The sequence below is a fragment of the Musca autumnalis genome, unplaced genomic scaffold (genome assembly GCF_047663935.1).
Source record: "Musca autumnalis isolate F117 unplaced genomic scaffold, ASM4766393v1 scaffold_1, whole genome shotgun sequence".
NCBI classification, from domain to species: Eukaryota; Metazoa; Arthropoda; class Insecta; order Diptera; family Muscidae; genus Musca; species Musca autumnalis.
In genome coordinates, this window is record NW_027411644.1 from 13,516,695 (window position 1) to 13,588,783 (window position 72,089).

The window sequence follows — 72,089 nt, forward strand, 5'->3', positions numbered from 1 at the left end:
TTTCCATAATCTACAGAGGGACCGTGTATGTCCTTTCGATACAAAATACTCTGACACAGAATATCAGATTCGTGTGTTAATTTTTGGTACATCTTCTCGATGTCACCGTTATATACGCACATGTAAATGTACTGTTTAAAATTTTCTGAAATCAGTTCGTTGCTTATAATTACTTTAGCATTGAGTGAGTAAGAACGTTTTGATTGGTATAAGTCATTAATAAACATACATATTTTACTGGTACTTTCCGGGCGAAAGACCGCGTAATGTAAGAAGTAGTACAGATATCTCTTTGAATCAATATGCTTTATATTTGATCTACTTTGTTGGATATTTTTTATGACTATGTTCTTTTCTGACAATTCATTGCCAGTACTAGCAAGGGATTCGTATTTTTTTATTTGTTTTGCCCTTTCCACGTTCGTACTGTGGAGTCTTGTTCTGAATCGGGACGATTCTAAAAACGAAAATTTTACATCAGGCTTTTCTTCCGGTCGACGGATCGTGTTTTCATCGTAAAATTTTTCCACACATTCTTCAATATCATTAGGTAACATTCCGAATCGAGGCGATTCTGAAAACGATAATGGCATTTTAGCATCTGATTTTCCGTCCTGTCGACGGTTGTTTGTTTCATCGTAAAGTTGTTTACGGGATTTTGTTAGAATAGGAGCCCGTTTGACTTCCTCTTTTTCAAAGAATTTGATTGATTTTACATTTGTATTGTCTTCTTCTATCTTTGAATATCCCACGTTTGGGGCCGACACGATACTGTCGTATGTTATTGGTCCGAAAATAAACCAACCGTAAACTGAATTTTGTGCTATCATTTTTCCGAGCACATTCTTTCTTATACCATTTAGCATTAAGGATGGGAGTATGTCACTTCCAATTAACATATCCACCGGTTAGTTTCTATTTTCAAGCGCTCTGTTAATTCATTCGTCAAATAAGATCGTTTAGAAGCTGAATCAAAAATAGCTCTTATAGTAGAAATTTTACCACGATGTTTAATTTGTACCAACGCAGTTGGCAACATAACATCATCGTTACTCAAAGTCATGTACGTTTGAGTATTGGTTTCGGATACCGAACTAGAGGAGCAAGGCAATTCATTCTGCTGTTCACCAGTCGTGAAGTGTGTTTCAGTTTGTCGACTCATTCGTGGTTGAGGAAAACTGTTTATTTCACGCGCTACGGCATTAGCAGTCGATTGTTCTTGTGATGCTTTTGTCAAATGAAGCTTCGTATGATGTTTCTTGCTGCAATGCATACATCTATGCATGCTGATACATTCTGGAGTAATATGTCCACTTGTTAGACAATTACTACATAGTCGGTTTTCTCTTGCCACTTCAATCCTTTGGAGTGTGGCCATGCTATTGAACTTTAAACAATTTTTCAACAAATGATTTTTTCCACATAGAACACATCTATTTGAATTTTGGTATATGGAAGTTTGTTGAGTTCCGTAATCAAATCGAGAAGGTTGAGGAACTGTCTGACTTTTGAGGCGATCAATTCTTTCCAACACCTGATGCCTCTTAATAAGAAACTCTTCCATTTGAGACCACTTTGGTAACTCGGAATGAGATTCAAGAGATTGTTCCCACAATGTCAATGTCTCTATAGGAAGCTTCGTAGAACATAAATAAATTAATATCGGATCCCACTGACTCACACTGATTTCGTGAGCCTGAAGAATTGCGAGACAATCGCTAATAGTTAATTGGATCCGTTTTATATCTTCACTGTTCTCAGATTTTGCAGGTGGAACTTCAAACAAAAGTCTGAGTTGATTGTCTACTAACACACGTTTATTTTCGTAACGTTTCTTTAATGCATCCCATGCTAGGGTAAAATTTAAATCTGTCAAAGGAAATCGATCAACGATTCTCCCAGCTTCACCTTTTGTTTTACTTTTTAGATAATATAATTTTTGCGCTGATGTCAATCTGGCATGAGTACCATATATGGCCGTAAACATATCCCTAAAAGTTGGCCATTCTTCGTAACTTCCGTAGAAGTCTTTCGTATCACAAGGTGGCACTTTAATGCACACCTCCGACAAATCAAAAGTTGTGGTTGGGGGAAACATGCTTGAACTATGAAACATTGAGGGATTTGTAGTGTCTTCCCCCACTACATTATTGGAAAGATTTCTTCTCTTTTTTAAAATTTCCATTAAATTGGCTTTGGTTGTTTGATATTGGTCCCGAGCGGACGCAAAATCTTCCTTTGCTTTCTTTTTATATTCACAGTTTACTGCCATGTCATCGGCAAGATAAACGCTCTCGAAAGCGCTACGGACGTTATGCCAATCCTCATCGATTGACTCTAACTTAGTTTCTATCAACGATTCAGATAGATCTTTTTCCGGGGTATTTAATATCTTGGCACATGATCCCACCAAATTATCCCGTTCGTATTCGAAACGTGTGCAAATTGTTGATCCCATTTCAATATTTGTTTATTATTATGTTATTATACAATTATTTTTTTATTTTATTATTTGTTATTTTATATGTAATTTATATTAATTTTTATATATTTTATATTATTATTATTATCACTATTTGCCTTCTTTAACTATCAAGTTTCTTTCAAGATAAAGAGACTGAAGTTATTTAATTTATTTTATTTTGGCTTTAATAGCTTTTTATAAATATACTCCTCGAAAGTTTATTTTTTAAACTTTGGGAGTAAAATCCACTATTTATTTATATTTATTATTAATTATTAATATTTTTATTTTATTGATATATTTTAATTTATTTTTTACCTTTTAATTTTATTTGTGATATTATTTAATAATGAAATGGAATAAAATGAAATGCAATCACCGTATCGAATTACGTTATGTTACGTGTGTTTTGTTACGTTAGGTTACGTTTTCACTAACTGACCTCTTATTTTAATATGATCACTGATATTCAGTAATCGTTACTTATAATGTGAATAACACTATGTAAACAAACTGACCGTCTGTCCGTGTTATTTATTCACAAAATAAAATAGAAAAATACGAAATTTAATGTGAAGTGGTGATTTTGTTATTAATAGGAAAATTTTATTTTTATTTGTAAATTATAAACGAGCAATAAATGTTGCAAAACCAAATGTATGTTTTTTGTTCTTCTTCTTGACTCAATGATAGTGTTGAGATTTGCCGTACTTTTTGCATAAATTAGAAGCAACTGGCGAAATGTTTCAACACTGATGGCAAACAAAATGATTTTTATTTTTTGGAAATTTTTTAATTTAAGTGTTTATAATTAATGGCAAGTCTAGGCCGCTAATTTGTTTAAAAGGCTCGAAGGACCATGTACAGATTTCCCCTAAAAGGACTAGGAATCTGCAATTTTGACTTAAATTACGGGCGTAAATTAAGGTCAAGTAAATCGTTGTTGGCGGGAAATGCAACAACTAAACAAAACAGCAAATACACAGAAAGGACACCACAAGTATTTCAAATATACTTACGTGGTGTAATTCAAATGCAATTTAAAATTGCCACACAAGAATAAAAACAAACGTTTTAAAATATGGACGCAAGCGGTCACTAATTAAAACTTTTATTTTTTGGTTTTGTGTTGACGATCAAGACGATCTTGCTTATCCCCAATTAGGTTGACAAGTAGTGATGGTAAATTATCGATAAGGCAGCCATGTAATAGTCGAGTTTGATAACATTCAATATCGATATACTAGTTTGGTATCGGGGTGGCTCAAACCTCGACAACTTTTCATTTCAAATTTTCATAGAACAAGGATTTAGCCCCAGTCCTTAAAAGTTGTAAACTGCTCCTATACGAATTGTATAGTGTCTGAAGTAAAGGAACGCTTATGCTTGAATTACATTTACGAAATCCACTCGATTTCAACTGTCAAATCCATAGGTTAAACGTCAAATGAAATCCAGATGAGATTTCATTTGACGTTTAAGCTATGGAATTAATATTGTGCAGGTTCTGAGCACAACTTTTATCTATCAAAATTTATTTTTATGATGTCTCAACGATAAAATCATTTTTTTGTTTTTTTTCATTTGTTAGTACTATACACAATTACTACGATATATAGATAATTTTCCAAATAAAGTTTTAAAGTTCTATATTGTCGTATATTTTTGATGATTAATTAAATTTCCAACAACTTGTTTTGAAAATTCATGTTCGATCAGCTGCGCATATGCATCTACCTTGATTATTGTGATATGTTTGAAATCAACAAAAAATAAATGTAAACACCGGGGTGTATTTCATGATTTCGTGAAACTTGACACAAGAGATGACATCAGCTGGGCATAGAGGGTCACCTTGTTATTGCAAGGGGGAACGCTTTTCCCTTAAATTATAAACGATTTCGATTAAACTTGTTAACCCTATTACACACACATACCCAACAAATTTAATAACAAGTTGACATCGAAAACGTTTTTCTCCGGGAAATTATTTTGGTAAATAAATATCTGCACTTAATTTGCTGCTTAAGAAGGCTATTGAATCCATTCGAGGACATCATGGAAACTTTGCTGGAACAGCAAAGACGTTACCATGAAGAGCGCGAACGCTTGGTAAAACTCATGGTCGATGAGTATGCCAACAAGAAAGCCAATGAAAAAGACCGCATATATTCTGAACATCGGTTAAAATATTTACTGGACATGCATTATAACTCCACATCGAAGTTAAGGGAACTGTATGAAGATAAGGATAATGAACGAAAAGCTGAAATCCAAGCCCTGTCAGGACCTAATGAGTTCAATGAATTCTACAATCGTCTCAAGCAAATCAAAGAGTTTTACAAGAAACATCCGAGTGAAGTCAGCATCCCATTGTCGGTGGAATTCGAAGAAATGGTAAAAGCTTATAACAACCCTGACGAAATGTCTGCATTGGTGGAATTCACTGATGAAGAGGGAGGTGGTCGTTATCTGGATTTGAATGAATGCTATGAGATGTATATCAATTTAAGAGGTGTGGAGAAGGTAGACTATATTACCTATTTGATGACATTTGATCATGTCTTTGACGTTGCCAAGGAGAGGAAAAACAAAGAATATAAGAAATATCTGGAGGCTCTAAACGAGTATTTACACAATTTCATAATGAGGGTACAACCACTGCATGATATCGAAGAAGAGTTGGTTAAAGTTGAATTAGAATTCCAGAAACAATGGCTACAGGGCACGTTCCCCGGTTGGGCGAGTAAAGAAACGGAATCAGCATTAGCAAATACTGGTGCCCACTTGGATCTTTCTGCCTTTTCTAGTTGGGAGGAATTGGCCTCACTTGGTTTGGATCGTTTGAAGTCTGCACTAATGGCGTTGGGTCTTAAATGTGGTGGTACACTGGAGGAACGGGCGCAACGTTTATTCTCCACTAAAGGCAAGAAAACACTGGATCCATCTCTTATGGCCAAGAAACCTTCCAAAAATACCAGCGTACAATCCCGAGAAAATGAACGTCATAAAGAAATTGCTCAACTGGAAGCATATTTGTATAAATATGCTGAATTGGTGTCTGAACAACGGAGCGCCACCAAAGAAAATGTTCAGCGCAAACAGGCACGTACGGGAGGTGAAAGAAACGATAGTGATGTTGAGGCCAGTGACTCGGATTTGGATGATGATCCAGATGCCGATGATATTCCATATAATCCCAAAAATCTGCCGCTGGGTTGGGATGGTAAACCTATTCCATATTGGTTGTACAAACTGCATGGTTTGAATATAAGTTATAATTGCGAAATTTGTGGCAATTACACATACAAAGGACCCAAGGCGTTTCAACGGCATTTCGCAGAGTGGCGACATGCTCATGGCATGCGATGTTTAGGTATTCCCAATACGGCACATTTTGCAAATGTGACACAAATTGAGGATGCTATTACATTGTGGGAAAAGCTTAAGTCTCAAAAGACGGCAGAACGTTGGATAGCCGATCAGGAAGAAGAATTTGAAGATTCACAGGGCAACGTTGTAAATCGTAAAACTTATGAAGATTTGAAACGACAAGGATTGCTTTAAGTTGATAGAAATATATGGTGGGACAAAAAAGAAAACTTAAATATATAACAAAAAACCATATTGTAAATTTATTTCATGATATTTCTGCTGTTAACAAAAGTCCTACCGACTTTACTGTGGTAAGTGGTAACAATGAAATCTCCTGTTTGGGCTTGGAGCATTTCAAATCACTGCGTAACCATGGAAAATCCTAAAAAGGGAGAAGAGTTGGTTGTTCAATGTCATGTCGATGTAAAACATATGATGTAAAGGAGGCAAATTATAATCAATGCAATCATTTTTTTTTTAATTTTTATGTATAGTTTGTAAGAACAATAATGTTTAATATTTTATTTATAGAGTAGCTATGAAGTAAGGTGGAATCTTTGTAATTATATCTGAATTGGCCATTGAATTATCCATATGGCTTCGATTGCAAAGTAATGAAAAAAAAAAAAAAATAAATAAATAAAAAGGTACCTGATAATGAGGATTATGTGATAGACGAACAAAACCAACTTGATTGGTATAGATCAGCACTTTGAATTTACAATCAGATGGTAGCTTCTCTAGGGTTTTCACTCTTTCTGCCAAACTGTACAATGATGATCTGAGTTGTTCTTCAAAGTCCATTAGAAACTCATCCTCAACAGATATACGCCCGCTGGATTGAGGATTTATTTGGAATGTATATTTTTCATATATTTCCGTATCATCTTTATAGAGTAAGACTTCAACACCCTCAAGTTCTCCAGTTTTAAGGAGTTCTCTTACTGTCCTTAATACTTTGTATAGATATGTGTTTAATGGGGGATAAATTGATACAAACACCGGTGTATTATATATTCTTCGTTTCTTGAAGATTTGAGCTGGGTAAACATCTCTTGTATATAGGATGTGATTGACGAAAACTTCAATGGCTTCAATAATTATGTCGTTTATATCTGAAATTAGATTATTATATTTTTGAGGATATTATTGTAGAAGTTTGCAGAAGATGTACTCACCATTATCCATTTCGTATTTTTGAATTTAATATTGAGAGAAGGATAAAATTCATCCGGTTTTAATCTATACTCATAATAAATCTCTAGCCCTTTTGTAATTTCTTTGTCATTTGGTTTATACCGTTTTTTATTGCAGAACAATATTTTGAATTTCCTTTGTAAACATTTGGAAAAAATAATTTAAATCAACTCCATGAACTTATTTGTCCAATGAAATATTCCCGAATATCCTAAATCCTAAAATAGATTCATTCACAATAACCTCATTAAGGCACCAAGTCACACTTCGAATTGAGGTTATACATTTTTGGTCTGTTCCAGAACTGCAAGAATCTACTAATTTTTACTATTTTTCCGATAACATAAAGGAAAAAATGTTATCGTAGTAAAAAATAGTAGCTTCTTGCAGGTTCTGGAACAGAGCATTTATTATCGATGATATTTAAATGAGTGACTTGCTGTGTAATCAGATACATATGCACTTGGCCTGTTCCAGCACTGCAAGAATCTACTAATTTTTACTATTTTTTTTTTCGATAAAATAAAGGAAAAAATGTTATCGTAGTAAAAAATAGTAGCTTCTTGCAGGTTCTGGAACAGAGCAACTGTTCCTTTCCTTTATGTTATCCAAAAAATAGTAATAATTAGTAGTTTCTTGAAGTACTGGAACAGACCAACAGTGTTTAGGCGGTATTCATGGCTAAATATTTGTATTTACATATTTATTTTTTTATAATTATAATCAATTTTAAAGAATAAAATCACATACAAAATGTAAACAAGCAATACACAGTAAAGCATTATTGTGAGCAAATTTGACGTTTCACATGATTTGATGTAAAACCTTATTCCACCATACCGCTGGCCCAAAGCTGGCCACCTTTTTATTTCATCATGCCGGCTACCCGGCTACCGATTAGTCATTTGCAAACTCATTCACAATAACAAACGTCACATTTATGTTTACAAATAGTATTTGTTTCTTCATCGGCTAGCAGCATTCAGCATTCCTCTCGAAACTTTTAATTTGCAATTAAATAGCTCTGTCCACATGCCGTAACAATGAATCTGGAACTACTTGAATCTTTTGGACAAAATTATCCCGAAGAATTTGATGGATCACTGGACTGTATATCACTTGCAGTGACGTGTGTATTCAACAAATATGGAACTCTTTTGGCGGTGGGATGTAACGATGGCCGGATTGTTGTTTGGGACTTTCTTACACGCGGCATTGCAAAAATAATATCAGCTCACGTCCATCCTGTTTGCAGTTTAAGTTGGACAAGGAATGGCCACAAATTACTATCCGCCTCTACAGATAACAATGTTTGTATTTGGGATGTTCTGTCTGGAGAATGTGAGCACAAGTACCGGTTTCCTTCGCCCATACTTAAAGTGCAATTTGATCCGCGCAATGATAAACGGTTTCTGGTTTGTCCAATGCGTTATGCAGCTGTTTTGGTGAAAATCGGAGAATCCCACAAATGCCTGCCACTCGACTCGGACGGTGATCTAAATATAGTGGCCTCATTTGATCGACGAGGTAAACACATCTATACAGGGAATGCCAAGGGAAAAATAATGGTGTTGGATGTAGAAACCCTGGAAGTTGTGGCGAGTTTTCGCATTATTGTTGGAACATCTAGCGCAACAGCAGTTAAAAGCATCGAATTTGCCAGACGAGGTGATGGATTCCTCATCAACACATCCGATAGGGTCATACGAGTCTATGATTCCAAGGAAGTCTTGGCTTTGGGTAAAGATGGTGAACCAGAACCTATTCAGAAACTTCAAGACTTGGTAAACAAAACAACCTGGAAGAAGTGTTGCTTTTCAGGAGATGGAGAATACATATGTGCCGGTAGTGCCCGTCAACATGCTCTGTATATCTGGGAAAAGTCTATTGGAAATTTGGTCAAAATCTTGCACGGCACCAAGGGCGAATTGCTGCTGGATGTTGTATGGCATCCGGTGCGTCCCATAATTGCCAGCATTAGTTCGGGCTTGGTTTCCATATGGGCCCAAAATCAAGTGGAAAATTGGTCCGCATTTGCCCCTGACTTTAAGGAACTTGATGAAAATGTCGAATATGAAGAACGTGAATCAGAATTTGACATAACCGATGAAGATAAATCGGTGGATTTAAATGCCGACGCAAAATGTGATGAAGAAATCGAAGTGGATGTAACCAAGACTGAGCCAGTGGCTGCTTTTTGTTCTTCGGATGAGGAGGGTGAGGATGAGAATGCCTTGCAATTTTTACCAATGGCTCCCGAAGTTGAAGATCCCGAAGATGGATGGGCTGTACAAGATGGCCTGGAGGGTGGAGGAAGTAACTCAAAAGACACAGAATCTTCCACCTTACATGACTATGGCGATGTAGTGGCTTCCAAAAAACGCAAAATGAATAACTATGACATTTCATTGCCTGATGCTCCCGTTGAAGAAGTACATCCATTGGTATCGAGTAAGACAAATAAGGACAAGCAGGTTGGCGGCAAAAAGGCAGCTGGAAGACCTAAGAAATAGTTGTAAGTTTAAAAATGTATAAAAATTAGTTTTAACAAAATATAAAATTTAATTGGTAGCCACCAGAATAATCGCCTATTCATTACATAATCCTCGAAGGTTCAATGTTTATAAGTGTAATAATTATATTTTGCGGATACTTTATAATTGTATAAATAACTTAAAAATACTGTTTTTGAAAAGTATAGAAAATATACAACAAAGAGGGAGGAATTTACATTCAATTTCCAAAAAGATTCGACGCCATAATACGTTTATCGTGACAAGATAAATGTACAATTTCTCCATTTGGATATCGCACGAATGCACTTTGATTAGCAAAACGTTTTTTACATTCGGGACATGTGGTGAACTCATTGATTTCAAAACTTATGTTTTGTTGTTCTCGTACCAGCTCGGTACAACGTCGAATTTCGGCCTGTAACAGAGCCTTCTTCATTTCCATATGATGTTCATGGGCTGTTTTAGTGCGTATAACAGTGTCCAAGTAATTTAGCATTCTGTGAACTGGCATTTCATCGGGTAAGAACTGAAAGAAGATTATATTTATTTATTTATTTAGAATTATACTTATAGTTAATATAAGGATAATTACAAAAGGAGTACAAGAGCATTAGCTACAAAGGCCATCAGCTCATGTTTGTTTAAAATTAATTTTTTACATTGTTTTTTTTTTTTTTTGAAATTTAGATAATAATATTGTTTCGTTTTATGTACATAAATATTGAATTTATATTTTGAATGTTGGTAGTTTTGATTAAATCAAATCCTCTGCTTTGCAGAAGAGTGCGTTGTTGTTGAGATAGGATGCTGCAAGATTGAAGTATATGTTTGACGTCTACAACAGCTCCACATTTGGGAGAAGATTATATTTTTATATGTCTCTAATAGAATTGTAAATCTAAAACTTACCGGCCATATTTTGCTTGGATCAATTTTGGTAGCATATTTATTTAACAATTTCACTGCAACATCTTCATTGGGCTTCTTAAACTCTTCATGTAGTTCTACACCTTCATATGGAGGTAGTTTCATTGGACTTAGAATTGTCTTCAGTAAGATAAAGAATATGTCAGGTTCATCCTCGTAATTCCTTTCACAATACTTGGCGGCTTTGTCAACATCTCCCAAGATTTGAATATAAATTGCCAATACTTTTTCATGTTTCTTTAGACGTTCCAAGATTAATGCTCTTTCTTCCAACAATATATTGGTTGGGAAATCTTTCAATATCACATCGGGTGAATAGTTTGTAGAATTCTCCAAGATATTGTATAGTTTCGAGCGACATTCTTTTAATTGGACCTTTAGCGTTTCCGTTTCCAATTCTTGTTTCTCCATATCTTTCATAATATTTTGAATTTGCTCGCGATATTGTTTAATAAGGACATTGTGTATCAATGTATTGTGATCGTTCCATACATTGATGACATGTTCCAAATAAGGAATAACCAGCTTTTTGTGATGACTTAACAAAAAATCCAACACTGTTGCCCTAGGAAGATTTTCCACTTCAATAAAATCATCGGTAAATATTCTTAAACCTTTTTCCGGATCGGCTTTTAGTACCCAGTCAGAAAATTCCAATATCAACGACATATGCGACGAACCTAATTGCTGTAGATAGCGTATAGTTCTCTCATATCCATATAAATTTGAACCCTCTTTTGTGGCCTGTGATTTTAGTAATTCCAATGCTTTTTTATGCTGTCCATTGGTCTGGTAAAGTATAATAAGTTCGGATATTTTGTCATGTTTCAGTAATGTTTTTTCCGATTCCTCCAAATGACATTGGTTCAGACGCAGCAAAGGAGCTATCAAGGAATCATTGGTTTGTAAATAGCATTTCAAAAGAGTAGTATCGATAATTGAAAGCAACGACTTGGAGGCATTTTTGGTATCACGTAGTTTAACAACCTCTTTTTGCCGAGCCAAGGCCAAAAACTCTATTAAAGCCAGTAATGCATTTTCCAGATCTTTATCTTCCAACTGAGGCATATTGCTTACTTGTGGAACAGTGGCATCAAAACTATCAGCGGACGCCTTGTCTTGTAAAAGATTTGGAAAGAGGCGTATAACGTCGTATGGATTTGCTTGGGCTTTTTCGAATTCATTCATGGCTGCTGAAAACTGTTTTAAGGCAAACAACTCCTTAGCATAGCGCATGTGGATTTGTCGTATGGTTTCAGCTTTGGCCAGTTCTGGTTCATCGGATATATTCTAAAAAATGCAACACGCATACTTATAAAAGGTTTTTGCTAAAGATTACTTTTTAATACTTACAGTTAATTCAATAGCCAGTTGGAATTTCTTCTGCTGCAATAATTGTTGCCTTTGCACCGATATATCAACCATACGTATGCACCACAATTCCGAAATTGCTGCAGCAAATATTGTGCCTCGTCCAGATCGTACCAAATGCTTTGTTTTGCTCAATTCGGGTATGGATTGTACAAGAGTGTCCTTGTTAATTCCATTTGCTTCCAAGCAACGTATTTCAATTCCATTGGAGACGCGTCCCACGACAAATGGTTCATCCCATACAAGAGCCAATAAAGAACCTGACCACATTATGGGTTTTAAAGGATTTTTTCCTTTGCTGGTTGTTGTCGTATCAATTGCTCCCTGGGCTTTGGCTTTATCGTCTTTACGAGCTAAGTATACACTTGGATCTATGGTGACAAGATATTCATCTTTTGAAATTCCAATTATATCTTTCAACAGGCAAATGCAAGGATCCATATTATGGGAAGATGATGTTACAATTAGATCATGTTTTTCGGTCTTGTTGTATTTGATCTGAAATTCAAAAATTATAAAATATTAACAGCTTCTTGACATTTTGTTTTACATATTTCAGCTCACATTAAATATGACATATTCATCCTTGTAACCAACACATATCAAATCATCCACCCAACACAAAGCTTTTGGGACATCCTTTAATTCAATGCTAAAATCGGGTGATTCCAATAAGTATGGCTTCCAATAGAAAAATTGTAATCGTCTTTTTATGGCACAGCAAATCCTAAGGACATTGACAGTTTTACCCGTTGTAGATTTGGTTGTCTGGAGAAATGATAAAGTTCAATTTGCCATGGATTTATATGTGATGACTCATCATACCTTAACATCCATTGTAAAAAGGCTACATCCTTTGGTAAGTTCTGAACTGTGAATAAAACTAAAATTTTTCTCCATATGACTGATATCACAGACATGTATCATGGCATCCGTAAGGACAAATAGCAAATTCTCAGCCTCAATTACCTCCATTTGAACAATGGGTTTTTTGCTGAAGTTCTTATTGAACATTAACATATCCACGGCTCCATTTGCATCAACTGAATACATAATCAATTGGCCACTGCGAGTTCCCAAGATTACATAGTTGTCTGGAATAAATAAATAATAGAACATATGATAAAGTTTAGAAAAAAAAACGATGAACTTGCCATAGGCAGCAATGGACTCTATGTGAACTCCTTGTTTTAGTATGGAATGTATTTGGTATGATTGATGCATTTTTAAGCTGGAATCCGTAGATTTTTCACTTTTTGCTTAGGAGGCGGGTGGGGTGTTGTGTTTTCCCCAATTTTTACTTTGAAGTGAAGAAAGAAACAAACAAAATTTGCTGTTCGTTTTTTTCTTGTAATTTGCATACGAAAATAGTTCAATTGAAAATTCACTAAAAGGAACTTACTGAATCACTCAAGTCTATTTATTTGTTTAATCACAAGCTAGAGTTGCCCACTTTTATAATCCATTGCGTCTTACATGACAGGACAGTTGAGTAAATGTATTGATTGTTCAAAACCCAAAACTTGCCTGTGTGACGTAGGCGTCCAGACAACTGCAAAAACAGTGGTAAAATTTTTAATGAAAATCATCGATTTCTTTTTGTTTCCCGTTTGTTTTTGTTCATGTTCTTTTGTTTTCAAAACATTTAAATTATTACACACATATTTACCAAAAATGTCAAAAATTTGTTAACCCGACTGTCTGTGAAAAAATGATGGACAGCTGGGAGATAGCCGACAAATCGTCGGTGTCATGCTTAAGTGTCCATACGCAATTTTTGACATTTTGAGATAAAGGTAATTTACTAGATTTTAAACCTTGCTCTTTTAAATTTTTTAATCGGTATTCTTCTATCTCTTATAGTTTTTGAGATATTCAGATGCCAATATGCTCCATATCCACTTTGTGACGCAAAAAATCCTATCCTTTTGTTCCATATCGATAAAGCCTGGCGTATGGAACAAAACAACTTTGAACTTTTTTGTTCCATATCCATGCCGTGTGGCGTATGGGACAAAAATAGACAAAAACGAATTGTTCCGCGCCAAAAATCATGGCATTTGGAACAAAAAATTGCCTTGTTTTGTTAAGTTAGGCCGCCATCAGACCATGTGCTTTTTCACATGTATGTTGTCACTTTGGGTATACTAATATACAGAACAGCTGATTCATACATGTGAAAAAGCAGATGGTCTGATGGCGACCTTACGAATAATGTGGCGTATGGAACACATTATTTTAAAGGATTGGGCTTAAAAACTGAAGAATAACAGTTTTTAAATCTAAATATTTTTGAATAATGTAATTTTATATGAAAACCACAATTACTTTTCGCTTAAGGTAACGCATCCTATAAAAAATTCCCTCGTTTTAAGACAAATGATTTAAGCCCACAAAAATTTACCCAGATACGTTCATTCGTCTTGATGTTAGCGTAGACACCGACTAAAAAAATGGTATTTTGAAAAAACGCGTTTAAAGTTTTTATGTTACATTAGAAATGTAAAAATCAGTTCCGATCGAAATTTTTACCACATATTCTACGCTACTTCTATATATTTCAAATAAATACGTGTTAAGGAGACCTATAATAATAGTTTTTAATGTATTTATTTGCTCATATAAATGTGTCATTTGAACCCGTGAATTTTCAATCTCACAGTAGCACTTCACATAAGGGAGGTGGAACACATTTGATAAAAAGTGGTTTTGTTGAAATGTGACAAAATGTGTTCCATGTGACACAGACAGCCAAAAACACGAAAAAAAGAATTCCGAAACCTTTTGCAAGTTTAAAAATCGGCCATAAATTCTAGGCTATCAGAGATATCTGACTAAAATAACCTACTGATATTTTCTTTGAGTTTAGTTAAGTAGAACTGAGCTCTTAAAGTATTGGATTTGTTTACCACTTTTAATCCGTATTGGCTCAAACATTTGAGTTGACTTGAGTTTTTTTTACCGACGAAATGTATGTGTGTGTTAGTTAATCAGAGTTGTATTTGAAGACAAACTGTCTCGTATAAATGCCTAGTTAGGTCAGCTTTGGGCCAGCTGGTTGGTTTCAATCTGTCAAAATGTTTGTTGTTGTGAATAAATTGTATTAAAATGTAAATAGTGTTGATAGCTTGAATAATTTTCGGTTAAAATAGATGTGAATAAAATCTCATAGCCCCGCTCAACGCTAGAGTGATTTCTTTGAAAGAATTTCATGAAATTTGGCGTTCTTAGATCGAGTTCTCCACTACAGTAAATTTCATGACTCCATTTTTTCAATGAAATCACTCTAGTGTGGACCGAGACATCGAAAAGGTAAAAAAGCAATTCACAGTAAGGCTGATGAGCCATGCGGGAGAGGGGCCCAATGGACAAAATTTAAACTTTCGCAAGTAAAATTTATAAAACATGTCTAAAAATGACAATTATGCCATAATGAACAGGTCCCCCAGCAAAAACCTCAGATCATGGTACAAACAATAATGGGACCTTTACACGATATGTTATTTACAGCTCATATGTAAAAAATATATCATGTAAAGTACCCATAAGCAAACGGGCACAAAAATATTGGCATGTCATGGTGGAATAAGAAGGTGTTACATCAAATCATACCAAACGTCAAATTTGATCACAATAATGCTGTGCTGTGAATTGCTTCTTTGCATTTTGTATGAGATTTTATTCACAATAATGCATTTTGACAACTAGTCTAAAAATCAGCTGTTTTTGGCGCTGCACCTTCTTGTTGTGCCATGTTAAGCATAAATGTCATTTGCTGGAGTCTCTTGTTGCATTATACCAAAAATCATTTATATATTTGGCTATTGGCAACTCTAAACAAAGAAATCAGCTGTTGTTGGCTGCAATTCCTTTCTGTTTATTTTTGTTTTAATTTTTCATTTCTGGTTGCAGTGCTCAGTTCAGTTTTACTTGGGAAACTTGTGGATCTTTCGATTAATCTAATTAAATTATTTATAAAAAACAAACAAATGGCTTTCTCATAATAAGTGAGATACAAAATACGATGGCATTGAATTATGCCTTTTAATATTGTCATTGTTGTTAAGTAATTTCATGTAAAGCGTTTTTGTTGTGACTGATAATTCCAAAGGGTGGAAAGAACTCCCACTTATCAGCACAGTTTTAATACTCTGCAATTCGAATGAGCATGATTTGATTCTAAATCATCACATTAGCAGAAGAAGAACAAAGAAAATTAGCTCAAAATGGTGGAAAATTTGGAGAAACATTTTATGATACTGTTGAGCCCAGAGGAACGCCAGTTTCTGAAGGTTTGTGTATTTAGAAGTAATAATGTTGTTATTCCATTTGATATTTAAGCAAATATTTACCAGTTTAAATGTATTCATGTAAAAAATGCCTTAACTTGCCGATAAATACAATGACCTGAAAATGCATTTAATCTGTGGTTTTTGTTGCTTTTAGTATTGATAAATATGTAGTATGTATTTGACCGCTATTATCTTTTAAGGAATTTATATATGTATGTACATACGTCACATAGGCTTATATTTTCTTTACGACCGGCCGCAGAAATCTATGAACATTTTAAAACCTTTTAGATGTAAATGTGGCTTAGACTACAAACAGCATGTATAGTAGAGCTTACTCATAACATCTGACAAATAATCCCATGGTAACCCAGCAAAATGTTCGATGCCAAAGATGCTATTCAAGAATGGGTGCAAGTGAAATGGAATGTCATTTTTTCAGCATCTTCACTCATTCTTTTTACAAGAGCGTGACCCCCAAAAGATGCAATTCATTTTCAGATCCTAAGCATGTCATCTTTACTATCTCGATGGAATGGCATCTTCAACAATTCTTTGGCATGGCATCTATACCAATTCTTTGGCATGTCAGCTTAATTAATTCCCTAGAATATCATTTTCGCTAATCACGTCTTGTCCGGAAAATGCTTTATTGAAATATGATTTTCATATCTTTTTTATTTATTCAAAGCTATTTATGAAATAGCTGGCCCTATGCTCCTTATAGGAGTTTAAAGGAATAAATATATATATATATATATATATATATATATATATATATATATATATATATATATATATGAGGAAAAGTCAAAATTTTTTAGTTTCCATGAAGCCAAGGTTTGCACTATTATAATACGCGAACTATTGTAGTTTGCCAGTAACTATGACTATTGCTGGATTTAGATGTTTTTGTACAAAGCTCAAAAATTTAGCAAAAAAAATTAATTTACGTGGTAGTTACGACCGCGTAAAGGAAAAACCATAGGTAAAAACACGTTGAATCTAAACAGGTTTTTTAGATTGCTATTCGATTTCTAATTAAACCATTCAAATGACGGACATCTGTCCAAAGTAAAAGTTGGAGAACACAAAATGAAGATTACACTTCTAATGTATCACTTTCCAAAATTTCCACTGCATCTACCTTTTATGGATGCTGACATTTTGAAGCCGGATTTCAGGTATTTGTTGTATTTTTTATGTAACTGGGACGCGCATTCGGATATTTCGAAAAACCAATTATAGGACTAAAGAACTCGCGATTTTGCATAATCTGATATGTATATTAAGTATGTAGCCCACACAGCAGCAGAGTAATCTACTGCCAAAGGCCAAAATTTAGTGCGATATTTTTTCTAAAAAACCTATTTTTTGGGTACAGTATTTACAATATCCTTTTGAGTGTGCTGGTACCCCGCGATATTTTAGTTTTTCGGCGGTCCGGATCATATAAATCATAGATCGTGAAAATCCATCCCCTAGAACGGCGAAAACAGCAACTGCAAAAACCGAAAAATATGCGAAAAATGTTTTTGAAATTATCGCGTATTTAGTCGCATTTTCTGTGGATCTTTTTCTTGTCAATGAAAAAACTGACACATCATTCGCGGTTTTGGGAAAACAGCGGTTTAAAAAATTTAGTGGCATGTGAGCTGTATCCAATTTATTCCAAAAATAGTGTGTGATGCTACATCCACGGTTCTTGATGGATTTGATCGAAATAGGATTCGATCGATGTATTTTTTCACGGTTGATAGTGAAATCGGATGCGCATAAAAAGTGTATGCACTTTGTGCAAAATATAAGCGTAATACAGTTTGTTGCACACTAAACTGCAGACGATGCTACATCTTAGCGGCCAAAGTAAATCCTGGCAAATGTGTACAAATTAAAAGAGAAGAATTCGCTGTATTGGTAAACCGCATGCGCATCAAGTGATTTTGAGGATTTCGCGATTTACACGCATTTCAAAATGAACATTACCCGATACAATTTTATTTCAAGATTATACCCCATTTAAAGGAACCCAACATTTATTTGAAAGATATCCATATCTTCTGCTAGATGTTAGCGTGTTTTCGAGAAGTGATTAGAATAAAAAATGTGATTTATTGCGTGAAATTTAATTAAAATAGAAGAAAAACTCCGACCTATTTTTCTTACATTTTGTTCAACTAACTCACAATATTTTCTCTTACAAAAATTTTATAAATTTCCTCAATATATTTTTTGTTTTTTTGCTATAATATGCAAACCGCTAAACGGACTTGTATAGTTTTGGTTTCATTTGAATCTTCGCGATGCTTAGATTACGTACATATTTTTTATATATTTTTCAGATGCATAAACAGCTTGAATTTTATTAGAACAAGTTGTAAACTACCAATTGTTTTGAATGCCTTCCTAATTTCCGCGAAAATTTACAACTTTTTCACTAAAGTTATGGGACCTCAGTAAACATATAGTATGTAGGGAGCCCCTAATTAAGAGAGTTTCTCAATATAATGATTAGAGTCTTTTAAAGATTTTTTTCTTTTTATCAGAATTGAACCCGCCATAACATTTGCGCGCAACAACCAAAATTAGGATCTCGAACAGATTTATGAATGGGATTTTTTTCCCAATTTATGTACCAAAAATCATTCATGTAGCTTAAAAAAAATTTTTTAATTTTTTTTTTATGGAAAACTAAAAAATTTTGTCTTTTCTTCATATATATATATATATTTATGAAATAACTATAACTTAATTATAATTGCAGTTTGTTGTTGTAACAGTAGTTTATATGTTCATTTATCTGCTTAATGAATGTGGCTACATATTGAAGCTTGTTAGTAGATTTGATGCTGAGCAGATCTTTTGTGTCATTAAACCTTGCTCTATAGAAATTTAAACGGCAGTACCATCCCGAGCGTATTGAGCCAAAAATACTCTGCTTTGTCCTGACAGCTGATGCTCCTCAGCTGAGATAAATGGTCGACATTCTCCGAGGACCGCATGCAGACGATAGATAGTTGTTTATTGAATCTGCGACTGCGTTCATGTGAATACTTCTTAAACCTGCTTGATAGGCTTGTTGATCCTGGTTCTGCTCCCAGCGACCATGACATTCAACTCTATTGTTATCAACTCTGCCGCCCAGGTGGTGAACAAAGTGGCCGTAGATTTATTGGCTGATATTTGTATATTCCTCGCGTGGAAAAGGTTGGTAAGATCAGACAAAAATGAGTTCAGCCATTCACAAATTTCATCAGGGAAGGCACGTGACACCAATATCGTACAATAATCCGCATACGTTATAGGTTAGACAGTTCCTGCAATATCACCTCGGACAACTCCAAGTTTCACTCTACGGGTCTCGGACATCTTGATCCAAAATTCTACGCACTACAGGCGTCCAAACATATAATTTATTATCCAACGTTTCAAACATGGCCGGAGGGTTACTATCACTACTATCACTGTTCTATCGCTCGGCTTACTTTGATTGAGTAATCGACTAAAATGAGTAGAGATGGCGTGTAGCGCAGTTGTTGTGCTGCTTGCGGATCTCATGTTATTTATCGACAACTAGACAGTTATTTCTGATGCTAGGGTCTTTGTTACAGGCGACTAAAGCGAAATTGGTCTGCACGATTTACCTTTGCTGGCATACTTGCTAGCCTTCAGTAGCTGGTATATTTTCCAGACTTCGGGAACGATGTGTGTGGCTAGCGACAGGTTGAGAACTTTATTGAGATACTTGACATTCGGCCGTCCAGCTGTTGCAGTTTAAGCATCGACGCTACTCGCAACATAGTTTAATTCCTCCGCAACTGATTGATTGATTGATTCATCTTACAGTGCAGATTTCGACATGGACTCTAACTGCAAATTAATATTTCGTGAATTTTATTTTACGAACATTTTGGAAATGTGGGGATCTACAAATCGACTTGTTGATCAGGGCTCTCTAGAGCAGACAAGGAAAATTGTATAATACCAAAGATTGCAGTCCGACTCTATTTTTTTCTCAATGATTGGGACTTCCTAGCGTAATAAATCTTACATAGCTTTAATAAATCTTAGATAAGTAAAAGAAAAAATATATACATGTGTATAAATAAAAACACAAAATTCATCTCTACTGAATCGATGGAATGGGTTCAAATGCTGATGAAAAGATCGGATCTATCACGACTTCCTTTGAATAGGTTCAAATGCTGATGAAAAGATCGGATCTTTAACGACTTCATTTGAAACAATGCAAAAGATCCAGTGAAATCATGGCATGTTAGGAACCACTTCCTTAAAATTTTGCTGGGAATGAACGCGCCTATATACTCCCAATCTCGATTGTCAATTAAAAATAGAGTCATAATCACGGTAATCAGCGGTAGTATATTTATATTTATTTATTTATAATTTATTTGCTATTGTAATTCCATATATGAGTTTCAAACTTCCTGCCAGTAGGTTTCTACCGATGTAATAAGTTTAATATATGAATGTATTTTCGCCACATACCTATATTAACAACTTTAATTTCTATTATGTTTTCTATTTACAGCAATATCTACAAAATCCACAGTTGAATAACAAAACATTGCTGCGCCACAAACCATTTCGTCTATTGCAAGAAAAACCCTATCCGGTGCTAAACATTTTACTTCTACAGCCACCACATGTTTTGGTACACATTAAATGGGCCATTATTAGGTCATTTGAAGAAATGCTTAGGATCACATCCAAATCTGGTTTTACATCGAATTTCATACAATTTCTTATACGAATACCCGACGATATACTCAACGAGGCATTACAAGGTGAATTAAGAGACAAATTCAAACAATGTCTTGGGGATATTGGCAACATAAATGATGAACTGTATTTAGCTTTGCTATGTCGCAAAGATCAACACTTGATGTCTGATATCATGGAATATTTAAAAGAAACACATTGGCAGTATTTTCAAAAACCTTTGGGAACCAAGGAATTTATACTCTATCATGCACTAAAACACAAATTGCATTTTATTTATCCCATGATAAAGGAGCTGAACGATTTTAATGAAATATCAGATGCCATATTAAGAAATAATTTAATTATTTTGAAATTGGTACATGAATTTTCTTCGAATGTTTCACGTAATATAATGGAATTACCTTATTTGGACGCCATATTAGAGTCAATGGATATGGAAAATGTCAACGATGAATTATTACCTGTTTATACACTATTCTACAAAGATTTTAAACGTTTGTCCATATTATTGCATTATGTGGGTAAATTTCCCGAGGAAACTAGGAGCAAAATAACCGTTGAAGAGATTTTAGATTCCACCAATATTTTGGCCATTATCAATAAACATAAATTATTAAATTCCTACGAGGAAGCCAAGGAATTTTTGGAATCGTATTACACATGGCAACAAAATTTGGCAATGTTATCATTAAAAGAAACCGAAACGGAGACATTATGTTGCTTTTACATTTTATCCACAGTCTGTGATATCATTACAACAACCACATTGGAAAAGGAAGAATTTTATTCTGGTAAACTTCGTATCCTCAACTCCCTATTGAGGCAAATTAAAAATGTCGAAATGCTTTGTCAGATAATGGAGGATATATTAAAGTTCATGTACCTTAGATGGGAACATTTTCGCAAAGACCAAGATAAGCCAAGTAAATATCATCAGAAATCCTCCGGTTCTTCATATACAGATGATGATATTATACAAGATTCATCGACGAAATCTTCCAATGTCGCCAGGGGAAATGATGTTAAATCCCATGTGAAAAACATGAAAACGGGGTTTATATGTCGAACAAAGTCATTTGCCAGTCTTTGTAATTTCTTGAAAGTATATATTACCAAAAAAAGACACTCGGCCGAATACAAACACTCTACAATGGACCTAAAATGCCGCTTTTCAAATATTCTAGATACCATTACGGATTTATTGTGGAAATATGAATTTTTCGAAAAAATGGAGCGTTCACAAGATCAAAGCTTGGCCAATGACACTTATATACAATTCGAAGGTGATAGTTTAATACAATTAGTGCATTTCCATGTGGATAATGCGAATCGACTATCGAGTGATGATGAAGATATTAATGTGATAACGGAATATTCATTATCCCGCCGAAAATCTACAAAAAAGCGGCGTCGAGCTACATTTAGTGGTAATGCCAGCACAGTGGCATCTACTAAGGAATCATTGGTGGTGGATAAGACTTTACAGCAATATCGTTTACGTGCTAGTGTTTTATCCAATGCTGTAAAACTGCTACCAACAGCGGAGACGTCGACGGCGGTGGCTGAGGAAAAAAGTGTTGTCCCCAAATTGTTAAGTTCACCAGAACGTCTGGCGATTTTGGCTTTATCGTTTCGCCAATTCAATGATGCCAAACAAATTATTGAGGTATGTATTTTTACAAAATTTATTTTAAATAAAAAACAACCAATTTTTTTCCCACTAATATATTAACTATGGGATTTAGCCTGACTATTTTGAAAAACAAAAAACAACAACAACTTAACTATTATATTGGAATTATTCTTTAAGCATCATTATGTTGTAAAATTTCCCAAAAGCGGAAAGTTTTCGTGATAATAGTAATGCACAATTTGAGGTTCCTCCCATATTATATCTGCAATAGCAAATTGTATCCAAGTCACATATGAGATTATCATCTGAAATTGAAGGTTATGAAAGGAAATGGTACTTTTGAAAACCAATTTTAAACTCCAATAAATCAATCAATCAAATTGTAATCAAGATAGCGAGGCAAAAGTATTAATTTCTACTTTACTATACAATTCCTACAAAACTTTGAATTCTCTTGTATAAGCCTACCCTATGTTCCATGTTTTTGGTAGCTTTTAATTTTGGATATCATGGTCCCAAGGTCTATACCAGCCCTGGGATTTTTATTTGAAGAAAATGTGAAATGAACAAGTAAAAAAGTATCAGTCGGCTTTGCCGACAGAGATATACCCTCAGCCTGTACAAATTGAAACACTTTTTTCACAAAAAACTTATGTATTTAGGGGGTTTCAAAGTTTTGGTCGTATGAACCGACAAAAATGTTGATTAGGATTAAAGTTCAAAAATGTTGCGGAAAAGGTACTTAAAGGAATGCACCGACATAGACCATGGGTGTGCCATAGGGGGTTTTTACACCCTTCGAGCTGTTTTCTCAAGAAGTATGGACTTGCCCCTGAAACAAATTTTACCATCGTAATTGAGGCAGCAAATGTAAGTTGCTTCAACAAAAATCAAAGTGATTCAATAGCAGGTCTTAAAGTGAACTTATCCAAAATTTTGTGTGGGATGTACGGGATGGAGTGGACAAATATAGTCCATATTCGAACCTGATCTATATCTGGTAGATATTATGAGCATGTGTAAAGTATGGACCAAATCGGTCACTCCATCAAGAGTTATCGTGCGCACAATTTTTCATAATATTTTTGAACTTTTGTGGGGTAGGTACCTGAAGGAGTGGACCGATATGGCTTATCTACGAACTTAAACTAAGTTTGGAAACAATATTACGAAGGCCAAATTTTGGCCGCAATCGGCATTTCCGTTCGAGAATTATCTTGCGCTTCCACCCATATACATGGTGTCATAGGGTTTGTTTTTCAACTTTCAGGCTATTTTTTCAGGTAGTATGGACTTGCCCCCGAGGAAACTTGTACCTTCGTATAGGGGACAGTGAATACAAGATGTTACAACAAAAACCAAGGCGATTCGAAAGCAGGTCCTAAACTGAACTTTTCCGAAATTTTGTGTAGGAGGTACTCGAAGGAGTGGACCGATTGAGTCCATATTGGAACCTCATCTAAGTTTGGTAGAAATTACACGATGTGCAAAGTATGGACCAAATCGGTTGCTTCCTTCAAGAGTTATCGTACGCACAAATTTTCCGAACATTTTCGAATATTTGTGGGGGAGGTACCGGAAGGAGTGGACCGATATAATCCATCTTTGAACTTGAACTAAGTTTGGACAAAATATTACGAAAGCCAAATTTTGGACCGAATCGGCAGATCCGTTCGAGAGTTATATTGCGCTCCAACCATTACACACGGTGTCAGAGGGTTTTTTGTAACTTTCAGGCTATTTTCTCAGGAAGTATGGACTTGGCCCTAATGAAACTTACAGCGTCATATAGAGGACAGCGAATACAACTTGCGTAAACAAAAATCAAAGCGATTCGAGACCAGGTCCTAAACTGAACTTTTCCGAAATTTTGTGTGGGAGGTACCCGAAGGAGTGGACCGATTGAGTCCATATTGGAACCTCATCTAAGTTTGGTAGAAATTACACGATGAGCAAAGTATGGACCTAATCGGTTATTCCCTACAAGAGTTATCGTACGCACAAGTTTTGCGACAATTTTTGAACATTTGTGGGGGAGGTACCTGAAGGAGTGGACCTATATGGCCCATCTTCGAACTTAAATCGAATCTGGACAAAATATTTCGATACCCAAAATTTGAACCGAATCGATTGATCCGTTCGAGAGTTATCGTGCGCCCCAGCCAGACAGACCGACAGACAGACGGACGGACATTGCTAGATCTACTCAAAATTGTCTGAAACGGATATCGTACAAACATACTTGGGGTCTAAAACCATTATTTCTATGAGGCACATTTTTGGTCGTATCAAAGTGTAAATACCCTCTTTAGCCTAAAGGCTGAGGGTATAAAAATAATTTCTTTATAAAATTTTAATTTGTAATTTTTGTCTTCTTTACCGATCTTGATTACACCATAATAAAAGAATCACTTTTTAGAGTCTTATTTTTAGTGTTCCTAACCATTCTCATATTGTAGGCGGGGAGAGTCGTATTCCCACCGATCACTATCGAAACATCCTTCAGTACTTTGCTTCGCATGTCAAGTACTTCAAGCAAGAAGTAAAATAGCCAAGACAAACAAGAAGGAACAGATCTGACGTCTTCTTACAATGCCTTGTGTTCACAAACGCAGCATATGTGAGGCAACGCCGCTTTTTTTATCCTCAGCCTTTAGGCTAATAATACGATGAAAATGTGCTCATCGAAATATTGGTTTTAGACCCCAAGTTTGGACGATATCCGTTTCAGAAAATTTTTAATCGGCCGGCTATCTGTCTGCCCCACGATAACTCTCTAAATTGTTTGCAGAATGTTGTTTCCGAGGCCCCCTTACCGACGTACAATTCAAGGAATTGTGGACTTGCCCCCGAAAGTTCTAATAAATGCTGTCGGCAGCAACTTCAATGACAGATGAGCATTATAACATATGAATTTTGTATCGGATTTGGTCAAAATTCTGCACAGCAAATTTCTTCCAAACGTACATTAAGTTGCAAAAATGTCTTTATCGGACAACACCTTCAGGTACCCTCAAATTTTCGCTAAAGTCCTGTTTACAGCGCCATAATGTTTTTCGTATGTGAGTCCAAGCTTCCTGGTCCAAATCTCTGAAAATCCCACTGTGACCAATTAAAGTGTCTGAAGCGCACGATAACTATTAAAAGGAGTGATTGAAATTGATCCAACTTTTGCACATCGTTATATTTATCTGATACTTAAATCAAGTTCGAAAATGGCAAATATGGGTAAAATCGTTCCGGTACCTACCACACAAAATTTCAAAAGTTTTCGGAAATGTGTTTTGAAAATTTTACAGCAGCTCATATATATATATATATATAATTTTTAGTGCGGTAAGTCCATACTTCCTGAGTTAATTACCCTAAATCTGTAAAAACATACGACCATCAACTAAAATTGCCCTTAAAATTTTATTCGGAAAGTTATCGCATTACAACAGTAATGTAAATCCATTGGGTTTGCTTCTTTTTATGTCGCAGACTGAGGGTATAGATCTGTCGGCAAAATCGACTAATACTTGCTCTTTAAACAAATTAACCCACAAAATACACCTTTTTTAATGAACAACTTCAAACATCTCTCATTCACAGAATTTCAACCTGCATGACTCCCAATTGAATGCAGAATTACAACACATGGAACAACAACTGCAAGTTAAACAAAAACTCTCGGTAATTTATAACAACTATCAACAACAAGAGAAACAATCGCGCAATTCCAATGAACCTATGCCAACGGTAGAACTTATACGAAATGTTGCCGCAAAGGGTTTTGAAGTATCCAAAATTTTAAGCATCATAGATAATTTTGCTCAAATGCAACGTATAGTACAAACCGAACAGATTAAAGATTTGATCAAGAAACACAAACAAAATCCACAATATCGTTTCCTCTCACAATTCGAGGAGGCCAATTTGAATGCCGTTATTATTTGTGATTTAATATTGAGTATGCCATTTAATCGTGATATAACTGCAAGTATTTTAATGGTTATCAAACGTCATCAAGCCATACAATCACATTTCAGTGAAACCGAACCGATTGTGGAAAAGTTGCAATTACCCGCCAATATTGGTCCTTTGAATTTTTTGGAAAACATTGCCGATTGTATGCGGATGCAGGGTGAGAAAACCATTAAAGATTTATTATGTGATAACATTTATTCCCTAAGACCACAGAAACTGTCCATTGAAATGGCAAAAGAACAAGTATTTCGCGAGGTTTTCCACAAGAGATCCAAAGATTTAAGCCGCTATGAAGATTTGAAAGAGTTAATACCGCAATTTGCAACATTAAAATCAAAATACAATTATTATCAGCGATTTTGTAATTATGTGCAGCATCTGACAACGCTGGTACATCTACGTGACCCCAATTGTGAGTATCACATAGAGGAGTTGTTGAAAATTGATGTATGTGATGCTATTGGTGAGCTGATATTTATGCGAAATATGACACCTTTAGAAATAGAAGCTAATGTGACGGCATTGAATTTAAATTTGGTACATGTTATTGCATTGAATATATGCCCTGAAATAGTTGGTAAAAGCTCGGTGCAAAAACGTCTTATACCACCACAAAAAGAGTCGACAATACTCAATTACATTGCCAACTGCAATCGTTTATTGGTTTTCATTTTACAAGGTATCATCAGTAATGGAGAAAATTTTGGCCAAGAAGTGTCTACTGCGGGTCAACAAATTAATTCAGGTTACTTAGAAAGACTTTTAGATATGCCTGAAATTTCAAAGCTGTCAACATTGTATAGTGGTAATAAAGTCATTTCGGCCCTAAGAAGTGATCATGTTAGTATAAAACTATTGGATGAACTCAAATCGAAGAGAAAACAGTTGGAGTTATTGCAATTGGAAATGGGCATACAAGGTATGTGTGGTAGACATTTGTAAATTTTACATCTAAAGGTAAGGTCACATTAGGCAAATATTTGCTCCAGCGACCGGCATTGTGCGCTTACTGAGATCAAGTGAGTATTAATAACACATTGAATTTATGCTCACTTGCTCTCAGTAAGCGCTCACTGCCGGTCGCTGGAGCAAATATTTGCCTAATGTAACTCTACCTTAACCCATTTTCACATGTAATTCGAAGAATTTCAGTTATAATTCAAAACATTTCACTTATCATTTGAGAATTCCAATTGAATTTCGAATTATTTCGTTTTAATTTGGATTTTTTCAATAGTAATTTGAAATATTTAATTTGTAATTCTATTAATTTTTTTTTGGAATTTGATTACGTTTAAAAATCGAATTAATCAATTTGTAATTCAAAAAAAAAAAAAAAAAAAAAAACCAAATATAGAACCAATGCAACAAAAAAATTATATTTTATTGTTGCGAATTTTAAATGGAATAATTCAAAATACAAATGTAATAATTAAAATTTCAAATGTAGTAAATCGACTTTCAAATGAAAAAATTCAAATTACAAATGGAGAAATTCGAATCAAAAGTGAACAAATTCGAATTATAAATGAAATAATACTAATTTTAAATGGAAATTTCAAATGAAATTCAATTGTAATTCTCAAATTACAAGTGAAATGTTTCGAATTTGATATAAAATAATCAAATTACAACTGAAATTATTCGAATTACATGTGAAAATGGTGTACAATTAAAAACACTTTATATGTAATTCGAGAATTCCATTTGTAATTCGTGACATTCCATTTGAAATTTGACTTATTATTTAATTTGTAATTCAAATTTGCCAATTTTTAATTCGAACTTTTTATTTGCAATTCGAAACAAATCGTTTTTTTTTTTTAAATTACAAATGGCTTAATTTGAATTACAAATGGAGTAATTTGATTTAAAAATTAATGGCCTGTTTCCCTAAGACGATCCGTATTAAAATTTGTTCGAACTACTTCCAAACTTCAGTTTTTTGAAAAATATTTTATACATTTTTGCTTTCAATGAAACAATATTTTCCTAAAATGAAAGGAGTTTGGTAGTGGTTCGAACGAATTTGAATTCGAATCGTCTTAGCGAAAAAGTGCATAAATAATTCGAATTTCGAATGTAATAGTTCGAATTACAAATAGAAGTCTTGAATTACAAATGAAATGTTAAAAATTACAACTGAAATGATACGAATTACATCTGAAAAAGGGGCAAAAGAGACGAGTGTCCGGTACAAAATTACTTTAAATGTCTGTTCATGTTTTTTTTCTTCTTTTCAGAATCGCGACCCTTAAAAATGAAACGTATGGATTGCCTTATTATAGAACTTATACGCGAAGACCCGAAAAATATTTACTTGGCATCTAAAATCCATGACATTGCCATACGTGCCAAATTGATTTATGACAATTTTACAAAAGTCCCCACAATACGAATGGCCAAAGAATTGATTGAGACAACGCTGCATCATCGTTATGCCGCCAAGAGAATACCTCAAGAACTGAGAGAACAACTCGAAGCCACATTGGCCGATATAACAGTTTATGCTCAAGTCTCCGATGTATTGCTTTTCGAAACTTGGCCTCAAGCTTATGATTTTGGTATGAGAACTCCCACCACAATTTTTGAACGTTTGCTACAACTACGTCTCTACAAACTCTGCTATAAATGGTGTAAGGTGGTAAAATTGGATCAATTTGTACCACAACGAAAACAATTTCTTCAAATTCTTTTGGATGCCCTTATGAATTTGGTAGACGATGATCAAATGGAAAATTTCGATATTATCGATTATGAATACTTACTGCAAATATTGGAGACATTCTTTCCGCCAGATGATTGTAAGAGTTTTCTCAACTTAAATAAGGATAAGTTTCGCTGTATGGTTTTGTTGAAATTCGCAATTGAATATTTGGAACGTTACGCCACACCAGAGGAAAAAAGTTATTTTCAAAATTATAAAATTTCAATAATAATGTTTGAACAATTGCCACCATGCCTACGTAAACTATGTTGGAGTCTACTAAAGTATCCGCTACTGATCATAGAACAGTTGATAATGAATGCCAAATTTGAAATACTAACCAAGGTGTTGAGCGCAGTAAGGCAAGAGCTGTCAAAAAAGGATAATGAATACAAGAAATTGTGTTCATTTTGTTTTGATAAAAATGGCAATGTTTATAATATGCAGGTGAATGCACCCAATACACCGCATAAAGTTCGTTTCCAGTTAGGCTCCCACGAATCAACAAATGTCTCCGCTTTTATTCTATTGAATTTTAATCTCTATCAAAAGGATCATTTCATCACCAATGATTGCATCGATTTACTTTTGAGAGTATATGCCACAAAAGCTTTGGATTATCAAATCTCTGATACCAACTTGTCGGAGCCATGTTCACAAAGTACTTGCGATATGCAACAGTCATTAGATTCTTTGTGTGGGGCCTTTCAGATGCCTCCACAGGCTCCAACGCGTAGTGAGTGGGTGCGTGATGAAGAGGCCACTCATTGCATGTGTTGTCGTCGTTCGGCCTTTTCTATGTTAATAAGACGCCATCACTGTCGTCGTTGTGGTCGTGTTGTGTGTTATTCCTGTTCTGCATATCGTATGCGTATACCCGAACTCTATGAAGATGTTGAGGTGCGTATCTGTAATGATTGCCATCGTCTATGTGAAGATATTAATCAGCGTAAGACAAATCGTGATAGCCAAATAGGAGACAGCTCAAATGTAACAACGGAGCGACGTATTCGGCGCAAGCCTGAGGAACGTTTTAAGTGGAAATTAAGCGGTAACATAACGCATGACAAACTTTTGCGGGAGGAGTTTTGTTATGAACATGCTCCCAGTGTGGCATTGTGCCTATCGATTTTGGAATATCACTTGGATAAGCAAAAATGTGTGGATCTTTTACTGCTCTATTGTCGAAAACTGGAAAAGTTAATGGTACCCAATCCCGAAGTTGATTATGAGTTGGTCGCAAAAATGGTGAATTGTTTGGCTTTGGCAGCGAAGGTAAGACTAACTGTTATATAAACTTCACCGTTGGAAGAAAACGCCTTAGAACGCATTAGTGCAACATGTAGTATGCTGTTGGTTGATTAAATAATTTTTTTTACCAGCTGTGTTATTGATTTAGAATAGGGCTTCCGTGTTCTACATTCTGTAACAAGTCCATAAAGCCGGCCTTTTGTCTTAAATTTTGTGGAGGTATTAACAAAGTTTACTGTAGATGAGATGCAAATGTTATCCCTCTGAAAATTCAATGTAGCCAGAGGCCCATTTTAGTTGGAAGGGATAAAGAATCTATTGTTGTTTTAGCAACGCAAATAAGTTCGTGATGGATGTGGGTGTATACGACATTAGCACGGTGTCTTTGTATTGTCTACGCAACTGCACCAATGTAAATGTTATTCAGTAGTGCGATTCTCTAACACATTTTTTGAATTACCGACAAAAATCGGTAAAATTATGAATGAAAAGATCAGATAAAAGTTGACAACACTCTGGCTATCGGTAGAACTTTACGACTATTTATTCGTCGCTAACTTACCGAAATATGTATATCGTCAATTACCTAAATTATAAGCATTTTAAGTTTACCGATTTTTGTCGATAACTCAAAAAATGTGTTGATCTCTCTAAATCATGAAGATCTCTCCTGACATGTCTGTTCATTAGATTGTGACACCGATGCTCACGGCGACAAGACAACATCTTATTATGCTGATCTTCGCCTCCTCATGAATATGGTTCACTGTTGTTGTAACAGTGTTTTTGTGTTATGTTTGTAAGTACCTTTTCTGCTTAATCTGGTTCTGGGTCTATCTCCAGTTCTAGGAATGTGGCTGCTTCGATGGGATGTAACCACAGATCTACTGGAGTTAGTTGAATAGGTTTGACAGGGCAGTTGGACAGGTGCAGTGTATCGTGCGGTCCTGTGCCACATGGTGGGCAGATGTTTTGCACGGTGTCATCGATTCTTGCCCTATAGGGATTTAGACGGCTGCTTAGTTGTACCAAAACTACTTTGAATCCTCGTGGCAGCTGACGCTCCTCAGTCACTGGTCCACGGGTGACTTGTGGCGGCGCCCGGTAGCAGTCCTCATGTCGGCAGATTTGACTATTCGTAAACTACGTAGCGCTTACATTTGCATACCATACTAGCGCCGCATAGCTTACCACAGATCGGCTCATTGCTTTTTAAGATGTCAATAATGTTTCTTTGTCTGCCTTCTAGCGATTCGATGATCTTTTTCCTAGTTTTGATCTTGTTGTAAGATCAGAAGTTCTCGGCTTGCGTCGACGACTTAAACATGTTTTCAAACGTTCTACCTAACATATTGGACCAACATGTCCAATACAGTCCTCATTTCAGTTGTCCATTTGGTGACCAGTGTGGATGTGGATCTAGCGGCGGATATTTTCATATTACTCAGATGGAAGAACTGTACTAAGTTAGCGATGTAGATAGTTAGCCTATCACATAGGTTAGGTTTGCGGATGTGTAGTCAATATATATTGACTACGCCACTCGGAGACCTTTCGGTCCATTGTGATCATCCATAAATCAGAAAAAAAGAGGTTCAGAATTACCTGAAAAGACAAAAGAAGAGAAAAGAGTTGTTAGAGAAGTTGTTGTAATAAAGAAAGGAGGATGGTTTATTTGGTGATGGTAGAAAACTGTCAGAGAAGTTGTTACGTTTATGGGTCGCGCCGTCCCAGCCAATTCAAATTTTTGATGATGTTGTTTATGATTGTTGGTTCCATGTTTGAATAGAAGGTTAAGCTTGGATGAAAGCGTACTCCTGTTAATCTATATCGCTTTCGAGTTAACATCAGGCAACGACATAAAATATGCTCAATAGTCTCCGTTTCCTCCTCATCTTCACAGATCCTGCAATAGTCCACGCCATCATCCTGCCATTTGCCGATAAAAGTTCGGATGTTGCAATGACCGGTAATGTCTCCCGATAAAACCCTGATTTCTGATTTGCTCAAATTTAAGAGTGAAGTTGTTCTGTTTGTTGATAGAGTCGGCCAAATGGCCCTTGACACGTTGCAACTTGGTTCATTATGCCATAGTTCCTTGGCTCGTTCTTCAAAGAACGTCTCCACTCTCCGAAAAAGGTGACATATGGGTGGTTTGATTGAATCAGTGATTGCTAGACTTGAATGGGATCCATGTCTTGCCAGTTCATCTGCCTTCTCATTTCCCACAATGTCACAGTGTCCCGGTACCCAGCAGAGTCGGACAGCGTTTGTGAGGTTCGCCAAAGCAGTTCTACACTCATGAACGGCCTCAGACTTGATGTTGGAGGATTTGATGGCTTTAAGAGCCGGCTGACTATCAACGAAGATAGTCACCGGTTTAAAGATTTCTGCAGCCAGACTTTTTATCAACTCTGCAGCCATTTTCATTGCGAAGATTTCTGCTTGGAAAACACTACAGTCGCTGTTCAACCTATATGAGTATTCGAGACAAAGCTTTTCACAGTAGACGCCAGCTCCGTTACCTTCTTCCATCTTGGAACCGTCTGAGTAGAAAGCCAGACCGTCCAGAGGACGGTTACTACGGATCCAGTCATCTCTACTAGGGATAACGATTGGTGATAAGTTGTCGCTGAATTTCCCCTGCAGATTTAAGCTAAGGTTTGGTCCTAGCTCCCTAAGAATGCATGCATGTCCATAGGTGCAGTCACGCCAACGATTCAATTCATGTAGCCTTAGGGCACTACGGGCTGCTTGACCTTTGATGCTGAGTCTCATGGGCAAGAAGTTCAACATCGCATTTAGAGCTGCTTGTGGTGTACTTCTAAAAGCTCCAGTTATCAGGATCGAGGCTGCCCTTTGCACCTTGAACCTATCACATAAGTCATCGATGTTAGGACCCGACGCCAAGATCATACAATAATCCGTTACATTACGATTTCTATGCCGTCTGGAGGGTGTGGAATTTCAGAAAAGTAGAAGTTGAACAGTTGCGGAGATATGACCCCGGGGTCTTAGACCTCTTATTTTTAAGTTCCATAAACAACTGACGCCCATACACATAGTTGTTTATCCAACGTTTCAAACACTGTAAAGGGGAGTCTTTTCTATGTACTTGGTATGGTAAACGACATCGAAGGCTTTCGATATGCCAAGAGCCACCATGACTCTTCGGTCGCACGCCCTGTTCTGGTTCAGTCCTCGACTACATATATAAGTGGATATGGCTTGTAATGCTGTTGTGATACTGTGCATTTTCCGAACTCCTTACTGATGTTGGGTAACTGGGAAACTGCTTCTCATCATGGGGAGGAGTAGTACGTTTTGAATCTACGCTACTGGCGACAAATGGGAGATCGTCATGTACGATTCGTCTCAGCTGGCATCCTTTCATGGCTTCAGTAGAGTTACCACTCTGCCAATTTTCCAGGCCTCTGGTACAATATGGGTGGCTGACTGTAGATTGAGGACACTTTGATCTGTGTTCGTACAAATTCGTGGTGGCATGTGAGCAGTGACAAAAATAACTTCTGTTTAGAGTTGCAACACGTTCCCTATAAGAATTTTGCAATATGGAACCAGTTCGGAACTTGGAATAAGCCGCTAACTATTTGAACTTGCGGGAGAATCTTACTTTTTGACTTATTTAGATGTTTGGTCATATATGGTTTTGTAGGAGATCGCCTGACAGACAATGTTCCCTGTAGTTGTTTTGGATTCGCCTAGATGATGTCGCGAAGTTTGGATGATTCGGCCAACTCGAACTGGCTGGATTGAAGACAAGTTTATTGGTGGTCCTGTATATCGCTTTCGATGGTTCCCTCTGTTCTATAAAGTGCCAGCAAATGTTGTTTCTTTATATAAATTTCGGGGTTGTTGAAGATGCTTGGCAAATGACTGCAAATGTCTGATGTATTGTGTTTCGTAACGCCGTAATACTTAAGAAATGCGAAGCTATGCATTTCAAAACGTCACAATTGTTCATTTTTAACGCAGGTAAAAAGCAAGCATGTATCATTTTTAATTCTGATGCATTTAGTTGCATTTTCGAGGACCAATGCATGAGTGTGCAACTGAGAAAATTTGACGAAGTTTAAAAACTTCAAAAAACTACGGAAGTCAGCCAGACTGTCCAAAGAATGTTCAGATTATGAATGATGTTGTCATCGAATGAAATTACAACACAGTTATCTGTGTATGACGAAGAAAAATATCTGCTGGTAGTGATCTTAGAAAGTTCGCAATGTAGAGGTTGTATAAAAGGGAAGAAACTACCAATATGACTTGAGACGCACTTCGAAAAGTAACGAATGCTTGCTTCCACTTATTGTTTACCCAAGATCAACATGGGCAATTCATGGCCCATATACCATATTTCGAGGCCATGTTTGGTTGCTTTTTAGGCGATTTTAAACGAGACCCATTTGTTGTTATTTAAGGTCCGTGGTGCTTCTGCGGAATTTGAAACAATACGTAAAGAGTCGGCAATAATTATATCAGTTGTGCAGAATGGCTGTGAATCACTAATACCGCCCGACCCGCTTAGTCCACTCAATCCACTAAAACCACTTGATCCACTTAATAACGGTTTAAGGAAACTTGCTGACGCCTTGGTACAGGCTGAAAGATGGGATTTAGCTTTGGAGGTGCATTTGAAAATTGGTTTATCTACGGCCGGTGTTATGGCAGCCCATGGCCTGTCGTGTATTAGAGCCGGATGTTTTGATACAGGTACGTTTGGCAATGAAGTTTAGCCTAAAAGACATGGCAATTGATTGACCTCTATCTCTCGTCCATTTAGCTCGTGAAAAATTTTACCACTGTATGCCTAAATTAAGCAATGAAACAGTAAATGCCACCATAACAAAAGTTATTTTCAATACCAACATAAATACAAATAGCGATAGTGTGGAAAGCTTATTGGGACTACCTAAAGATCATGACATTGCTGTTATAAAACGCCCACACAATGGTCCACCTTTGCTGCAGGAAATTGTAAATCTTATTGAATCTCTACCCTTTAATAAACCCCAACCTGAGGCATTGCAAAGAGCCTCCCTTATACGTAGTTCATCGTTTTTGTCACGCAAGAAGGAACCCTATGTTAAGCGCATAAATGAGCCTGCCTTAAATGTGCTCAATACATTGGCTAATCTGAAACGCATCAGTAAAGGACAATATACAACGGCAGCCAATGGTAATTCCACAATTGCTACGTATACCCCTACCACGCTGCGTAAACAATTATTTTGTAAAACTCGTGGTTTCGAAGAATGTATTTATTATCTTTTAACCTATGGATCTCACACCGATGTCGTGCAATTTTTGATGAATCACAACGACTTAGTGGCCACTTTGAAATATTTTCTTCTACAAAAACTGGATGCGGAAATCTTTATTCAACAAATATTTATGCCATTGCTGCGAAAAGGTAAAATTGCCATGCTCATAAAATTGCTAATGGATTTGGATAGTCGTTTGGTAATTTGGCAGCCTATATTACTGCAAACTTGTCGTTATTTGGAAACACAAAATCTTTTGAATTCCTTGTACGAATTACAAATCCTACTCAAGGATCCAATTAGGGCAGCAATGACCTGTGTTAAATTCTACAGTATGGATTGTGAAAATTTCCAACAACAAAATTTCAATGCTCAACATTTACACAATGCCCGTATGCATTTGCAGTCTGAATTGGATAATGCCCAGTGGGAAAAGATTAATTTGTTGACAGGATCGGGGAAATCTACAAAAACTGCTGGTAGTCGTCGATCGAGTGTGTCGAGTACAACTGGTTCAATAGGGGGTGGTGGTGGAAATTTCTTTTTACAAATGGATGCCAAATCATTGAATGCTCATATAAACACCATACAGAATCAATTGGAGGTTGCGAAGTTTTTGGCCAAATGTGAGGCGGAGAATAGTTCAACAGATATGTTGGTAACTGAGAAGTATTTGAAACAGGTCAGTAGTGTTGTGGTGAGTTCTTTTGAATGGTAAATATAATGAAATATTCTCATTTTTCAGTTGCGCATTGAACCCAAAAAATCTTTACCCACCCTATTCGATAGAACTCCAGAAAAAATACAAATTTGTATTTTAATTCTTCTGTGTGGTAAAAACATAGAAGAGGGTTTCGGTTTAGCCTATAGGTAAGGGGTATATCGTCACCATAAATGCCCGAAGACGTAACCGACACGACGTAATCTGATACGTAAAGCTAAAATTCATGCTTTGGCAAAATTTCAATCTTCTACGTTCAAAAACAATGATGCTATCCAAGAAATGGCATTTCGGAAAATGGGATAACATTACAGATTTTGTTGTAATGGAGGTTCTCAAAACTAAGCACTTCAGTGGTTTTGGTTTCACTACTAATTCCTCTTCGTATATGATCGATAATATCCCATATACTCGCCTTCATAAGATTAACATTCCATAAAACAATTTTTAATTGTATAACGTTTTTTGTTTCTCCTGTAAAGTTTTGGTTTTGTGGGTTACGTCTTCGGGTATTTATGGTGACGATATGTTTAATATTTCTAAAAGTGACCATTCATTGGCAAGTTTTCTTTTTTGTAGAATTATTCAACATTATAAATTGCCCGTCCTAAAGGTTTATGCAGCCAGCGCCAAATATTTGGCTCTTAATCAACGTCTTCCGGAAATTGAAAAACTTATTAATTCTATTACCAGTAATAACGGGATCAATACTCAAGATATTGATGAAATTCTTATGATAGCCATCAACTCGTCCGTTAATAATCACGATACCGAAACAAAGACCATCTTGGATAGTTTAACTAAAAAGATGCACAATGTTGAAATGCGTATATCGGCTCACATTTATATTGGCCAATTAAAATCGGCCTATTTGCTGGCCAATAAATATGAACGTATTGGAGATATTCGCAAAATATTGAGACAGGCAGAAGCCACCAACCAAGTGCACATAAAAAAGTTGTGTGAAAAGAAGTTGCAAATGACATTGTCGGGTACAAGTCAAACGAAATAATAAAATATGTGATATATAACAGTTCTTTCTTTTGTTTGTTTATCGTTATATAAGTATGTACACCCAATTATACAATATTCTTATCGTTTTATGATTACTATTTTTTTTTGTAATTTATACATATAATTATATTATCTATTAATAAAATTTTATATAAATAAAAAGTTTTGTTTTGCATTAACTTTTGTTGGAATACAGTTCTTACATACAGGACTAATATACAATCCCACGGCAGCGAGTTCTTTGTACCGGATTGACCCGGGACCACACAACATCAGCGTTCCGGCCAACGGCTGCCACTTCAGTGTACATGTGTTTGTATTTGTTTCGTTTTTCTGTGCTGGGAGCGGCATATCCCGGAATGTCTGCTCCGGATTCTTTTGGTCCGTGCCGGGACGGAGGAAAACCCAGGACCAATATATTTGTGCTCGGTTTGTCACATCCGCATCTTCACCCATATCCAATCTTCGGTGAGATGCAATAGATGTCAGGAGTGGGTGCATTTAAGGGGTTGCTCTGGACTTGCCCACACGAGGGACTATGATAGGGACTATGTTGCTGCATGCTGCGCGAACACAGACCCCAGTGAGTCGTCGTCAGATTACGAAACTCCTTCGTCGTCGGATTACGAAACTCCTCCGCAGTCCCCCCCAACAGCAGCCGCACGCGCAGCATTTAACACCAGCCGCTGTTGTTCCAATCTCAGAAAATGCATCCTTTTTGCAATTTAATTGCAAAGGGCTCCGAGGTAAGATCGATGAAATAGTGAACTTTATGAATCGAAAGAAGATCAAGGTCGCGGCGGTGCAGGAAACCATGCTGGACGAACACAGCTCAGTACGTTGTGATGGTTACAACGTAATAAGAAAGGATCGCACCAGATGTGGAGGTGGGGGATTAGCTTTCCTTTTGCACCAGTCTGTTCAATACAGACCTATCTCGCTTGAGCCTGCCTCTAACGACCCGTACATGGAATGTATGGGGGTAGCAGTCAGGTGTGGAACTGCCGAGATAGAGTTGCTGAACGTATACATCCCGCCGAGAAATAGCTGTATCTCAGATTATAAGCCTGACATTAGCCCGCATTTGGAAGGTCATAATCGCCTGGTCGTGGGGGACTTTAATGCGTATCATGAGATGTGGCATTCGGCCCTCGGAAACGACCAGAGAGGTATAGCGCTGGCTGAGCAGATTGATAGCTCTACGTGTTGCTCGGGCAATGAGGACGCCAGAATTAGAGGAGCGTGTCACAGTTCGCCAGACATAACCATCGTGTCACCCGGTCTTACAAATGACGTCACCTGGCAACCCGTCATTTCCCTTGGATCAGACCATCTCCCCATAATTGTCTCCATCAGCAGACCACCCGATTTCATCACCTCTGAACGCCGCACATTCGTCAATCATGAGAAAGCTGATTGGCCGAGTTTCAGAGAGTTCACCAATCACCGCTTCAGAGAATTACCCAATCCTATTGATGTTCGGGTAGCAGAAAGGACGTTCCGAGACATCATCAATGCTGCAGCCGCTCGCCATATACCTGCTGGTCGAATACCCGAAGTAAGACCAAATTTCCCAGCAGAGGCGACGGGATTAGCAAATGAGCGTGATGAGCTTCGTCGAGCCAACCCCGACGACCCCAGAGTTAGGGAGCTGACACTGGAAGTTAACAGGCTGGTCGGCGAACATAAGCGGAACAAGAGGTTAAATGATCTGAAGAGTTGCAACATTGGAGCCGGTATAAGTAAATTGTGGACAACGGTTAAGTCACTCTCGAACCCCGGAAGGAGGGATGACAGGACCTCGGTCACGTTTGGCGACGTTACGTTGACTGACCCGAAGAGGTGTGCAAGTTACTTCAATCGACTGTTTTTCGAGCACCCCGAGAGTGACAGGTGGAAGAGAAGAGTGTTACGTCGCATTAGATCTCTTCCTGCCGAGGATGAACCACCACAGTTTACAATGGAAGATGTTGCGAATGCCATCAAGAACGCTAAATCATCTAAAGCGTTGGGTCCTGACGGAATTTCCATGGTAATGTTGAAATAGCTGGATAAGCCGGGAGTGGAGTATCTCACTAAAGTTCTCAACCTGTCGCTAGCCACCCTTATTGTTCCCGAAGTCTGGAAAATGGGCAGGGTGGTCCCGCTACTGAAGCCAGGCAAGGATGCCAGCAAAGATGAATCGTACAGGCCGATTTCGCTTTTGTCACCTGTAGCGAAGACCCTTGAGGCCTTAGTCCTCCCCAGCATTGGAAATAGCTATCAGGTTGCCGATCATCAGCATGGATTCCGTAAGCAGCACGACAAACGCGCTGCAAGCCATCTCCACACATATTTGTCGAGGACTCAACAAGGAGCAGCCGTGTGACTTATCAAAAGCCTTTGATACTGTCAAGCACTCCACGCTGTTCGAGGACATCAAGCAGACAACCCTCCGGCCAAGTCTGAAACGTTGGATAATCAACTATATGTGTGGTCGCCAGTCGTATGTGGAATTCAAGAACAAGAAATCCAAGCCCCGTAGAGTGAAACAGGGAGTTCCCCAAGGAGGGGTGATATCTCCGGAACTGTTTACCTTTCCTTTCCTGTATTCCGCCCACTCCAGACGGCATTGAGATCGTAACGTATGCGGATGATTGTACGATCCTGGCATCAGGTACCTACCCTGATAACATCTGTGAGAGACTGATCTCCTATTTAACTGATCTTACCACCTTTTTCCACGCGAGGAATATGCAGATATCCGCCACTAAATCGACGGCCACTATGTTCACCACATGGACGGCGCAGTATAGAAGAGAGTTGAATATCAGGGTCGATGGTAGCAGAATTCCGCCCCAAAATTCTAGGGGTCACATTCGACACCACTTTTACGTCGTCTGCGCATGCCGTAGCTATCTGCGATAAACTGAAATGTAGGAACAAGGTCCTCAAGTCCCTAGCCGGCAGCACTTGGGGTGCAGATAAAGAAACCTTGTTGACCACGTATAAAGCGATAGGTCTGTGGTAAGCTATGCGGCGCCAGTTTGGTCCCCGGGATTATATGCTACAAATTGGAAAAATATTCAAACTTGTCAGAACGCCGACCTGAGAACAGCAACAGGTTGCCTCCTCAAATCTACAGTGGACCATCTACATGAGGAGGCAAAAATTCTTCCAGTACGACAACATAATGAGATGCTATCGTTGCAGTACTTGCTCGGGTGTTACCGTGAGAGCCATCCCAATCACCATCTGCTGGCCACCGATACACCCAGGATATTCATGCTCTAGAGACGACGGTCCAACAATATAGGAGAGAACCTCTAGATCAACAGGCATATCAGGCAGGTTTGAACAGCGTTCACACGGACACAGTTGCTAAGACCATAAGCAGTTATTGTGTGAATGCAGTCATCGGAGCACATCCCCATCTATCGCAGCTGAAGAGCGTCAGCTGCCACGACAAACTAGAGTAGTTTTGGCTCAACTACGCACGGGATATTGCAGTCGCCTAAATTCTTATTGGGCTGAAATCGACCGCGCCGTGCATGACATCTGCCCAGTATGTGGCATGGGCCCGCACGACACAAAACACCTTTTCAACTGCCCAGCCAAGCCTACTCATCTAACTCCAGTGGATCTGTGGTTACATCTCATCGAAGCAGCCACTTTCCTGGTACTGGAGATAGACCCAGAGCCAGATTGAACAGAAGAACGAACATACCCAGCAAACCAAATGTCGGATGTCCGACACATCTGAACAATTTCGGAAGCAACGTCGTTCAGATTTCGTTCCGATTTCTAAACAATTTTTCGGAGCGGAAATGGTTCAGATTTTGTACCGATTTCGTTCCGATTGCGGAACAAATGTCGGAAAGAAATTTTCTTTCCGAATTTCTCAAGTATTTTATTCAGATTTCGTTACGAAATCGGATCGAAATCGATACGATGTCGCTCCGACATTTCGTTCCGAAATTATGTCAACCACTTCATACAACTTTCGTTAAGATATCGTTATGATTTCGGATCAGACATCGGACGTATCGTCCAAATTTTTTTCCGATTTCGTTACGATGTCGGTACGATTGGTTAGCTGGGTACAAACATAATAACAAACACTGTTACAAAAACAACAACCATACAGTTTTTACAATCAAAATAATTGTTTAGCGTAGATGTTTTTGTAGTCATTTGCATTGGTTCAAATGCTAATGAAAAGATCGAATCTTTCACTACTTCGTTTGAACCAATGCAAAAGATGCCATGAAATCACGTCATCGCATGGAACCCCTTCCTTAAAATTTTGCTGGGCATGGAACAAAAAAGCAGCATTTTTGCGTCCAAAGTTGATATTGAACATATTGACATTTCTATATCTCAAAAACTATAAGAGATAGAGGAAAACTGATTAGAAATTCAGAAAGAGCAGGGTTGAAAACTTTCAAAGGTACCTGCCAATCAAAATGTCAAAAATGGCTTATGGAACACTTAAGCATGACACTGACGCTATGTCGAAAGAAAATGATTGCGAACCAAAAACACCTAAACTTTGGTTTTCATGGCAATATTGACTTTGGGTTTGCTTTAAAACAAATACAAAATTTAAAAATCACACACGAGTTTAGTTGTTTTTCTTTCGTTTTCATTTTTGTTCGACATAGTGAAACAGACTGATTTCTGTCAGGCTATAAATATTTTAATTTCAAAAATTTAAGGGTTTCTTTCTTGACTTCTACCTTTTCATTTACAATAGGGCGAAATAGTGAAAGTGAAAAATCTCCCGCAATTGAAATTAAAATTTATGAACTACCCAGCAATATTTATTTGAAGTTGTTCTATGTGAAGTAGTGATTGCATAGCATTTTTGGAAGCAGTCCATGCAGAGTCATGAAAAATGCAATCCGTTATTCACATTTTGACAATGTACGATTGGAATCCATTTCAAAAAAGTTGTTGAATCATGAGTGCAAGTGAGAATATGAAATATGTGAAAGAAGTCATGATTTTTACAAGGGCATTGTGCAGCGAAGATGTAGTCTATTTTGCATCTTAATAACGCCTTTTGCATGACTCTATAGAAGTGAGTTTAAAAGAGTTTTGGTTACTTTTAGTGTATATTTATGACCTGCTTCTCTATGACGATTAGAATTTAAATTTATTCGAATTACTACCAAACTCATGTTATTTTAGAAAATTTTTGTTTGATCAATAACAAAAATGAATTTACAGCCTGTTTCTGTATGTAGAGTTGTGTCGTTCATGAACGAACCGGCTCAAAGGAACGATTCCGCGAAAAGAACGAACGGATCCGTATCCAGCTCATTCATTTATATCGTTCATTTAGATCCCCGATGGACGAGTCATTGCTGCTTACAAAATTAGCAGCATTGGTTTTGCAGTCAAACTCTAAACAAACGCTGCGTTAGCGCAAGCAGCACAAATTTCCACACAAAACAAACAATGATTCAGAGAGCTACTCTCGCTCAGTAACTCACCTCATTCAGTAGCACATCTCGGCCATATCTTTCTTTTGCATCATTCGTTCATCTGGTTCTTTCATATCAAAACCACCACCACTACGTTCAGAAACAAAACCAACCCCATTAGCACACAATTGGTCTGTTCCTTTACTTCTGAAAATGGTAAAACCGGCAAAAGTAGTAAAAGTTGAAAACTGCTCACATATGAATTGTATTGTGTCTGAAGTAAAGGAACGCTTTTCGAGTAAAAAGTTGTAAAACTTGAAGATTCTTGAACGTAAAGGAACAGGGCTAATGTGTTATTCGTGAACGAACATTTTCAAAAGAACGATTCGGTGAAAAGAGCGACGGAGTCATGTGCAGCAGAGAACGAACGACTTCAAAAGAAAATAACACAATCAAATGTATTGTTGAACGAAAAAGAGCCAACGAACGAACTAAACGACCCGGATCTTTTTGGTGAACGGAATGAAAAAGATCGATTCGCTCAATGATCGAGATTGCCCAACACTATCTGTATGTCGAAACGAACATGTGTGCGAATGAAACACACCCAAAGTTTAGCTTTCGAAATATTATTATCTCTGCTTTTGCTTCAAAACGAAAACTAATTTGAAAACACACACACGCGAGTTTGGTAGTGTTTCTTTCGCACACATTTTCGTTTCGACATATAGAAACAAGCTGTTAATTCATATTTGTTATTGATAAAAAAATGAATTTAAATTGTAACCGTCATAGAGAAGCAGGTCGTATATATAACTTAAAAGTTACCACAACTCTTTTAAAAAAATTCCAAATGGCGCTTCTCCGATATCCTCAAAATACATTCTAGGAAACCAATTTTTAAATGAAGTGAAAAATCAATTCAAAAAACATTCAATACATATTTATTCACTACAAAGAACTAATGCAAAAGTTGTAGTTGAGAAGTAAAATAGACTGCATCCTCGCCGCACCATGCCCTTGTAAAAATCATGACTTCTTCACGTTAAAAGATGTAGTTCGAAATCACTTGCACTCATGATACAACTACTTCTTTGCCTACAAACATTTTGCTGGTATGATTGTTTCCTTATGGCTATATCACACCATATGCTTTTTCACATGTATGACATCAGCTGGTCTGTATATTAGTATACCCAAAGTGACAACATACATGTGAAAAAGCATATGGTGTGATATAGCCATTAATACGAAAATATACATAAGTGATCATCAATCATCATCATTTTAACATCATTTTTATTGAATTAATTTAAATCTTTAATTGCTAAAAAATATTTACATTGCATTACATTTTCAAATATAGCTTAAATTCTACAAAACTCATATTTACAAATCACTAAAACAATTCAATTTAAATATGCCGATTACACTGTACCAAATCTTACGTTTCTTCTTCATCATCGAGAATACTTTCAGCATCCATTGAATCATTACACACTGATAATTCTGATTCGGTATCTTGTCTACTATCATCTCTGAGATCTCTAAGCTCTTCGCGTTTAATATTATCACAATCTTCATCATCTGTACCATCAACTTTAACGGTAGTTTGTTCATTGTTGTTGTTGTTATTATTATTCCCGGGCACAATTTGAGTTTGCCGTAAAAGGGCCAAACGTTGTTGTGTCATTTCCAAATGATGTTTACGCCATTTGATACGTCTATTTTGAAACCAAACTTTTACTTGAGCTTCGGTTAATTGTAGGGTATGGGCCAAGTATAAACGTTCTGGTCCCACCATATATTGTTGCCTTTCAAATTCGGCCTCTAATCGTTCCAGCTGTTCAGGGGTAAAGATGGTGCGTACACGTTTATTCTTCAGTGATGATTTTTTGGAACTATTTTCTGAAAGAAAGAGAAGAGTTTATAATTGGGATTGTCAATATTTTTCTCAAAAATGATTTCCTGATGCAAGAATGAATGAATATTTGCCTATTAATGACTAAAATAAAGTGTAATCTATTTGAGTATTAAAAAAATACTTCTATCCAGCCGCGTTTGAAACGTTGAAGAATCAACAAAATGTTTGGGCGCCATTCGTTTGTAGAATACAGAAATAAGAAGTCGAAGACCCGTAGAGTGAAACAGAGAGTTCCCAGAGGTGGGGTGATATCTCCCGAACTGTTTAACCTCTACCTTTCTGAAATTCCACACCCTCCAGACGGAATAGAGATGTTTGTGGATGATTTTAAGATGTTGTCCTTGGGTCCTAACGTCGATGACATATGTGTCATAACTGACATAGTGCAGTTCTTCCATCTGAGGAATATGAAAATATTCGAAATGAAAATAAAGGTGGAAAAAAGCTGCCTTAGTATTTGTAATAAAGCATTGAAAAATAGGGTTACCAGCCAAGTCGGACTATAGGAAAGGTTTGGAATTAAATGACTAACATTAAAAAAAAAAAAAAAAAATAATTCGAATATACAAATTTCGAATGATTTGTGATATAAATGCTAGTCTCCAAGCTTAGCCTTCGTCCACCCACTAAAAAACACCATTCAATATGCCTGATGATCGGTCTAACCACCCGTGAAACGTAGCATAGTGGTTGAATGTGTGGGACTTCGGTGGATTCCTAATTTTTCAATGTACCTATTAGGTCTAAATAGCTCAACTCGAAAGAGAATTAATTCAAATATCACTCTAAAAAAAAAAAAAATGACCTTCGCCTTAATAAGGCAAAACAAAAAAAAAAAAAATGATTTCAGCATGAGCCAGGCTGGGATTCGAACCTGGGACCCCAACAACCAAGTGACACGGTTGCAGGCGTCTTAGCGTTCTAAGCCACCATCAACTTGTCAAAGATTCCGATGACAAATATTGATGATCAAAATCTTCTGATAAGAAGAACAAATAAAAATAAAGGTGGAAAAAAGCTGCCTTAGTATTTGTAATAAAGCATTGAAAAATAGGGTTACCAGCCAAGTCGGACTATAGGAAAGGTTTGGAATTAAATGACTAACATTAAAAAAAAAAAAATAAATAATTCGAATATACAAATTTCGAATGATTTGTGATATAAATGCTAGTCTCCAAGCTTAGCCTTCGTCCACCCACTAAAAAACACCATTCAATATGCCTGATGATCGGTCTAACCACCCGTGAAACGTAGCATAGTGGTTGAATGTGTGGGACTTCGGTGGATTCCTAATTTTTCAATGTACCTATTAGGTCTAAATAGCTCAACTCGAAAGAGAATTAATTCAAATATTCGCCGCTAAATTCACTGCACTGTTCACTACCTAGAGGGCTAAAATGAAGTCGATAGTGTCCTGATCTATCAAACTATTGGGTATAACGTTAAATAGCATGTTTAACTCGCCATGACAATCCACAGTTATTTGCGACAGGAAGTAGAGGTTCCTCATGTCGCTGACAAAGCAATATATCGGTGCAAATATTAGAGCTACGCAGTGGTATTGAGGGGGCCTTCAACAACGTTAGACTCGAATCCATAGCTCTCTCATAAATTTAGGTATCTCCTCCACACTGATCAATTGGATTGACCGCATGCTCAGAATAATCAACTCAAACATTGGTGGGAGTTCCATTCGGAAATACGTCACTAGAGGTACACCTCAAGGTGGTGTCATATCACCACTACTGTGGCTTCTAGTGATAAACGAGATGTTCACGTATGCAGAGGAGTCGGTGTGAACCCGGTATAGTTCCATCCCTGCGTACGGGAACGGTTGGCGGTACCAGCACTGACATCATCTGTGTACTTTCTTTCTCTCTCTCTCTCCAGTATGCATTTTTTTCTTTTTTTTGTTCTCGAATTAAATGGAGAGTTGAAGTAAATCGTTTAGTTTTTTTTAGTTTTGAAGTGGTTTAGTTAGAAGACAGTCAAACAAAAGAAAAAAAAACCCAAAAACCAAACATTGTAAACCATCCAATTAGCAGTGAAGCACAAAAAAAATAAATATATTAGCTTGCGTGGTTACAGCATAGAATTAAATCAAATAATCTTAATCCTTACTTAAACCTAAATAAAAAAAAGGAATGAAATAAAATAAATAAATATCGTACCGAATAAAACGAAAATCACGGTGTTCTTTTTATTGGCAAATAGACGTCAGACACCCCCATTTAGGTTACTGTCCCCGCAAGGCTAGTATTCCGTTCGGTTTCCAAGTGGATTTGTTCTTTAACCTACACTCGGTCCCATTGCTTCAGTCATATGATCGGATTGTGCCTCTGTCTCAAGTGGACTGTCTAGACCCCGCGTCTGTGAATATCATCAGTGGTGTTGTGCGTACAGGTCTCGTGTGGAATCTTGACTCGGTTCGGATATCGGTAGTGCCAGTGAAAGGTGTTGGCAATAGGCCAAAACATATGGTCCTTATCGAACCTCGGAATAACCAAGCGACGTAATAATTTTAACAGGCAGATATCAACCAGTTCAAGGTATGTACGAGGCATGCATATATTTGTGGAATATCTAAAACCCCACTATCCCCCGCATCCAAGATAACCTGCTCCTCTATCCCTCAAAAACTATCCCTTAGTTGCCTAAAGCGACGTTGCCAAATTTCGGAAAGATTCAAATAAGTTCAAATAAAGAAATAATAATAAATAGCTACCGCTACCAACTGATCATTGTTGTTGTTGCGGTAGGTAAGACTTTTACTTACATCAGAAAAAGAAGAGATAACAAAACGAAAAGAAAGAAGTATTGGCGCCAAAAAACACACAAACCAAAAGTGTTGGGTTATCACTTGGTGCAATCTCTTTGAACTAACTGATTCTCTGCCTCTGCCGGTAACTACGGCATACAAACGTACATCGAAGAGTATTTTATTAAATTGTTATGATCTCTTCAAATAACCACACCTCTTCCGTATGGTGATTAATGAAGAGAAAGCAAAAAAAATTAGAAAAGCAACACAGTGGTGTGAATGTAAGTCTTTGGGCAACTGTTTATAATAAATATCAACAGTCTCGAAAATCAAATGCTACAATTAAAATACATACTAACATACGTAAACAGAGTGCTCAATACATTTTACTATTATTCTGTTGATACGAACAGAAAATTTATGTGTTTTCATATGGATGCAAATTGCCGTAAAAGCAAATCAAACTTATTTTCTCCTGGCTTATAAGAAGTGTTGATTGCAAAATTATCAAAATTTTCTCTTATGTATATCGGGCATCCATAATCTGTCTCAAAAACCTTCCCCTATTTTGTGTGTGTTTTGAAAAGAAAATTGTGATACCAATTGCCGTGTTGATAGAAGAGATACACATAGATTGCGACAGCATACAAATTGTACCAAATGAAGAGAACCTTGTAGCAATAACAACAAATGAGTTGTCCCAAGGAGGGAAGTTAAAGACTACACAAATAAAAACAAAGAGCAAAACACTTTCGTCTACCCATGGCATAGGCACAGTGAAATGGTTATCTGTCTTTCTCGACTAGAAAGACAATTTGTTCATTGACGTGTTGTTAATATTCACTTTGGCGAACATTTCATGAAAGTCTTTTGTTGTGCACAGTGGCGAAGAGGGAAATAAATTGAAAAATTTACATACATGTTTAAACATTTTTTATTGAAACAAATAACAACCTTATGGAAAATTTAATCGCTTTCGTCTATAAAAATTGTTGATCTCACCATCATTTGTAATATTTATTGTCTGTCTCGGCTGTGGAGGAAAATTACACTCTTTATGGTTTTAGTGACGTATCGCTGCAATATAACCCAAATCCGTTTGTATCGCGAAACATTGGGACAGGGCTTAAGAGAAGATTTAGTTGGGCAAGCTTCACAGTACATATTCTGTATAAAAATCTGGATTTCTGTCACAAGTTGGGGTACAATTACGTTCTGCTAAGTAAATTTCTGCTCTCTACTATTCGAAGAATTCTTCAAAATCAAAATTAATTAAAGACGAGTTAACAAATTGAAAATTTCTTTTCCTATTTTTTAAACAAAACAAAATTGGAAAAAGTTATCCTTTCAATCAATATTATCAATAAACTACGTCAAAAACGGTCCCTTTCGTCGGCTCGGCGACGCATTATTTATTTTTATTGCGAAAATATAATATTTGTATAACTGACCCGAACGTCATGGGTGCATTAGAAGAGTTTTTGTTTCAGTGCGAAGAGATTATTTCGTACGCGAAACAACTAGAAGAGACAAATTTGATGGAATATAATGTTCTGTCCCTAGAGGCAGAAAAGAACGAAGTCGAAGGTTTGTGGGTAGAGTGGAAATCTGTCTACAAAAAATGTATTTCCGACCCCGACCAACAAAAAAAAGACAAACAGACTATAAAACAAAAAAAAGCTGAGACACATAAGAGTTATATGAAATGTCTCACTCTTATTGGAAATACCAGGGATAGTTTAAAGGCCTCGTCCTCAAAAGTTTCTCAAAAATTTAGCTCATCCATTTCTGTCCCACCATGTGATACAGAGGTATTTCATGGAGACTATTTAAGTTGGCCCAGTTTCAGGGATTTATTTACCGCTATATATGTAAGCAACGACAAGCTCAGCCAAGTTGAAAAACTGTACCACCTGTTCCAAAAGACCAGTGGGGAAGCTAAGCAAATCATTCAACACATACCACTTACTGATGAGGGGTTTGAGATTGCGTGGGAAAACCTCAAAAATCAGTACGAAAACAAACGAATACTCATTAACAATCAGTTGCGTACGATTTTTAACCTGCCCCAATGTTCCCAAGAGTCTGCAAGTGCTCTAAAAAAGTTGCTGAGAGATATAAATAATGCCATATCCATTCTAAAATTATACAAGATAGACATAAGTTCATGGGACCCCATCTTTGTGTTCCAATGCTCTTCAAAATTACCGAAATTAACCTTGTCCCTATGGGAGCAATCGATTGCCAAGAAGACGGAAATGCCTCCTTGGGAAGAGCTGAATACATTTTTGACTGAACGATTTCAAGCTCTAGAGAGCGTTTCGGACATATATGGTCCGCAAAGCTCGAGATCCTCACTGCCCCAACAGCAAATAAAATTCCACAATTTTGACCGTTCAAAGAATTTTAGAGTCCACCACACAAAGGTCAACAGTCAGAAATGCAACCTGTGCAAGGGAAACCACGTGCTCCGCTCTTGCCCAAAATTTTTGAGTATGGACTTCAAAAATAGGTTGTCCATCGTAAAACGCGATAAGCACTGCATCAATTGCTTATCAAAAGGTCACATGGTGGCGAATTGTACAAGCCAGATAACTTGTTTAGAGTGCAATTCAAAGCACCACTCGCTTTTGCATAAAGCAAATATGCCCCAACACGGAGAGAATACGTCAAGGGAACTGAGAAAAGTGTCTCAGTCTTCTCAAACACACAACGTACAGTCCACCAATCTGCCCCCATCTTCCGAGAATATTCGAAATTTCCACACGTCTGTGGCAAACAAGACAATGCTAGCCACTGCTTGGGTGACAATTGTCAGAAATGGTACGGCTCATAAAGTCAGAGCTCTAATAGATCCATGTTCGGATGACTCTTTCGTGTCAGCGCGGGTACAAAAATGGTTGAAGCTGCCAACTATGCCGATTGCGGCAGAAATTAGTGGTCTTGGCGGCGAATGTCTAACAAGATGTTCGAAAATAGCCATTTTTAAGATATCGTCTATAGTAAATCCTAATTTTTCATTGGAAATTGATGCTCTAGTTGTCCCTGATGTCACAGGAAATGTCCCAACTCATTCTTTCAACATGGTAGATAGGAAAGAATTGCCAAATTTGAGATTTGCGGACCCCGATTTTTACAAAAGTGCCCCAATTGATATCCTCATAGGAGGAAACTTATACCCTGTGATTTTACTCGGCGGAGTAGAACATGGCATACTGGGGACATTGGTAGCCCAGGAAACAGTCTTCGGTTGGATTGTGACTGGCCCCACAAACAATACTGTATCAAGACGAACAATCAGAGCATCTCATTGCACACGAGTCTCTATAAACAAACAACTAGCCCGATTCTGGGAGATTGAGGAAATACCAACCAAACCAACTGTCTCTGAGGAGGAGAAGATTTGTGAGGACATATATAAAGCCTCAGTTAAAAGGGATACAGAGGGAAGATACATGGTTGATTTACCGTTTAAATCTGGAACACCAACAAAATCAATTCTCGGTTCCAACAGGTACGTGGCACTTTGCCAGTTTTTAAGAAACGAGCAGACAATGAGTAAGAAGCCAGAACTTAAATCGATGTATGATGACGTCATACAAGAGTATCTGTCCCTGGGACATTTGGAATTAATCGAAACGACGATGTCTTATACTGAACCTTGCTTTTATTTGCCCCATCACGGGGTATACAAACCTGAGAGTGCCACTACAAAACTTCGAGTAGTTTTTAATGGCTCATGCCCTACGGCAACTGGCAAAAGTCTCAACGACTTATTACATGTAGGCCCAGTATTACAGAAAGATATAATATCATTGATTCTGAATTGGCGCATGTACAGATATGTCTTTAATGCTGACATATCGAAAATGTACCGGCAAATTTTAATTAATCCCAATCAATCGAATTTCCAACGAATCGTTTACCGCTCTTCCCCCGATGAAGAAATAAAAGACTATCGATTAAAAACGGTGACATTCGGTCTCAATTGTGCCCCGTATCTAGCACTACGAACATTGTTACAACTGGCCCAAGATGAGGAACATAGGTTCCCCATGGGAGCAAAGATACTTAAAGATAATATGTATGTTGACGATGCCTTAGTGGGCATACATTCCATTCCAGAAGGAATAGCTGCAAAGCATCAACTTATACAGATTCTTAAAACCGCAGGGTTCCAACTACGAAAGTGGACATCCAATAGTAAGGACATAATCGAAGATCTGCCCCGAGACCATCTTCTCAATGGGGAATTCCTTGATTTCGATAGTAAAAGCATGGCGAAAACGTTAGGAATTAGGTGGAATGCGGCCACGGACACATTTTACTTCGTAACGGAAAATATAAGCAACAAAAGTTCGTTTACGAAGAGAGAAGTCCTTTCGGTGATTGCCCGACTTTTTGACCCTTTGGGGTGGCTGGCGCCTGTCGTTATAACAGCAAAAATTTTCATGCAGCAGCTGTGGCTGGATGAAATACAGTGGGATGATGAGTTAAGACCGGTTTCTCTTATGAAATGGAAATTATTTTTGGAAAGTTATGTCCACATTGACAAGATAACTATACCCCGATGGGTGAAATACTCCCCAGACTGCATCATACAGTTGCATGGATTCTGTGATTCTTCAGAATTAGCCTATGCTGCTGTCTTATATGCCAGGGTCAAAATTGGTGACGGTTTTACTTCAAATTTATTGGTTTCGAAAACTAAAGTTGCCCCAATTAAAAAAGTTTCGCTGCCCCGACTAGAGCTCTGCGGAGCGCATCTGCTTTCCGAGTTGGTCGAGGCTATTCTGCCTCAGTTATGCCTCAAAAATTACACGTTGCATCTTTGGTCGGACTCCACAATAGTCCTAGCTTGGCTAAAAAAGCCATCGCACACGTGGACCACATTCGTTGCAAACAGGGTTGCAAAAATTCAAGAGACGGTAGGAGGTGCTTGGAAACACGTTTCAACACATGACAACCCCGCAGATTTAGCAACCCGGGGGGTGACTCCTTTAGAATTAAAAGAGAGAAGTCTGTGGTGGTTCGGACCCGATTGGCTTCTAAAGGAGGAAAAATGCTGGCCCTCTACAATTAGTATCCCGGAGATACGTTTAGAGATGAAGTCTTCATCACAGCACAAGGAACAGGAAACACAGATGGCTCAAGTACACATCGCTAGATCTGCGGAGCCTGAAAATCAGAAGGAAGGCGATAGGGAAGCTGATCCAGAATGTCATCTGGAACACATTCACCGTTTTTCAACCGCTGTCCACGTTTTTGGATACATAGAAAGGTTTATTAAAGCTTGCCATCCTGCCTCAAAACAAACCTATACGTATAGTAGTAAGCAATTGGCTTTCAGTGAGTTATCCGCTGGCCGAAACCATCTCATTATGTTGTCTCAAAAGATATATTTCCCTGCCGAATATAGAGCTCTGTCCCAGGGAAAGCAATTGGACAAAAAAAGCCCTCTTCTCACTCTCACTCCCTACCTCGATAAGGAAGGGATAATTCGTGCCAATGGGCGATTAGGATCCACATCATCTCTGTCCCCAAGTGAAAGACACCCCTTTATTTTGTCTTCTGCAAGCAAATTCGCTAGATTATATGTCTCATTTATACACGACTTGACCTTGCATGGTGGTTCCCAGTTAATGATGGCAACTATTCGGTTAGAGTGTTGGATTGTCAGGGGAAAAAAGTTAGTAAAATCACATATCAACAGTTGTACAAAATGTGTTCTGGCCCGTAAGAAACTTCAAGGACAATTGATGGCGGCTTTACCACCGGAGAGAACAACGCTAAGTAGACCATTTGCAAACACCGGAGTCGACTATGCCGGTCCTTTTGAGCTGAAAACATTCCACGGTCGCGGATGTCGCAGAATGAAAGGCTACATCTGTCTCTTCGTTTGTTTTGCTACTAAAGCAATTCATTTAGAAGCGGTCAGCGACCTCTCTACCCCCGCATTTCTGGCAGCGTTAACACGGTTTGTTGCGCGACGAGGCTGCCCCAACAAAATATTCTCTGACAATGGTCGAAATTTTGTCGGCGCTGCTCGCGAAATCCGGGAAAACTTTCGAAAGGTAATTTCTGAAACGAAACAAGATGCGATATTGCGATTCGGCCATCAGAAACTTGAATGGCATTTCATACCTGCTGCTGCCCCGCATATGGGCGGATTGTGGGAGGCCGGCGTAAAGAGTTGTAAGACGCACCTCAGGAAGATCGCAGGACAGGTTCGTTATACCTTTGAGGAGTTCAGTACCCTGTTAGCGGCGATCGAGGCCTGTCTCAATTCCCGTCCCTTGACTCCGCAATCGGAAGACATAAATGACCTGACGGCCCTTACGCCTGGTCACTTTTTGATTGGTTCATCGCTACTGTCCCCAGCCGAACCTGAAGAAATTCCTTCCCCGACTGCATTACTAAACCGATGGCGAAAGATAAAGGTCATAAATCAAGAATTTTGTCGCCGATGGAAATCGGACTACTTGAAAGAACTCAACAAGAGAAACAAGTGGAAACAAGCGTTCCAAAATCTCGAGCTAAATGATTTGGTTGTTCTGCCCCAAGAAATGGGGAGTCCGACCGTATGGCGCTTAGGACGGGTAACAGAGTTGCATCCTGGCCCAGATGGACATGTGAGAGTTGTCGACCTAAGGACGTCATCGGGCGTTATAAGGCGTCCTGTTCATAAGTTGGTTCTACTACCACGATCGCAATAACCTCATCCCCTTTCCTATCACAATCCTCTCCCACCGTAACACCACCTTTGTCATTGCATTTAAAGTAATTCAATCTTTTATATTCCATAGGAAAATGGCCTACTTGCAGGAATATCGCTGCCCCATTTGTATGACGCGACATTCGCTACGGCTGTGCCGTTGCTTCTTAGCCATGCATCCAACAGTGAGAGCGAGATTTGTACATGAAAAAAAGGTGTGCGAGAACTGCCTCGGACTATCACATACTCTCCAAACCTGTAAGAGCTGCGATGTGTGCCGCATTTGTTGGCGCAGGCACCACACCCTCTTGCATCCATTGGATGAGAAAAAATATGAGTGGCTGCAAATGACGGCTTTGGTATGGGTCCGTGGTCCGGGCATGGGGGAGGAAAAACGTATCATACGCATACTGCTTGACCCGAACAGTCCCGAGAGTTTCATTGCGCCGCCATACTGCCGACTACCCTTTGCTATGGATTACGACGTGCTTCGATATAAAGTCCAACTCACCGACCGGCACAGTGAAGTGAGAACCTTGACGGTGAATTTGCCATTCAAACACAACTACCGTTACCACACACCTGCATCTCATTGTGTCCCGGGAGAAGTGTGGAAAATGTGTGACCGCGAAGATGTAGCGGACACATCGTTCTACCTCCCATGGGGATGTTCCATCGTTTTGGGGAAGGACGTTGCCCAGTCGCTTTATCTGGGACTGCCTGAAGAGAATAAAGGACTGCCGTACAAACAGAACACGGTGTTTGGATTTGCGTTTTTTGGTCCGTTGGCGAAAGACGTGGAAAGCGCTGAATTGGAAGCTGCCTTTTTATCAAAAAATGAGATGAGTGATGCATCGGATCCAAAGGAGGCGTAATTGAAATCCTATTCTAACACATCTAGTATCATTAGATAAGTATAATTTTTATTTTTATCCTGAGGGACGAATGAATTGAAACCTCTTCTATTGCCTTTGTCAAATTTGTATCTTCATGAATAAGTTGAACTACTGTTAATTTACAGAGTATTTAGTTTTATTGAACTATCCGTTCAAGGAGGAGGAGTATGTTCACGTATGCAGAGGAGTCGGTGTGAACCCGGTATAGTTCCATCCCTGCGTACGGGAACGGTTGGCGGTACCAGCACTGACATCATCTGTGTACTTTCTTTCTCTCTCTCTCTCCAGTATGCATTTTTTTCTTTTTTTTGTTCTCGAATTAAATGGAGAGTTGAAGTAAATCGTTTAGTTTTTTTTAGTTTTGAAGTGGTTTAGTTAGAAGACAGTCAAACAAAAGAAAAAAAAACCCAAAAACCAAACATTGTAAACCATCCAATTAGCAGTGAAGCACAAAAAAAATAAATATATTAGCTTGCGTGGTTACAGCATAGAATTAAATCAAATAATCTTAATCCTTACTTAAACCTAAATAAAAAAAAGGAATGAAATAAAATAAATAAATATCGTACCGAATAAAACGAAAATCACGGTGTTCTTTTTATTGGCAAATAGACGTCAGACACCCCCATTTAGGTTACTGTCCCCGCAAGGCTAGTATTCCGTTCGGTTTCCAAGTGGATTTGTTCTTTAACCTACACTCGGTCCCATTGCTTCAGTCATATGATCGGATTGTGCCTCTGTCTCAAGTGGACTGTCTAGACCCCGCGTCTGTGAATATCATCAGTGGTGTTGTGCGTACAGGTCTCGTGTGGAATCTTGACTCGGTTCGGATATCGGTAGTGCCAGTGAAAGGTGTTGGCAATAGGCCAAAACACGAGATACTGATGAAATTTTATCAATTACACATTAAAACGGTAGCATATGCCGACGATGTCGTCATTATGTTTAGCGGAAAGTTCCCACAAACACTATCGGAACTTATGCAAGGAGCTTTAGTCAAATTGTCAAGATGGGCATCCAACAATGGTCTTGGAGTGAACCCGTCAAAGACTGAACTAGTTCTATTTATGAACAAAAGGAAAGTCAGACCATTCACCCTACCAATGCTGGACGGAGTTACTCTTGAACTCTCCTTGGAAGCCAAATACCTCGGGATCATTCTGGACCACCAATTAACGTGGAAAAGTAATGTCGCGGAACGCGCCAAGAGAGTTCTAATAGCTCTATACTCCTGCAAGAATTCCATAGGTTGGGGTCTGAAATCAACGGTCATCCTGTCTGGATCTATACGACCATAGTACGCCCAATTCTTACCTATGGCTCTCTGGCAGGGTGGAATGCTCTGAATAAAACTACATATCTTAGCAAACTGAACAGCACCCAAAGAGCGGCATCACTTTTAATTACTGGTGCCAAGAGGAACACTCCACAAGCGGCTCTAAATGTACTACTTAATCTACATCCGCTGGACATTGTAGTACAGGAACAAGCAGCAAAGAGTGCAAGACGGCTCAATGAGCTAGGTTCATGGCGCAGTTCAGACTATGGTCGAACTTCAATCCTACGTCGATTCGAACTACCAATATCCTCGGGGAACATCAGTGACTATATATCACCACAAATGTGCTTCGAGGAAACGAAGGTGCACATACCCCATAGGGATGAGTGGACATGTAGCAGCCCACCTCTAGACGGTATAGAGATCTATACTGATGGCTCTAAGATGGAAACAGGCACAGGAGCAGGTGTCTATAGCGAATCCCTCGATATACAAATCTCATACAGGCTGAACGAATATTGTACTGTCTTCCAAGCCGACGTTTTTGCAATCAGGAAAGCTGCGGAACTGATTAACAACTTGAAAGAGGACTTATCTGGACCGGTGACTATCTTTGTCGATAGCCAAGCGGCCCTTAAATCACTCAAGTCCCATCATATCAAGTCCGCGGCGGTCCTAGACTGCAAACTCGCTTTGGGGTCACTAAATCAATCGTCACCTTGTGTTGGGTCCCAGGACACTGCAACATCAAAGAGAATGAAGCAGCCGATGAACTTGCATGCCGCGGATGGGAGTTACCAAACATCACAGTTGACAACTCCATCAAGCCACCACTGTGCCACTTCATGGGAATAATAGAACAGGGCTGTCGGGATAAGTTTCGACAACTCTGGCAAAATACGTCAAGCTGCACCACTTAAAGGGCCATCTGGCCAGCACCATCCAAACAGAGAACCGCCTCACTGCTCACGATGAAGAAACCCGACCTGAGACTAGCAGTGGGAATTATTACTGGCCACTGCAGAATAAGAGCAATGACGTGCAAGTTGGAGGAAGGCTAGGCTGAACACTGCAGGCTGTGCGATGATGATGAGGAACTAGAGACCATCGAGCACCTGTTATGCAGTTGTTCTATGTTAATCTCCAGATCTGCGTACCATAGGAGAACATATAATTCAGTCCTTAACAGCAACAGAACCGTCAAACTTGCTCTATCTCGCAAAGGACCTGATATAGCTCCAACAAACAGCATTTAATCAAACACAAACTACAACCACAAACATGCAATAACCCGGAAACTCTACCCACACTCTACCAGCTAACATCATCTACTATCTTCTTTTTTTTTTCTCTTCAGCTATCTACCAGGATGAACACAATGGACCTCAAGGTCTCCGAGTGGAGCAGTTGTCTAGTAAGACAGCTGCGTGTCCTTTAACCTAACCTAACCTACGCAGAGGTAAAATATTTAAACCTGTTAGAATTCCGCTCTGAGAACTGCAACACGCTGCCCCTCATGACACCAGACGACCATATTTATAAGCAGACGAAGATTTTACCGGTGCATCATCCCAATAAGATTTTGTCGATGCACTTCTAATTACTTGGCTTTCATCGCCGTGAGCATTCCTGCCATAATATTGCGGACAGGCTTCCCCCTTCCTAACCTACGCAGTGGTAAAATATTTAAACCTGTTAGAATTCCGCTCTGAGAACTGCAACACGCTGCCCCTCATGACACCAGACGACCACATTTATAAGCAGACGAAGATTTTACCGGTGCATCATCCCAATAAGATTTTGTCGATGCACTTCTAATCCAGGTCAGGCAATGTGCGCTTGCTGAGAGCAAGTGAGCGAAAACTTCAATGTAAAATGCATTGAAATGTATGCTCACTTGCTCTCAGCAAGCGCACATTGCCTGACCTGGCTTCTAATTACTTGGCTTTCACCGCCGTGAGCATTCCTGCCCTCCCAGGCACGTCGGGAGGATTCTTCATGATCTAGAGAGAGAGTGAGAGGTCCAAAGGTACAAGTCAGAACTGATTAGTTGCGCAGGCAGTACAAAGGTACGGTGTGAATGCCGCATTCCGAGACCACCCGCATCCATTGCAGCAGAAGAACGCCAGCTGTCAAGACAAACACGAGCGGTATTCAGTCCAGTTAAGATACGGACGATGCATCTGCCTCAACTGATATGGGACCGAATTGATGCTACGACACCCAATACAAGCCCTGCATGCGGACTGGGATCACACGATACCCCGTATCTGTTTAACTGCCCCGCTAAACCCTGGTCTGATTGCCTATTTTTTATGGAAACAGCCAGACCATTTTGCAGGATTTTTGGATCTGGACAGATAATTGAAGACGATACACGAACGATACAAGTCCTTCTCTTGGTACACTTAATTCTTATACCAAAGTGGATCCTGTAACAATCAGCATTGTCATAAAAAAGTCTAAAATGCCATGGACAGAGGATGATTTGTGACAAGTTTCGTTTTTCTTCTTTCTCCTTTTAAAGACTGTACCTATTTTAAGTAGAGAGTCTTATCCTGTCATTATTCTTTAAAATCTTCTCTCTCTTATTGTGTTTCTCTACTATTCTCTTCCCTTCTTCTACAACCACCTTTGAAGTCCTCACTAAAACCATCAGTTCGAGGCCTTTTATAAATAGAATAAATTCTGCGGCAAGTCGTTTCAGTCCTGCTATAGCAGGAAATCATCTATAGAGAGGTGCCCTTCAAAACGTCTTTGGTTATATAGACGCAAGTCTTTTTAGACAGAAAGGCTTTGATCCATCTTCACTCAAATAATAAGTGAAAGCTCCATGTGAATTGGAACCACTTCCAATCCTTCCAGTCCTTCTCTCCCTTGTAGACTTATTCTCCTATAAATAAAATTACCTATAACGGTCTTGTATAAATATGAAGATCTTCATGGACACTTTCATGTAGAATCAAAAAATATCTGGAGCGAACTACTACCTTTCACCTGTTATATAACAGCCCAGCAAACATATTCATTACAAATCGACATACTAACCCTAGAAATCAGTAGTTATTTTTTGGCCGCTAAAAAGTCGACAAATAAGTAACTATTTAACAACTTATTTGTCGGTTTTTGTAGGCCCAAAATTAACTATTGACTTCTAGTGACATTTCCTTGTTAAAATAATGGGTTAATAGGCCGATTTGTAATGAGTATTTTCCTAGAGGTTGCTCATTTTTTTGTATAAATAAAAATCCATGACACGCATCCATAATCTCTTACCTACCTGATTTCAGTTTCTCTCGTTGAAATGTCAAATTCGACTGATGTGCGGCGGCAGCATGTTGCTGATGTAATTGTTGTAGACTTTGCAAGGCCGATGGAGCACCTGATACATTGGCAGCAGCTGCTGCGGCCGCTGCAGCAGCGGCAACAAAACTGTTGGTACGAGCATGATGTTGCTGGTGGGCGGCAAACGATGTACCTGTCACATTAACCATGGCCGAGGGTAAATAACGATTCATTAGAACATTGGCGGCAGCAGCTGTTGCAACTGGAACACTACTATCGGAACAATTATTACTGACACTTGCTACCGAGGTCATAATATTGTGGCAAATATTTGTGGAGGACGATGATGATGGAATTCCTGTTTTGTGCAGATTTAAGTTTGTTACATCTCTGTGATTGTTGTTGTTATGGTTCAAATGGTGTTGATGATGATGTTGTTGTTGTTGTTGCTGGTGTATTGGTAATTGTGGTTGTGGTTCATTTGTATTTCTGTGTTCGGGGGTGGCTAGATTCTGTTGTTGGTGTTGTTGCTGTCCATTTATGTCCTCATGGCCATTGACTGCTGCATCTTCTTCGTTGTTGTTGTTATTGTTGCTGCCTCTGTTAGAATTTAAGCTACCACCATTTAATGAAAGGTTAATCACATTGTTGGTGTATTCTTTGCACGACGAGCTCTCCATGGCACTCTTTTGTAAACCCAAAATGGCGGCTATTGTAAAGGATTTGCCAGCATCAAGGGTTGTATTTACCGATGCCGCTGCCTCCTCTATTAACTGCTGAGTGTGTCTGTGTGTGGGTGTGTGAAGGGTAGTATGGCGCAGGTTGGGGAGGTTTGTTGTTTGACAGTCAAGTAGTGGCGAATGGCTGGGGGAGTGTAATTGATGTTGGCTTGGCGAATTATGAGAGATCAAATGTTGGGCTGCCGCTGCCGCTGCCAGTTGTAGGTGGTGGGTGGTGTTGTGATGTTGATTCGCTAATAAGGCCGAGGCAGTTTGTTGTGGCTGATTATGGTGGTGCAATTGTTGTTGGTGTTGTTGTTGTTGATGATGATGCTGTTGCTGCTGGTGATGCAGGGAATGTTGCTGTTGTTGGAATTGACTGTGACTATTCGCAATGGTTGTCGCCAATGTGTGGGCATCCACAACATGATTGTGCGTTGCCTGTGAATTGTGCAGAGCCAGAAAATGTGACAAAGGATTTGGATGATATTTCTGTAGCATTCTTATTTTATGGAGATCCTGTTGCTTTTATTTTGGTGCGTGTGTTTGCCAGCTTTGCTCCTATCCTGTTGCAACAGCAGTAATTGTGGTAATGTTGATGAAGTTGTTATCCGTAGCAAATATTCTTCTGGTATTTGGTCTGTTGTTGGCACTTTGGTGTCAGTTTTACATTTGAGCCCAGCAGCAAAATAGCTCCATTAGTTGAGTGACAATCTTTGGTTGATAGTTTTGGCCCACCAGCTTGGCCAACCTTTGTTGCTATTGTTGTTGCAAAGACTTGCCGGTCAATGGTCTATCGGGCTATTGTCCTATGCATGTGTTGCATGTGTGTGAATGTGGATGGCTATGGTGGCTGCAATCTCTCTATTATGTGGAAGTGCAAAAGAAGAAAGAAGGAAAGAAAAAAAGTGTGCAACATTAGTTGGATGGCGTTAAATACTGTTGTAGGCCTTTTGTTCGGTTGGTCTTCGTGGCAAGTGTCATTTGATATTTAATTGTTTTGTGAGACAATTAACCTAAACCAGGCGAAACAAAAAAAATTGCAATTAAACTTTATCCATGTTAGTTAACTAATAATTGTGGAAAAGAAGAAAGTTCAGGAGGGAGAAGGGGGTAATAAGAGATCTTTATTAAATGCAGGAAAATGTATAACTTAGATGTCTATTTAAAATTGTAATAGAAAGGTACGGTAACAGTCGATTAGGGTCATAACAAATTAATACCTTTTGCTTTGATTTCTATTGCGAATTTGATTGGTCAGGGGAAAAACTTTAGCTTTGATTTGGCCTTTGGCCTTATATAATAAATTGGTGAAATTTCCGAATGCTCTGAAGCTAAGAAAATAATTAATGGAATGGATGGGGTTGGTGTCCAAATACGTTCATACTGTACCTTCCCAGCAAACCAATCGTACCGACATCGTAACAAAATCGGAACAAAATTCGGACGATACGTCCGATATCTGATCCGAAATAGTAACGATATCTTAACAAAAGTTGTATGAAGTGGTTGACATAATTTCGGAACGAAATGTCTTAGCAACATCGGATCGATTTCGGTCCGATTTCGTAACGAAATCTGAAGAAAATCCTTGGGAAATTCGGATAGGAAATTTCTTTCCGACATTCGTTCCGAAATCGGAACGAAATCGGTACAAAATCTGAACTATTTCCTATCCGAAAAATCGTTTAGAAATCGGAACGAAATCTGAACGACTTTGCTTCCGAAATTGTTCAGACGTGTCGGACATCAGACATTTGGTTTGCTGGGTTTGTATTGCCTGGGCAAATGCAACAGTGTGAATGGTATTCAAGCCTTTCTGGTAAGCTCGTTGATATAGATGTTCTCGCTTGTATCTAACCTACACTAGATCGTGGCAGGATAAAACCCAATCAGACTCTGCAGCGACAACAGCTTGTTGTGCTCATGTTCGTTTGCCTGCTCATGAAGATGGTCCACTGGTGTGTTATGTAGAGGCACCTTGTTGCAGTCCTCAGGACGGCATTATGGCAGGTTTGAGTATTCTTTCACTGCGTAGCACTAACATTTACATACCACACTAGCGCCGCATATTTTACGACCCACCCACCTATTGCTTTATAAGAGGTCAACAAGGTTTTTTTGTCGGCACCCCAAATACTGATGTTGCTATCAAACCCGATACCTTGAATAATATGTTCAAGGGGAACCTAATTTCAGCCCTCCAAGTGGTTATCAGTGTAGCAGTGGATATTTTCATTACACCCAATACCTTGACTAATATGTTCAGGGGAGCCTCTTCTCAGCCTTCCATGTGGTGACGGGTGTTCTCATATTCATCAGGTGGAAGAACTGCACTAAGCTTTCTATATATAGATATTAACCCGAGTTAAACTAGCTATCGAACATTACACCCCATACCTTGAATAATATGTTCAGGGAGCCTCTTTTCAGCCCTCCAAGTGGTGAACAATGCAGCAGTGGATATTTTCATTACACCCAATACCTTGACTACTATGTTCGGGGGAGCCTCTTTTCATCCGTCTATGTGGTGACGGGTATTCTCATATTCATCAGGTGGAAGAACGGCACTAAGCTTGCTATATATAGATATTAACGCGAGTTAAACTAGCTATAGAACTTTACTTTAAACGTTTAAACTTTGGAGGAGGTTTGTAGCCGCAATAACGACACCATCGTCCAATATATTCAAGATACACTACATACGTCCTCTATGTCGTTTGGAGGATGTGAATTTCTGAATGGTAGAGGTTAAACAGTTCCGGTAATATCACCCCACTACGGACCTTCAACTTCGTAGTTCTGAATTCGACAAACGACCGGCGACCACAAATATAGTTAAATATCCAACATTTCAAACACGGCAGGAGATAAGTTTTCTCTATGCCCTCGAATAGCTTGGCTTGGTTGACGGTATCGAAGGTCTTAGATAGGTCAAGAGCCACCACCATAAGAGTTCCATTGCAGATCCTCGACTGATATGAGTGGATATGGTAATGCTGTTGTGGTACTGTACATTTTCCGGAATCCGTGCTTATGTTGAGCACTGGAAAACTGCTTCTCATCACGAATAGGAGTAGTGCCTCTACAATCTTTGCTACTGACGACAAGAGGGAGATCCGCCTGTACGACTCGCCTTTGCTGACATCCTTGCCTGTTACCTAGCGGTACCACTCTGCCAACTTTCCAATATTCTAGTACAATATGGATGGCTAACGACAAGCTGAGGACACTTGATTAAACATTACCATTGAGATTCCGTAGGGACCCAACGCTTTAAATGATTTCGCGCTTCAGATGACGTCTGCTACATCGCTCATCGTAAATTGTGGTGGTACCTCCTCGGCTGGGAGGGCTCTTATGCCGAGTAACACAGAAATTTAAATTGGTCGCCTTAGGCTTTTGGACAATTATGTCTGGAAGCGTCACCGGACAACGAAAAACATTATATCGCCGTAAACAAGACCGAATGTTCTCCTTATTCGGTAAACATTTCAAAACAATTCTCGATCAGCCCTTAAACTGCATTTAACTGAACATTTTTAACTTTTGTGGGGGAGGTACTCGAAGAAGTTGCCCCATTATATGTTTGAAAAAATTTGAGATTTTGAGATTGCATTTAACCGAACATTTTTAACTTTTGTAAGAGTGGTATCCGAAGATGTTGCCCGATATACGTTTGAAAAAAATTTTGAGATTCGCAAATTTTCGGCTCAAAATTCAATTTGTAAGCTATCGTGCTCATTAGTCATTTAAGTTGGTACCGACAGGCCCATTGTGTCATTGTCTGAGTAAGTAGGGACTTGCAACGAAAAAATGTACCTGTGTAATTGGTTCCACGAGGTTAACCTGCTACAAAAACTTTCAAAACGTTCCTTAAAAACGTTCGTGAAAAAAGTGCAAGTTTTGTGTGGGAGATAACCGAAGGAGTAGACCGATCTATGTATGTCTGGAAGAAATATTACGAGGAATATATTTTGGGAAAATCGGTTGATCCGTTACAGAGTTATCGTGCTCACCATTTTAGCGAAAAATGTTGAACCTTTATGGGGGAGGTATCAGAAGGAAGGAAGGCATGGACCGATATGGTCCATCTTCGAACTTGATCTAGGTTTGGACGAAATATTACTACAACCAAATGTTGTAACAAATCTGTTAATTGGTTCTCGAACCCGAATCGGTTGATTGGTTCTCGTGCGCATCCAACCAGCCAGACAAACGGATGGACGCGGCTAACTCGATTACAAATTGTTTGAAACGGATTTCGTCTAAACATACCATTATTTCGATTAGGCGAATTTTTGATCGTATCAAAGTGTACATACCCTCGTTAGCCTGCAGGCTGGGGATATGCATAATGCAAGAATATAACTTTCTTTGAACTTTATATACATCAGCGATCTTTATAAAATCACTCTAATAGCCCCCAAAACAAACTAAATAGAATGGTTCATTTGTCATACAAACCTCTTCAACCATATTATCTAAACCACAAATAGGATGACGGAAACATTAGACGAACGATTCATTCAACTGTCCTATATCTTGTTTCTATCTGTATTTTTATGTCTGTGTGGGAGATGGGCAAATTACTCCCATACAAATATATAGCATTTCTTTTAGTCTTCACAAAGTGCAAATACCTCTCCAAGTACACTTGAAGATTGTTGCATGTATAGTTCATATATGTATGTGTGTGTAAAGTATATAAATACTATCCCTGCAAGCAAAAACTATCGCGGAAGTGACTTAGGCGTGTCGCCCAGGGCGATGAAAACAGTCGCGGCGATAGTCGCAGAAGTCACCCTGAAGTGACCTCCGTTGTGAAGAAATGAACCACGCCGGGGTGTCGTCTTGGAAGTCACTCCAGCGACACTTCTAGAAGATCATTTCCGCGATAGTTCTACAAATTAAAAAAAATATTTTTTTTCTATTTATTTTTAATTAATTTTTTATTTTTATTTATTTTTTATTTTTAATTATTTTTTTATTTCTCTTCTATTTTTTCTATTTCTTTCTATTAATTTTGTCATTTTAAAAATGTGATGTTTCTTTGCCTGACTTGGGAAGCGAACCCGGACCTTCAGAGTGCAAAGCGAGTGCCCTTACCACTGCACCAACGTCTCATATAATCATTACAAAGAAAATGTTCTATATTTGTTCAAATGTGTTGATTCATTAAATAAATGTAAACAATCGCCTTGGAAGTCACTCAGAAGTCACTCCGAAGTGACGGCATTCGCGATAAAACGTAATCACAAAAAGGCTATAGAAATTGTTTGTGTAATTCACCGACGATCTTCCTTGGGGTGTCTCCGGAGTGACCTCTTAGGCGAGGGAGTGCGAAACTCATGTGGTATCCGATGGAATTGCAATTTTCGAATTTCGAAAAAAGTTGAGTTGTGCTGAATTGTGCTAGGTTTGTGCCCATTTGTGCCGAAAAAATTTTTTCGAAATTCGAAAAAATGGCTGAGATATTCGACAAAACATTTTTTTCGAAAATATGTTGCCAGAATTGCAATTTTCGAATTCGAAAAAATTTAAGTTGTGCTGAATTGTGCTCAGTTTGTGCCCATTTGTGCCGCAAACATTTTTTCGATATCTCGTACCATTTTCGAAAAAACCGATATTTTCGAAAATACGATAGAATTGCAATTTTCGAATTTCGAAAAAACAAAAGTTGTGCTGAATTCTACTCAATTTGTGCCAACTTGTGCCGTTTAAATTTTTTCAATATCTCTAACCGTTTTCAAGATATGGTAATTTCGAAAAACCAGTATTTTGTATGAAAAATCACTGTAATTTCTGCAATAATGCAACCCAGCAAAATGTTCGATGCCAAAGATGACATTCAATCATGGGTGCAAGTGATCTAGCATGTCATCTTTTTAGCATCTTCATCGATGAATTTTATATGAGCGTGGACCCCAAAAGATGACGTTCTTTTCTGGATCCTAAGCATGTCATTTTAACCAATGCGTTGACATGTCATTTCCACCAATGCTTTGGCATGTCATTTCCACCAATGATTTGACATGTCATTTTCACCAATGCTTTGACACGTCATTTTCACCCATGCTTTGACATGTCATTTTAACCAATGCTTTGGCATGTCATTTTCACCAACCCCTTGGCGTGAAATTTTCATGTCTTGTTTGGAAAATGGAAATGCTGTATTGAAATATGGTTTTCATGAAAAACAAAACTCTTTATTAATTCAAACGAATTCATGAAATAGCTACAATTAATTTATCAGTTTAGTTTTTCAAAAGTTTACATCCGAAATTGCAATGTAATCACCACCACTGCAACGCAAAAGATTACTTCCTCCGTTCTCCGCAACTGATATTCTTTCATCTTACAAAAGGTTTTTTCAATTATCTTCCCATCACCAGTTCAGATTTCAACATGGACTCCAAATGCACTCCTTTAAGTATTTTTATTTCGTAAATAACTTTTATTTTATAATTTTGTTATTTTATAACAACATTTTGGTAATTTATACTCTTTTGTTTAGTGATGGAAATATGTAGGGATCTACAACCCGGCTTGCTTTAGGGATCTCTAAGAACAAAATGTAACGAACGGGGAGGAGAGACTTTTTATGGAAAATGCCATTTATGCTTAATTAATTTATTTTAAATTGTTTCTTTCCAAAAGTAGTTTCTTCTTTATTTTCAGATTCTTGTTCCTTTTCGTTTCGGACTTTTTTTCAAATTCCAAGAAGCGAGATTTGATTGATTTTATTCTATGTCAGATTTAGAACAGAAAAGGGAACTTTTAAAATAGCAATGTGTGCAGTCCGATTCTATTTTTAGCTCGATGGTTGGGACTTCATATAATACCAATTGTTTAGAAGTTTTAGTTGTTTGATATGCAGGAAATGTAAGACAACATCATGACGACAGTTCTAACAACTTTGGTCTGTTCCAGAAACTGCAAGAATCTACTTATTTTTACTACGATAACAATTTTTCCTTTATGTTATCGGAAAAAATAGTAAAAATTAGTATATTTTTGCAGTACTTGAACATACCAAAATGAAAATAAACAGGTGTGTAAATAAAAACACAAACATCATCTCTATTGGATCGATGGAATGGTTACAAATGCTGATGAAAAGATCGGATCTTTCACGACTTCCTTTGCATTGGTTCAAATCCTAATGAAAAGATCGGATCTTTCACGACTTCCTTTGAACCAATGCAAAAGATGACATGAAATCACGTCATCGCAAAGAACCCCTTCCGTCAAATTTTGCTGGGAAATATCGAGATGATCTTTTTTGTGATGAGTTCGACTCGCTGAGCACAATTTTTCGTCCATACATTTGAAATTTCCAACTTTACTCGTTACTCTTAATACTTCAAAAAATCGTCAGTTGCACAGTGTAATTCGCAAATTTGTATTTCCACTCGTTACTCGCTAAAATCGCAAATAATGCGTTTCAACGAAAAATCACTGTGATTTCTGTGAATATGCAAATATCGAGATTTTCTTTTTTGTGCTGAATCTTCAGAAAAAAATAAAAACTTGCTCGTTTTAGGAAAAGCCTCATTTGAACGGACGCATATATACAGGTAAAATTAAGGTTCATTAGGACGTAAAATATTAAGGGGAACATTCGACTTTATTCATACCACATTTCCAGGAAAAAATCTACCTGTTTAAAAGTGATAGTTGGGTTTTACACGTTATATACGAGATTTCATTTCATGTCACAAAATTGACCTGTGGTAACACATATCAATGGGAAAACCAGATAATAATTGTATGAAGTGTGAATCCTCTCCGCGAAGAGGTGAATGAGTTGGGTTTTTTAGCGTAAGGTGAATGATGAGTTGGGGTTTTTGCGTAATACTTCATTCCTTTTTTATAAAGAATTTTTTGCCTGTTAATTAAAGGCAGATAGGCGTGTGGGCAGCTTTGAGAATCGACCTTTGAAATTTCAAATGTATGGACGAAAAATTGTGCTCGGTGAATCCAACTGAGCACAAAAAAGATCATCTCGATATTTGCATTTTTGTAAAAATTACAATGATTTTTCGTTGAAAAACATTATTTGCTACTTTAACGAGTAACGAGTAGAGATGGAATTTTGCAATGTAAGGCGAAAATTGTGTGCTGGGCGAGCGCAACTCAGCACAATTTACAGAATTAAAAAATTCCTATTTAAAGGGAAGTGATAAGATTTTTTCAGTTTCAGCGAGTAACGAGTAATATTGGAAATTTCCAATGTATGGACGAAAAATTTTGTTCGGTGTATCCAACGCAGCACAAAAAAGACCATCTCGATATTTGCATTATTACAGAAATTACAGTAATTTTTCGTTGAAACCATTATTTGCTATTTTAACGAGTAACGAGTAGAGATGGAATTTTGCAATGTAAGGCGAAAAATGTGTGCTAGACGAGCACAATTCAGCACAATTTACAGAATTAAAAAAATCCTATTTAAACGGAAGTGATAGGATTTTTTCATTTTGAGCGAGTAACGAGTAAAGTTGGAAATTTCCAATGTATGGACGAAAAATTGTGCTCAGCGAGTCGAACTCATCACAAAAAAGATCATCTCGATATTTGCATTATTGCAATTAAATTACAGTGATTTTTCATACAAAATACTGGTTTTTCGAAATTACCATATCTTGAAAACGGTTAGAGATATTGAAAAAATTTAAACGGCACAAGTTGGCACAAATTGAGTAGAATTCAGCACAACTTTTGTTTTTTCGAAATTCGAAAATTGCAATTCTATCGTATTTTCGAAAATATCGGTTTTTTCGAAAATGGTAGGAGATATCGAAAAAAATTTTGCGGCACAAATGAGCACAAACTGAGCATAATTCAGCACAACTTTTGTTTTTTCGAAATTCGAAAATTGCAATTCTGTGATGTATTCGAAAATATCGGTTTTTTTCGAAAATGGTACGAGATATCGAAAAAATGTTTGCGGCACAAATGGGCACAAACTGAGCACAATTCAGCACAACTTAAAATTTTTTCGAAATTCGAAAATTGCAATTCTGGTAACATTTTTTCGAAAAAAATGTTTTGTCAAATATCTCAGCCATTTTTTCGAATTTCGAAAAAAAATTTTCGGCTCAAATGGGCACAAACCTAGCACAATTCAGCACAACTCATCTTTTTTCGAAATTCGAAAATTGCAATTCCATCGGATACCACATGCGAAACTCACTTCCAATTGCTGGCAGGGATCATATATGACTGTGTATGAAAAGACGTAACCACACTCCTATTGAAATCGGCAAGGTGTTGCATTGTCATCAACATGGTGAAGTGTATATTTAGAAAATATATATTGAATTAACTAAATGAAGATGTGAATGTGACATTTACCATGATTACGATGTGATGTTAAGATATTTAGTTTATGTAACTTAGGATGGAACGACATGTTCATAGCTCATAGAATAGTAGTCAACGTAGTCGTCATATTGGATAACTATAAAGGCCTAGGTACATAAGCTGTTTCGCCTGCTTGTCTTGCTCGCTTCAAAGACATAAAGTAATAAAGACCTGACAAAATGCATGCAACAAAAAAATGTTTACGAAACTATGTATAGAAACATTATAGGTTGCAGTTAATTCAAAATCGCAACCAAGGAAGAACATTTCATGTAATGATATCAGAAACGAAATTTATGAATTCAAGGATCTATTCAAGAATAATTCCATGTCAATTGGATCGGTAAATTCGGTTAAATACGTAAAAATGTATAAAAGACAAAAATGTTATATCACCATATCGTAACATAACATTATGTTAAATTCAAAAGCCATTCACTGAAGAATGATAGCAAAAGAAATGTCTTATCTTGTTGTATTTATGTCTTTGCTCGCTTCTGATAAAAAAAATAAAAATGAAAAGGGCAACCTAGTTCGAAATTTGCTCGGCATTCTTTTATTTTTATTATATCAGAAATGAAGCAGGAAAGCAAGGCAAGCAAGCGAGGCAAATAATGCACCCAGGCCTTGACCTCTCATAATTTATTATGAAGTCAAAAAAGTAAAACTATATGTAAATAAAATAACAATTAAATTTTGTTCTTAATTTTATGATAATATTTTCAGTATTCGGTCGTCTTTAAGGATTTTAGTTATGTATATATAGAATAAGTCTAAAAATATTTTAAGAAATCAATAAAGATATTGAAATTGAATTTTTTCGACAAGTCAGTGTTGGTGGCTACACATGTTAACTTTGTCTTGATACTGCTTTGACATCATATAGACATCTCAATGTTGCATTTATGTTATGTTAGACAAAATCCTTTCAATCTAACAATGAATTATTATATTGGTTGTACTCGGCAGATTCTAATATTGTCACATTAAGTACATATGCATCAAGTTAATCAAAATAAAGATACACTGTCACACTTATGTTGCCTGCTAACTGTTTAGTGAACTCCATGCAACGACAATAACAACATCCACAAAGTGCAACAACTATCACATGACAAGTATACCTCTCTCCCCACTTAAGGTATTAAGGTATGTTGTTGATGGCTTTTCTATGAAGTGCTAATATGCCGAAGATGCAGCCACGAAAAGATAGCACAAATGCAGTGGACATAAATCTACATAACTGGTGAAACATAATTACGGAAGTATTTAAATGTCACTTCTTGCAGAGCGTTTCAAACATGCGGTATTAAGTCTAGACTCATTTAAATTACTTATACATTGTGGGTTTGCTTCTATGTGTACCATACACAAGGAAAGAGATGTGGTTGGCTATATGTCCATATAAAGGTAGACAAACGTAAATACATTTCCGGTCTCTATTTCAAGTTAAAAGAACTTAAAAGCAGATATTAAGTTCATATAATTAATGTGAAAACTTAGGTTATAGTTGTGTTTGGTTACTTCTCTAAGTAAGATTTAAGGTCTGGGTACATAAGCTGCCTGGCCTGCTTGCCTTGGACTATATTGGTATATACATCCCCCACGAAAGTTTAAAATTGGTTACTGAAGCGAATAAGCGATTTGGTCTAATCTTTTCACGCTGTAACTTTTCTTTCAGACATAAATTAGCTTCGAATATGATGTCAAGAACCTCCGACACATACATAATTTCAAAAATAGTCGATTTGGTCAAAACTTTAAACTTTGTAATATTTCTTCTTCTTTCGAATTTTTTTTCGAAAAATGTCTCAGATCGATAATTTTGCCGCAATTTGTCCTTGCGACTCGTATAACGATTGGCAATTCCATACTTCTAAAAAAACCCTGCTGGTACCAACTAAATTGACTGACTAGCACGTTAACTTAAGAAATCGATTTGACCGAAAATTTACTCATCATCGTATAATTTCTTCCAAACGTACTTCAAGTTCAAGAATGTCTATGCGAAGAACAGCTTCGAATGCCTTCCTCACAAATTTCAACATTTTCTTTTAATTGCAGTTTAAGGTTTGTTTGTAGTCCTGCTTACAGCGGTAGACCAAATCATGTTTCTAGACATAATGACCCAAAACCTCTATTTTGGTTATTCATTAGTGAGCACGATGACTATCTGAAGCAGTGACAGACATTGGTTCAAACTTATTTCTCTATAATATTTCTAAAAAGCAAGCTATAAATGTTATACTATGTGCAGTTTATGGGCTT

General features: G+C 37.7%; 6 protein-coding genes across 8 annotated transcripts in view; 3 read left to right on the forward strand and 3 right to left on the reverse strand.

Moving 5' to 3' along the window:
- The first annotated feature begins 4,356 nt into the window (after positions 1-4,356).
- noi (splicing factor 3a subunit 3 noi) lies at positions 4,357-6,102 on the forward strand. Its single transcript, XM_073967410.1, has one exon. The coding sequence runs from the start codon at positions 4,523-4,525 to the stop codon at positions 6,029-6,031; it is 1,509 nt and encodes a 502-aa protein (XP_073823511.1). The 5' UTR covers positions 4,357-4,522; the 3' UTR covers positions 6,032-6,102.
- Positions 6,068-7,305, reverse strand: PolZ2 (DNA polymerase zeta subunit 2). The gene is made up of 3 exons (XM_073967420.1): positions 7,018-7,305; positions 6,491-6,954; positions 6,068-6,221 (listed from the first exon to the last, which is right to left on the reverse strand). Exons 1-3 carry the CDS (start codon positions 7,025-7,027, stop codon positions 6,105-6,107), a joined length of 591 nt encoding a protein of 196 aa, XP_073823521.1. The 5' UTR covers positions 7,028-7,305; the 3' UTR covers positions 6,068-6,104.
- Positions 7,306-7,897: 592 nt separating this feature from the next.
- On the forward strand, positions 7,898-9,620 carry Rbbp5 (retinoblastoma binding protein 5). The gene has a single exon (XM_073967612.1). It carries the CDS (start codon positions 8,080-8,082, stop codon positions 9,547-9,549), a length of 1,470 nt encoding a protein of 489 aa, XP_073823713.1. The 5' UTR covers positions 7,898-8,079; the 3' UTR covers positions 9,550-9,620.
- Positions 9,621-9,649: 29 nt separating this feature from the next.
- Vps39 (vacuolar protein sorting 39) lies at positions 9,650-29,397 on the reverse strand. Of its 2 annotated transcripts, none has more exons than XM_073967598.1 (6): positions 29,259-29,397; positions 12,676-12,944; positions 12,415-12,618; positions 11,833-12,348; positions 10,462-11,769; positions 9,650-10,078 (listed from the first exon to the last, which is right to left on the reverse strand). In XM_073967598.1, the coding sequence occupies exons 2-6, from the start codon at positions 12,901-12,903 to the stop codon at positions 9,770-9,772; spliced, it is 2,565 nt and encodes an 854-aa protein (XP_073823699.1). In that variant the 5' UTR covers positions 12,904-12,944; positions 29,259-29,397; the 3' UTR covers positions 9,650-9,769. The 2 variants fall into 2 exon arrangements, with proteins under 2 accessions (XP_073823699.1, XP_073823691.1); XM_073967590.1 differs by lacking the exon at positions 29,259-29,397 and adding an exon at positions 13,005-13,268.
- Positions 15,687-37,627, forward strand: Sptz (zinc finger FYVE-type containing 26 spastizin). Of its 2 annotated transcripts, XM_073967577.1 has the most exons (9): positions 15,727-16,142; positions 20,695-20,950; positions 21,311-22,554; positions 26,116-27,409; positions 28,734-30,472; positions 34,888-35,179; positions 35,250-36,412; positions 36,476-36,600; positions 37,031-37,627. In XM_073967577.1, exons 1-9 carry the CDS (start codon positions 16,077-16,079, stop codon positions 37,461-37,463), a joined length of 6,612 nt encoding a protein of 2,203 aa, XP_073823678.1. In that variant the 5' UTR covers positions 15,727-16,076; the 3' UTR covers positions 37,464-37,627. The 2 variants fall into 2 exon arrangements, with proteins under 2 accessions (XP_073823672.1, XP_073823678.1); XM_073967571.1 differs by having other exon boundaries at positions 15,687-16,142; positions 20,695-22,554.
- A 6,528-nt stretch (positions 37,628-44,155) lies between these two features.
- Positions 44,156-72,089, reverse strand: part of LOC141393961 (uncharacterized) — a 34,359-nt gene continuing 6,425 nt past the window's right edge. Inside the window, exons 2-3 of the mRNA XM_073967625.1 lie at positions 59,729-61,316; positions 44,156-44,781 (exon numbers count right to left, since the gene is read on the reverse strand). Of these exons, the coding sequence (XP_073823726.1) occupies positions 44,318-44,781; positions 59,729-60,953 (1,689 nt within the window). The 5' untranslated portion in view covers positions 60,954-61,316 and the 3' untranslated portion in view covers positions 44,156-44,317. The remainder of the gene's footprint in view (positions 44,782-59,728; positions 61,317-72,089) is intronic.

What these genes read in the sequence shown, in the direction of transcription:
- noi (XM_073967410.1), top strand. Translation starts at nt 4,523, where the DNA reads ATGGAAACTTTGCTGGAACAGCAAAGACGTTACCATGAAGAGCGCGAA.
- PolZ2 (XM_073967420.1), bottom strand. An exon ending in CACATAATCCTCATTATCAG is followed by an intron (nt 6,222 to 6,490) that starts GTACCTTTTTAT and finishes CTCCCTTTTTAG; the next exon opens with GATTTTCCATGGTTACGCAG.
- Rbbp5 (XM_073967612.1), top strand. Translation starts at nt 8,080, where the DNA reads ATGAATCTGGAACTACTTGAATCTTTTGGACAAAATTATCCCGAAGAA.
- Vps39 (XM_073967590.1), bottom strand. Translation starts at nt 13,074, where the DNA reads ATGCATCAATCATACCAAATACATTCCATACTAAAACAAGGAGTTCAC. An exon ending in AGAGTCCATTGCTGCCTATG is followed by an intron (nt 12,945 to 13,004) that starts GCAAGTTCATCG and finishes TATTTATTCCAG; the next exon opens with ACAACTATGTAATCTTGGGA. An exon ending in ATCCAAGCAAAATATGGCCG is followed by an intron (nt 10,079 to 10,461) that starts GTAAGTTTTAGA and finishes ATCTTCTTTCAG; the next exon opens with TTCTTACCCGATGAAATGCC.
- Sptz (XM_073967571.1), top strand. Translation starts at nt 16,077, where the DNA reads ATGGTGGAAAATTTGGAGAAACATTTTATGATACTGTTGAGCCCAGAG. An exon ending in AGCCGGATGTTTTGATACAG is followed by an intron (nt 35,180 to 35,249) that starts GTACGTTTGGCA and finishes TCGTCCATTTAG; the next exon opens with CTCGTGAAAAATTTTACCAC. An exon ending in CTGAGAAGTATTTGAAACAG is followed by an intron (nt 36,413 to 36,475) that starts GTCAGTAGTGTT and finishes CTCATTTTTCAG; the next exon opens with TTGCGCATTGAACCCAAAAA.